This window comes from Polypterus senegalus, chromosome 1, assembly GCF_016835505.1.
Source record: "Polypterus senegalus isolate Bchr_013 chromosome 1, ASM1683550v1, whole genome shotgun sequence".
Taxonomy (NCBI): domain Eukaryota; kingdom Metazoa; phylum Chordata; class Cladistia; order Polypteriformes; family Polypteridae; genus Polypterus; species Polypterus senegalus.
The window spans coordinates 322,628,080-322,700,168 of record NC_053154.1 but is presented as its reverse complement, the minus strand read 5'-3'; positions in this window follow the sequence as shown (position 1 = coordinate 322,700,168).

The following is a 72,089-nucleotide window of genomic DNA, read 5'->3' as shown; positions in this document are numbered from 1 at the left end:
GCATTTGCGGGATTCGAACTGGCAACCTTTCGATTACCAGTGCAGATCCCTAGCCTCAAAGCCTCCACTACGCCAGCAAGTAAGCAGTGAGACTCCTGTTAAAACCCTCACCGTTAGTATTTCACAAATCTGTTACCATCTACATGGAGCCTGTTACAGATCTAAATAAATACATAAAGTTTTTTTCATATCATTATCATTTTTCTGGAACATTCGGATGGGTCTTTTGGGAAAGAAAAATGGATCCCCATGGTGTACCTCTGAAAAGTGTACCTTTAATTTTAAGAGTGCTGCACCCTTATTTAATATAAGGGTGCTGGATACGTGAGTCAATAGTGACCCTTAGTGATAAGCTTCATATTGCTTGTGCGCCAACAAATGTTACTTAATCACAACAGAAAAGGCGCTTTAAACAGACTGCAAGTTAAAAGGTCCAAGATATCGGTCATTGAACATAGATAGATAGATAGATAGATAGATAGATAGATAGATAGATAGATAGATAGATAGATAGATAGATAGTGAAAGGCACTAAATAAGATAGATATCAAAGGTGCTATATAAGATAGATAGATAGATAGATAGATAGATAGATAGATAGATAGATAGATAGATAGAGAGTGAAAGGTGCTATATAAGATAGATAGATAGATAGTGAAAGGTGCTATATAAGATAGATAGATAGATAGATAGATAGATAGATAGATAGATAGATAGATAGATAGTGAAAGGTGCTATATAAGATAGATAGATAGATAGATAGATAGATAGATAGATAGATAGATAGATAGATAGTGAAAGGCACTATATAAGATAGATAGATAGATAGATAGATAGATAGATAGATAGATAGATAGATAGATAGATAGATAGATAGATAGATAGATAGTGAAAGGCACTATATAAGATAGATAAATAGATAGCAGAAGGTGCTATATAAGATGATAAGATTCATATCATACACTCCAGAATGACTAAATGGGGCGAAAATTAAAATAATAATAATAAAAAAAACTTCTGACTTGTCACGATCACAGTCACACATCATACCGGCATATTGCTATTGATATAAAGCAGACCCCCAAATTTCGTTTCTCGACCCGCTTCTGCTGAATAATTCATTGGCTGAAAGTCCTCATTGTTGTTGTGTCAGAGAGAGGATGGCCAGTATTGTTCATTATGGTACTCAGTTTTACTTTCGTTGTTTCCTCCTCTACGAGAGTGTGACCCTGAGCCTGTCCTTCACACCACAACATAACCGCACCGGCCATCACAGAGTTGTAGAAGATGTGAAGGATGTTACTTCCCATATTAAAGGCACACAGCCTCCTCAGGACAATGATCGCGTTTTGCCCTTTCTTTTGGCTCGTATGTATTACAAGACCAGTCCAACCTGTCATTAATGTGGACCCCCAAGTACTTGTTGGGGTGTACCAGCTCCACATCCACTCCATATACAGTGACAGGACACAGGGTCTATTTGACGCAGCTTAAGTCAATAAGCAGCTCCTTTGTTTAGTTGATGTTAAGTTGCAGACGATTCTTTTGGCACCAAGACACAAAGTTTGCCCCCTGAGCCCTTTCCTCAAACGTGCCAGAGTTGAAACCTCGGTGAAATCTGGAGCTCCATGAACGAATAAAGACGATCAGATAAATTGAGGAGTCGCGTAATGAACAAGAACCGAGCGAAGTTCGCCATAGTGGAGCGAGCAGCGCATGCCTCTCTGCGCCCCTGGACGTTAACGCTGTTTCGGACCCCAACACCGTTCAATATATTGGTTCTTTAATTGCGCTTTATTGGGTTGTGTAATTCCGTCTGGGAAGGTGACTTGCACATTTGGGCTTTGAAAAGGTTCCCAATAAGTGGACAGAACAGCCATCTTTAATGTGGGCTACCTAGCAGGATACGAACACAAAACCTGAACTGAGCCCGTGTGCTTGTATGCAGCGAGAGCTTTTTTTAAAATCAGGAAGTCGCTGGTGTTCACAAATCTGTTATCATATACACTCAGTATTTATTCATTGTTATTCATGCAGCCTGTTACAGGTCTAAATAAAGGTTCTTCCTGGAACACTCGCGTGGATGACTATTTTTGGAAAATAAAAATGGTCCCTCTGAGATCGCCGTGAAGAACCAATGCGGCACTTTTATTATTAAGAGTGTACGTAATATCTCCTTTCATAAAGAGAATTATGATTTAAAAAAACGAACATAAAGAACTTTTTCAATCCCAGCAGCAGGCCAAATGCAGAAAATATGGGCTCGGCTGCAATGCCAGGCAACGCTGTTAACCCGGAGGCGCCGCTAGATGGCATGTGATATCCACTGGTGTCACCGGTCACACTCTCTGCCCCGCGGCGCGTGTCACCTCTCTCCTGCAAGGCGGCCATTCACATTAATAGCGTTCAGTCCAGTCTTAGTAGTGAACGAGGAGTGTAATGTCTTTTGCAATCTACCGTTTTGAATTTACAGGAGATAAGTTTAGAATATCCATCAACTTTTACAGTGTAAAGCCAGACCACCACGCGCCTACAAAGTGAAACAGCTTAAATACGTCGCCCTTTTGGCTTATTTGTGACGGGCACCTGTGCAGCACAATAGTGTCAGGGTCCAGGAGGGAATAGGCGACCACTCTCGGTATGTTCAGGCCACAGCCCTTCTTCACAGTTCCAGTCCCTGCACGGTGCCTGACTTTTCGCTCAAGTAACTGAGCGTCCGAGATGACCGACCGCACCAGAGTCCTCCTCCGGTCACTGTCCGCCTGTACGGACTTTTCACGCGCTTGTATTGTTAGTCTACGTTATGCTATGTCATGTATTACTTTATATTACTTTGTCATTTCATGCTTTTTAAAATTATTAAAATAATAAATAATTACGTCATGTAATGTCAGGTTAAGTTGCATTATGTTATGTCACGTTATGGTAAAATGATATTACATTATGTTATGTCATATTATGATACATTACATTACATAATATGGTCATGTTGAATTAAATTGCATGATGTTAAGTTAAATAACGTTACATTACCTCAAATTATGTCATGTTAATTTAAGTTACATTATTTTATGTTATGTTACATTATATCATGTAATGTTAAATTAATTGACATTATATTACGTTATGTCATGTTACATTACACCACAAATACGTCTTGTTACGGCACATTACATTGCGTCGCCATATTAATTTACATTACATTATGTTATGTTTACATTATATTACGTTATATAATATCATGTTACGTTGCATTACGTCATGCGTCACGTTATGTCATGTTAATTTAAGTTACATCATTTTATGTTATGTTTAATTAATTTGCGTTACGTTCTGTCATATGCATTACATTACATAATGAATATGTTTTGTTATGTGCATTACATTACATCATGTTAATGTAAGTTACATTATTTTATGTTATGTTACATTATATCATGTAATGTTAAATTAATTAACATTATATTACGTTATGTCATGTTACATTACACCACAAATACGTCTTGTTACGGCACATTACATTGCGTCGCCATATTAATTTACATTACATTATGTTATGTTACATTACATCATGTAATGTAATGTTACATTCATTTGCATTATGTTATGTTTACATTATATTACGTTATATAATATCATGTTATGTTGCATTACGTCATACGTCACGTTATGTCATGTCAATTTAAGTTACGTCATTTTATGTTATGTTTAATTAATTTGCATTATGTTCTGTCATATGCATTACATTACATAATGAATATGTTTTGTTATGTGCATTACATTACATCATGTTAATGTAAGTTACATTATTTTATGTTATGTCATTTTAAATTAATATGCATTATGTTACGTTATGGTTACATTATATTATGTCATTTTACATTACATTACGAATATGTCTTGTTACGTTGCATTACGTCATGTTATGTCATGTTAATTTAAGTTACATTATGTTATGTTACATCATGAAATGTTATGTTAAATTAATTTGCAGTATGTTATGTTTACATTATATTAAGTTATGTCATATGCATTACATTACATAATGAATATGTTCTGTTATGTGCATTACATTACATCATGTTAATTTGTTACATGATGTTATGTTACGTCATGTTAAATTATGTTACATTACATTATGTTATGTCATGTTAATTAAAGTTACATTATGTTACACCATGTAACGCCTTGTTAAATTAAGTTGTATTATGTTATGTTATGTTATGTCATGAAAAATCAAGTTACATCATGTTTCGTCATGTTATATGTTACATTACATCACATCATGTTATGCTATGCTATTTACACTGTACATGGATTTGATCGATGCGGTGCATTGAATTCACGGGCCCTAAACTTTACTAAACAAGTTCATCAAACAGACGAATGGAGGGCCGATAGATGGCACAGACTCGAGGGGAAAGGACCCACAGCCTTCCGGGGTCTCGGTAACATTGTGCTGGATGTATGCGGGTCGGGGGAATCTACTCATCCTAACGCAGCAGCTCACAATGTCTCACTTTAACCGGACATGTCCGATCTGTAATTTATGGGCGGTATTACGCGATCCCGGCACCTAACGTTAGGAGCAATAACCTCTAAAAAATTAAAGAACACTGAACAGTTAGGACAAATCCGCGCGCGCGGTTATAACCGCAGGTTTATGGTGCAAGTTCATTCATTGTGGACACCATAAATACACGTGCAAATACACGCATGCGCTTAGATGGACACGCGTTTGGGCAACCGCCTATATGGCTCTGTGTGCGCAGATTCGTATCTGCACATGTGGGTGTGGGCACGTCCATGACTGTCTTCAAGTGCTCATGCAAGCAAATGTTTACTGTATGTGTGCCATTGTGAGTGGCGATGTGTACATTTGTATGCACAACTGAGCGTGTCTGTCATTTTGTGTTCATATTGCAGTCACCCCCCTCCTTGAGCAGTCACCTTATGGTGGTGGAGGGGTTTGCGTGTCCCAATGATCCTAGGAGCTATGTTGTCCGGGGCTTTATGCCCCTGGTAGGGCCACCTAAGGCAAACTGGTCCTAGGTGAGGGATGAGACAAAGAACGGTTCCAAACCTCCAATGAAGAATAAAAACTTGGACGACGTTTTCCCTTGCCCGACGCTGGTCACCGGGCCCCTCTGGAGCCAGGCCTGGAGGTGGGGCTCGATGGCGAGCGCCTGGTGGCCGGGCCTGCACCCATGGGGCTCGCCGGGCACAGCCCGAAGAGATAACGTGGGTCCTCCTCCCCATGGGCTCACCACCTATGGGAGGGGCCAAGGAGGTTGGGTGCAGTGTGAGTTGGGTGGTGGCCGAGGCGGGGACCTTGGCGGTCTGATCCTCGGCTACAGAAACTGGCTCTTGGGACGTGGAATGTCACCTCTGAAGGGAAGGAGCCTGAGCTAGTGCGCGAGGTCAGAGGTTCCGCTAGATATAGTGGACTCACCTCGACGCACAGCTTGGACTCTGGAACCAATCTCCTTGAGAGGGGCTGGACTCTCTACCACTCTGGAGTTGCCCCGGTGAGAGGCGCCGAGCAGGTGTGGGCATACTTATTGCCCCCCGACTCGGAGCCTGTGCATTGGGGTATACCCCGTGGACGAGAGGGTGGCCTCCCTCCGCCTTCGGGTGGGGGGAAGGGTCCTGACTGTTGTTTGTGCGTGCGCGAACAGCAGTTTGGAGTATCCACCCTTTTGGAGTCTCTGGAGGGGTTGCTAGAGGGCATACCTTCTGGGATTCCCTGTTTTGCTGGGAGACTTCAATGCTCACGTGGGCAATGACAGTGAGACCTGGAAGGGCGTGATTGGGAGGAATGGCCCCGATCTGAACCCGGCGGTGTTTTGTTATTGGACTTCTGTGCTCGTCACGGATTGTCCATAACGAACACCATGTTCAAGCATAAGGGTGTTCATATGTGCACTTGGCACCAGGACACCCTAGGCCTCAGGTCGATGATCGACTTTGTGGTGTGTCGCCGGACTTGCGCCATATGTCTTGGACACTCGGGTGAAGAGAGGGGCGGAGCTGTCAACTGATCACCACCTGGTGGTGAGTTGGCTTCGATGGTGGGGAAGATGCCGGTCAGACCTGGTAGGCCCAAACGTGTTGTGAGGGTCTGCTGGGAACGGCTGGCAGAGTCCCCTGTCAGAAGTAGCTTCAACTCCCACCTCCGCAGAACTTCAACCACGCCCCGAGGGAGGTGGGGACATTGAGTCCGAATGGGCCATGTTCCGTGCCTCTATTGTTGAGGCGGCTGACCGGAGCTGTGGCCGCAAGGTGGTCGGTGCCTGTCGTGGCGGCAATCCCCAACCCGCTGGGGGACACCGCGTGAGGATGCCGTCAAGCTGAAGAAGGAGTCCTATAGGACTTTTTGTCCTGTGGGTCTCTGGAGGCAGCTGATAGGTACCGCAGGCCAAGCGAGCGGCCGGTTGTTGCTGAGGCAAAACTCGGGCATGGGAGGAGTTTGGAGAGGCCATGGAGAACACTTTGGACGGCTTCGAGGAGATTCTGGTCCACCGTCCGCGCCTCAGGAGGGGAAGCAGTGCAGTGTCAACACCGTATATGGTGGGGATGGTGCGCTGCTGACCTCACTCGGGACGCTGGGTCGGTGGGGGAGTACTTGAAGACCTCCTCAATCCCACTAACATGCCTTCCACGAGGAAGCAGAGCCTGGGGACTCTGAGGTGGGCTCTCCCATCTCTGGGACTGAAGTCACCGAGGTGGTCAAAAACTCCTTGGTGGCAGGGCCCGGGGTGGATGAGATACCGAGTTCCTTAAGGCTCTGGATGTTGTAGGACTGTCTTGGTTGACACGCCTCTGCAACATCGCATGGACATCGGGACAGTGCCTCTGGATTGGCAGACCGGGGTGGTGGTCCCCTCTTTAAAAAGGGGGACCGGAGGGTGTGTTCCAACTATAGAGGGATCACACTCCTCAGCCTCCCTGGAAAAGTCTATTTGGGGGTTCTGGAGAGGAGGGTCCGCCGGATAGTCGAACCTCGGATTCAGGAGGAACAGTGTGGTTTTCGCCCTGGTCGGAACAGTGGACCAGCTCTTCACCCTTAGCAGAGTCCTGGAGGGTGCATGGGAGTTTGCCCACCGGTCTACATGTGTTTTGTGGACTTGGAAAAGGCATTGACCGTGTCCCTCGGGAATCCTGTGGGGGTGCTCGGGAGTATGGGGTACCGGACCCCTGATAAGAGCTGTTCGGTCTGTACAACCGTGTCAGAGCTTGGTCCGCATTGCCGCAGTAAGTAGCCCGCTTCCAGTGAGAGTTGGACTCCGCCAGGGCTGCCCTTTGTCACCATTCTGTTCATAACTTTTATGGACAGAATTTCTAGGCGCAGCCAGGGTGTTGAAGGGGTCCGGTTTGGTGGACTCAGGATTGGGTCACTGCTTTTGCAGATGATGTTGTCCTGTTTGCTTCATCAGGCCGTGATCTTCAGCTCTCTGGATCGGTTCGCAGCTGAGTGTGAAGCGGCTGGGATGAGAATCAGCACCTCCAAATCCGAGAGCATGGTCCTCAGCCGAAAAGGGTGGAGTGCCCTCTCAGGGTTGGGGAGAGATCCTGCCCCAAGTGGAGGAGTTCAAGTATCTCGGGTCTTGTTCACGAGTGAGGGAAGAATGGAGCGTGAGATCGACAGGCGGATCGGTGCGGCATCCGCAGTGATGCGGGCTCTGCATCAGTCTGTCGTGGTGAAAAAGGAGCTGAGCCGTAAAGCAAAGCTCTCAATTTACCAGTCGATCTACGCCCTACCCTCACCTATGGTCATGAGCTATGGGTAGTGACCGAAAGAACGAGATCGTGAATACAAGCGGCTGAAATGAGTTTCCTCCGCAGGGTGTCTGGGCTTTCCCTTAAAGATAGGGTGAGAAGCTCAGTCATCCGGGAGGGGCTCAGAGTAGAGCCGCTGCTCCTCCGCATCGAGAGGAGTCAGATGAGGTGGCTCGGCATTTGATCAGGATGTCTCCTGGACGCCTCCCTGGTGAGGTGTTCCGGGCACGTCCAACCGGGAGGAGACCCCGGGGAAGACCCAGGACACGCTGGAGGGACTATGTCTCCCGGCTGGCCTGGGAACGCCTTTGGGATTCTCCCGAAGAGCTGGAAGAAGTGGCCGGGAGAGGGAAGTCTGGGCCTCTCTGCTTGCTGCTGCCCCGCGACCCGACCTCGGATAAGCGGAAGAGGATGGATGGATGGATGGATTGCAGTCACCTGTGTGCAAATACGGGCAGGTTTGAATACTTGTTAATACTGTTAATAGATAGATAGATAGATAGATAGATAGATAGATAGATAGATAGATAGATAGATAGATAGATAGATAGATAGATAGATAGATAAAAATTAGAGCTGATGTTATTTTAAAAGAATAGGTGGATAGAATTGGTGTGCTTTATTGGGCCGAATGGCCTGTTCTCATCTTGATTGTTCTGATGCTCTAAAAAGCACTCCCTACAGTACCGTCCTCTGTTTATCATCATCTATGACCTGACCGATTCCACTCTTCACTCCCGACATGTTAAATGGAGTTCTAAGTAGTCCTTCACTAGAAGACAACTCTCTGACTGTGATCGGATGGTGATACTGCCTTATTTGCAAACATTGAGAACTGTCAGTAAACGGGATTGGCCGTAATGCACCCTCGAAGGAGAGACGGACTGCCATTAGTGCAAAGAAATATTATGATCTAGAGAGTTCTCGAGCATTTAAGTACAAAAAAAAAGCCCACACTGTGGAATACCATTAAACCCTGGCTAGTAACAAAAATAATCTTTATCAATAAATAGATTTATTTCAGCAAAATCTCTGTTGAATAAATTCTAAGGAGAACAGAGACACAAAAGGCAGTGCCTTCAAAAAAGGCAATGTCAAAAACAAAGAAAGTTCCAATACAAAATTCAAATAATAACAATAGTGTATTATACTAGGGGGCTTACCCTCTGCTCGCTTTACTCACCAATCCCCCTGGCCTGCGCTACGTCCCAGCCACTTTGTGTCTCTGCTGCTCACATTGTGAAGGGGGGCTGAACGCACCCCAAGTAGATGCAGCTGCTCCTCCAAAACCCCCTCTTAAACGGTGATACAATGGGAAACAAACACAGTTTTTTTTTTACCTCCTCTTTGTTCGATCAGCTGCTGGGTTGCTGCTGCTGTTGTGCCACGTGGTCCGCATCTCGTGCAGCACTTCGAACATTTAAAAGCCTATACAGCAGCTGTCTTTGTCACCTACTCTTTGTCTTTTGTGAAATTCACCACACCACAAGGGACGGTGGGTTTTTCTTGGCCTTTATAGGGCTGAAGGCAGTCGACTGTGCTGATGGGCAGGTGACCCCACCTATCAGGCGACCACCCACAAAACATAAGGAGCACAACAGAATACACGTTAATATTAAGAAACCAAATAATTACCATTGTTGGTTTGAAATATGAACAAAACAAACATACGACACAGCATGGGCAGGGGCGGACTGGCCAGGTATTTGGGCAATGCCCGGTGGGCCGTGGACTCTGATCTGGCCATGGGCTGGCTGTTTCATGAAATAAATTTTATGTACTGGTTACTGTTTGACATTAACATTAATTTTCTAAACTACTAAACATTATCTGTCCGGTACTGTGATTTATATAGTCCTATATAATATACCGTATTACGTCATCAAGTTGTTTTAGTTGTCAGTACACAACGTTGCAGTGAAAAATTTGGTCAAAACTGACTTTTGCCGATTTCTGTTTCAATTCCGCCACATTTCGGTTAGCATATACTTTATTGCAATTTATTTTATCTCATATAGAGTATGTGAATTCTTCGGTACTAATAATTAGTTTAGATTATGTGTTATGCATTTTATTGTTGTCTGGTCATCGGCGTGAGCGATAATTAGTGATTTTCAGCTGCGATTATTAGTATTATGAAATAAAGTTATATAGCACAGGATATGAATTTTTCATATTAGGACAGAACATTTATAGTTTATCGTTAAGTTAATGGAACATTTTAATCATGTCAGGTTTTCATTATAACCTCGGTTATCATTTATTCTATTGTATATGAACAGCTACTAGCCTACTAGGGTACGGCACTTGGACATGACATTGACATTTGACATGCACTCTAATAACGTGTAAGCCGTGTTACTAATTTTTTATTTTCCATTCAATTTTATTTCTAAGCATGTCGTCAAATTTGAAGTTGTGTCTAAACAACAGTGTACAGATTAAGTTTGCCAACAATTTAGCTAGAGTTCATATCATAGGGTCATAGCAAGTAGCGAGCCGCATACTCATCACAAATTTTAAGAGAATGACAATGAATAATGGGCTGAGTGGGTCGACCCCGTCACCTCATTTGTTGAAGGATGCCTGGGCCGGTTTTGAGACCCAGTCCGCTCCTGGCCATGGGATGGAACTCTGGCTGAAGTAACACCCAAGAGATAAACAGGGTTCATGGCTAAATGTTTAAAAACCTGCTATGCATTTTAATCCAAAAAAATGTGTGTGATGTGCCATCTGTTGGAATGAAAAATGCAATACATATGTCTCTGTTATATGCCATTTTGCATGGAATTCATAGAAGCTGTGTTAATGTGCATGAGACGCCATCTATTGGAATAACAGATGTAATGCATTGTACTTCTAAAATGATTGTGAAATGCCATTTGTTGGAATGACAAACGTGATGCATTTTATTACTAAAAGTGTTTGTGATACAGAATCTTTTGGAAGGACAGAGACATAGCATCTGGATAAACACACAGACAGACACGCTTATCTTTTAATTAAGGTGGATGGTAACTGACAATTATTATATTCATTGAATGGATTCAATACTTACTGAGTGCATATTTATGTTGCAGCGGTGGGCTGGCGCCCTGCCCAGTGTTTGTTTCCTGCCTTGTGCCCTGTGTTGGCTGGGATTGGCTCCAGCGGACCCCCGTGACCCTGTAGTTAGGATATAGCGGGTTGGATAATGGATGGATGGATGGATTTTTAAAGACAATCATTATGCTTCAACTTCATTGAATTTTGCAATTATATTATTAGTTAGTTTACTTTAAAAAAGTAAAAAGGTGAAAAGTGCCATTTGGGAAAGGAAGACTCCAGATGTTTCAAGGTAGGCTCCACGTTCGACTTGTAATAACTTGCACAATGCATTGAACTTGTTTGCGCACATTTGAACACATTAACACAAATAGTGGAAACTATTGGGGATTTCTGAAAGGCAAACGCTATGTTGCCCCCACGTGCGAAATTACCACAAAGACAGCAAAAGTACGCCCTCCCTGTAGGTGTCTGTTAGTTTATCCCGCGGTGCTGACGTCCAGTCCTGAAAGGCGCAGTAGAAAAGAAATGTGGACCGATTGAGTAAAGATGCGCTCTGTCCCCGTGCCTTCTTCGCAACGTCGCCCCCTTCAGGCGACACGTTGTAGGTTCTGCGGTGGCCTAAACTGCCGCGAATTCTAATGACTTCCAAGACTCCGTTTGCCCACCCAGCGCGGCTCGGCCAGCTACTTTATAAACATCGACTTCTGTGCGCGCCTCGCGCTCTTCATTAGCACGGCGCAGCAGATCAAACATTGCGGCCGTCTGGATCCCCAGTTTAAACAATATATTTTGTGATGAAGCCATCGGATGGGCTCCCGGCGGCGGCGGGCTAATCCCTGTCCGCTTTTGCAGTCTATCTTTTCTGCGTCTTCCTCGCTCTAATGATTAGCCTCGGACGCATTGTAACGTGCGACCTTCCAGTGAACGCGGAATGGATTTTCTGGGAGGAAATCAGCAATCAGCCGTCGGGCTGCAGAGCAAACAGCGAGGCAGGGAATGGCGAGCGCCTCGGCCGTCTAGGGGTGCACGAGTGGAGGCCGACCTGGGGTCGCTCCCATCGGCCGGCTTAAGATGAGTAAATAGCAGGCGAGTTAATGGAGCGCTGGCCCGCGCGTCTGCTGCTATTTTTCCTCGAGTGACACCGACGTGCTCACCGTGTAGGCAGACGTGCAAGGCTGTCTGCTTTAATCCCGGTGACCTTAACGGCAGCAGGTACTGAGGCGGGCGGTAAAGCCCGGGAAGAGACTCGGGGCGGAGGAGCAGAGCAGCGCGACTGGCAATCCCATCAGAACCGGGCGCCGTTAAAATGACCGTAAACACACCGCTGCATTCTGCATGGTCAGTGAATCCATTAGCCAATTGATTTTATACAACGCATTGCACGTTAAGTAGCAACCCAAAGTAAAACTAGTTACCTTTCACACAGTCTGAAAAGAACATTTCGTATTTATCCCATTTGATATAGCGCCTTTCATGAAGACCAGATGTTCTAGTGTTACTGGTGTCCTAATTCTAGCCGAGTCTCCCTATAAGGCCCTGTCTGTCCGAACCTATGACTCTAAGGAGCCAAAAGCAAACTTCAATCGCAATGGAAATAAAGCCAAGCCCACTTCCATTATTTCTGAAGTTTAAATGAGAATTGACGGCTTACGTCTCTGTTGTACCACAAAGGCGTCCACGAACGTGCAACACTTCACATTCTTACGAGTCTCCATTTAGGGGCTCATAAGTCTGGTCACCCAAAACAAATGGAGCCTTTCATCATGAGAGCCATCGTAGATCATATATAGTGTCATTATAAACATTTTACTGTGATAACTATTAAAAGAATCATGACTTTATAGGATACCTTACACGCTGGTGGTAGATAAGTATTAGGATGCCCCTCCAAATCAATAAATTCAGGTATTACAATCACTGCCATGGCCACAGGTGTATAAACTCAGGCACCTTGGCATGCAGACACTTTCTACAAACATTTGAGAAAGAATGGGTCGCTCTCAGGGGCTCAGTGAATTCAAGCGAGGCACCGTGATAGGACGCCACCTCCTGTGCAACAAGTCCATTTGTGAAATTCCCTCGCTACTAAATATTCCACGGTCAGCTGTTAGTGGTGTTATAACAAAGTGGAAGCCATTGGGAACAGCAGCAACTTAGCCACAAAGTGGTAGGCCACGTAAAATCACAGAGAGGTGACGGTGCATGCCGAGGTGTGCAGAAGTTGCCAACTTTCTGCAGACCTCCAAAAGCTCAAGAACAGTGCAGCGTGGAGAGAGAGCTTCATGGGATGGGTCTCCATGGCCGAGCAGCTGCAGCCAGGCATAAAATCACCAAGTGCAATGCAATGCGTCGGGTGATGTGGTGGAAAGCCCACCGCCACTGGAGTCTATAGCAGAGGAGACGTGTCCTCCAGAGTGACAAATCACTCAATCTGATGGACGAGTCTGGGTTTGATGGTCGCCAGGAGAACTTTACGAGCCTGACTGCATTGTGCCAGGTGTAAATTTTGGTGGAGGGGGGATTATGGTGTGGGGTTGTTTTCAGGGGTTGAGCTTGGCCCCTTAGTTCTAGTGAAAGGAACTCTTGATGCTTCAGCATACAAAGCCATTTTGGACAATTTCATCCTCTCAACTTTGTAGGAACAGTTTGGGGATGGCAACATGACTGCACATCAGTGCACAAAGCAAAGTCTATAAAGAAATGGAGGAGCGAGTTTGGTGTGGAGGAACTTGACTGGCCTGCACAGAGCCCTGACCTCAACCCGATAGAACGAACACCTCTGGGATGAATTCGAGCGGAGACTGCGAGCGAGCCAGGCCTTCTCGTCCAACATCAGTGCCTGACCTCACAAATGCTCTCATGAAAAAATGATCAACAATTCCCATAAACACACTCCTAAACCTTGTGGAAAGCCTTCCCAGAAGAGTTGAAGCTGTTATGGCTGCAAAGGGTGGGCCAACTCCATATTAAAGCCTATGTATTAAGAATGGGATGTCATTAAAGTTCATGTGTGTGTAAAGGCAGGTGTCCTAATACGGCTGGTAATATAGTGTAGTTAAAAAGATAGATAGATATGTAAGGCACTATATAATAGACAGACAGATGTGAAAGGCACTCTATGATAAAATCAATGAGAAAGCAACAGTGCAGCTAAGGTGGCCCTAGTTTCATCTCTGTGCAAGTGTTCACTGTGAAATTACATTTCATTGAAGAAGAAAATATGTGAAGGACCACACAACGTGCTCATCTCTGGTGCACATTTCCCAAAAAAACATTGAATTGTAGAGATTACCAAACAAACTTCACAATGTCCACCTGCAGCTTGCATGCTTTTCTCTTAATGGACCATTTTATAAGCAAGTCTGTCTCCACTCCTGGCTGTTTTTAGTCCCTTGGTGAGGGGTTATCCTTATGGGTACTTCTTTTCCATTTGGTTCTGTCCTCCGCGTCTTTGAGTGTACTGTAAATTGTAATTCCTTCATATCTTGCCGTACCATATACAATACAATACAAGACGATTTATTTTTGTATAGCCAGAATCACAGTTCAGAAGTGCCACAATGGGCTTTAACAACCCCAGCCTTGATTCTCTAAGAAGACAAGCCAAAAAAAACCCTTTTAGGGAAAAAATGGTAGAAACCTCGGGAAAGGCAAATCGAAGAAAGACCTCCTTTCAAGTAGGTTGGGCGTGCAGTGGGTGTCAAAAAGAAGGAAGTCAATAGAATACAATACACAGGTAAGAACAAATCCTCAATACAGCATGAAAATAAAAAAAATTACAAGTATGGAGCAGAATTCAACAGTAGATGATATCACATAATAAGATTTGGATTTAGTTAGATAGATAGATAGATAGATAGATAGATAGATAGATAGATAGATAGATAGATAGATAGATAGATAGATAGATAGTGAAAGGCGCTATATTATAGATAGATAGATATGAAAGACACTTGTGAACGCTGGCCCCAGCACAGACAGACGGACGACATATTTTGCACCCACACACTGTTTATTTACAATACTATATACAATATACAAAGTCACGTGCACTCACACAACCCCAGTGCTGCTGGCACTGATTCTCCCAAGTCCAGGGCCCACAGTTTCTGTGCCTTTGCTCTGGCCGCCTCCGGTCCTCTCTCCAGCTCAGTCCTTCTGCCTCCCGACTTCCACCAAATGACTGGAGGGAGGCGGCCCCTTAAATAATGCCCCGGATGAGCCCCAGGTGTTTCCGGCCTCTTCTCTTTAGCCACGCCCCAGCGTGGCGGAAGTGTCGGCTGCTTTCCTGGCGGCTCTCCGGGCGCCACACAAAGTCTTCCCCCTGGCATTTCCTGGTGTGGCGGAAGTGCCGGGCTCCCGGGATAATTAGGCACCGGGGTGCCGCCTGGCGGTGGCCACGGGTCCCTACAGGGCTGGGCTTCCAAGCCCTGTACCCGAGGCCCACTGCCTAACCAGGACGGACGCCCCCACTCAGTCTGGAGGAGGCACACGCCCTCCTCCGGTCTTCCAAGGAGTCCCGGCCGGGCTCCATCCCCGGCCAAAGACCACACAGGTTAAACCGGCATCGGGGCGCCGCCCGGCGGTGTCCACGGGTCCCTACAGGGCTGGGCTTCCAAGCCCTGTACCCGTGGTCCCCTACACAACCAAGACGGACGCCCCCTCGCGGTCTGGAGGAGGCACAAGCCCTCCTCCGGCCGGGGACCACACACTCTATGATAGATAGATAGATAGATAGATAGATAGATAGATAGATAGATAGATAGATAGATAGATAGATAGATAGGTGTGAAAGGCACTCTATGATAGATAGATAGATAGATAGATAGATAGATAGATAGATAGATAGATAGATAGTGAAAGGCACTATATTATAGATAGATAGATAGATAGATAGATAGATAGATAGATAGATAGATAGATAGATAGATAGATAGTGAAAGGTGCTATATTATAGATAGATAGATAGATAGATAGATAGATAGATAGATAGATAGATAGATAGATAGATAGATAGATAGATAGATAGATAGATAGATAATAAGAGACACTATATGCTGATCTGTACAATGTAACCATCAATTAAAAGCTCTGTATAAGAATTTCAACTTTATATAGTGTCTTGAAGAGTCAGCACTATTTCTAAGTATTCTACAGGTCAGTCACTTTCTAGCGCACCTTAAACAACATTAGAGTCTCAAACCCTTTTAATAAGAGTTCAGAGTTGCAGGGGGCCGAACTTGTCACATCAGTAACTGGGTGCAGTCCCAGACAGGACCCCAGTCCATCACTAGCCTCAGTCACACAGCACCAGTTTGAATCCTTTGATTAACGTTACACACGTCTTTGAGGATGCGTGAGAAAAGCCTCTACAGACTACGACGTGCAAACTCTACACCGACCACACCTGGGCATGGGATTTGAACCCATGAAGTATGACATTCTTCTCTTTTCCTTAAATAATGAACACTTTTACAAAACGTGTTAGCAACCAGCCCACTGTTACACTGCCTTTATTAAACCACCAATCAGACAACAGTTAGTAGGTCACATGGTGACTAATAGTCCAAGTAGCTTTTAAAGCAGTCAATGAAGCTTCAGTTTTCATGGCTTCCTTTACTTATTAGTCTGATTTCAAACCCTTGACTAAAGCTTATGGTATAAAGCTTTTTCCACAGTGACAACTATTATACAGCACCTTGCAGTCACTCTTCACCTTTAAAGTGACTACTGTTAAAGACACGTTACACAAAATTCAATTAGGCATTGGAATTTTTTTTCAGTTTCTATAGCACCTTTTATTGTGGCCACTGTTAAAAGCACCTTACACAGCCCATAATTAAAAGTATTATTACATAGCATCATAGCATGATGATTACTATTACATGATACCCTGTAAACCAAACAGTCCTGTTTATATTATATTAGCCATCCCCTGTGGCTCCTCCTACATACTGTAGAAGTGAAACAGGACAGTGAGGAGGATCCCGTCCATCTCTCTACTCCTGACGCCTCGGATTAGCGTGAATATAGCGCTCCTGCAAGCGAACTATGATTCTTAGCATGATGTTTAAGCAAATTCTAGAAAAAAAAAACAGATCTAAATCCGTTAAATAGTTCTCTCGTTCGTTAGCTAAGCAGAGGTACGGTACGCCCTGAGGCCTCGCCCCCTCCCTTCGGTGCAAATAAATCGGTACTGCAAGTGAACTATGATACATAGCGCAATGAGAGAAGTCGCAAAATCAACCGGAATGTTCAAGCAAATTATAGAAAAAAAATGATCTAAATCCGTTAAGTAGTTCTCTTGTGAAAAGTGGACAGACAGACAGACAGACAGACAGAGAGACGTTGGATTTTATATACTGCATAGAGAGGTAGCACCTTTCAGAGTATCCACTGTTAAAGCTGTTGGCTTTTCGTTATACAGCGCCTTACACATTAACTGCCATTACACTGCACTTTGCCAATAGCTGCTCTTTAGTTTATATAGCCCCTTTCACAGTTGGCCGCTCTTCATTCACTTTACAAAGCAGTCAATTAAGCTTTTCATTGTATTGTACTTTGCCCAGAGATTACAAACACATAGGACTTTGCAGTCACAGTTTATTTCAATTAGCTACTATTGAAGTATTTTACAAATCAATCAATTATTCATTTTTTAATATTGCATCCTCCCTAGTGGCCGTTACTAGAAAGTGAGTGCTGCTGCCCGACTGATTTAAGGACCCGAATGCCTGTTTGGTGCCCATGTGAAGTTTACGTGTTCTCCTCGTCTTGTTGTGATTTTTGTTTTTCCCTCCTGGATTCTCCAAGACGTGCAGGTTAGAATAACTGTTGGCCAGTGGTGGATTTAGACATGGGCAACATGGGCAGCTGTATAGGGTGGCGTCTTACCCGGGATGACACAAGGTGTCCGCACCAATAAATTTAGAAGGGTGAGTACAACCTGAGCCAGTCAGTCCATTGGGGGCACCGCTTTTAGAAGTTAAGGGTCATGTGCTCCATAAAGACAACAGAAGAGCAGCAATTTTGTAAGTGAAGGGTCACTGAGGGTGGACATGGTCATCAAAGACTAGTAATATTGTTTGCATGTTGTCACCCAAGGGGCACTGTATATAATGCAAGGGGCACGCCCTCTGTAAATTCCACAGTATGTACACAATGTACATGAAGGGGTGCCATTTATGTAAATGAATGGGTACACGCTCCGGCGCCAGGCTGTCCAAGCCTAATACTGACTACCCTTAATGGACATTGAGAGGCACCATAACTTAAAGATCCAAACGGGCCTTCACCTGGCACTTTTAGTGGCTGTAGTTGTGGCACAGAGTGGGTGAGTGTAGACGTGGGTGTGGGTTGAGCCCCTGCTTTTCACCTCATGCTTTCTGTAAAAGGCACCATAGGCCTGTGGCATTGAATTGGAGGAACCTGGTTTGGAAATGGAGTTATACATTAGCCGTAACAGTAGCTGTATTATGACAAATAAAGAGTCCAGTGAAATTCTTACTTGCATGCCCTACCAACATGCAACCCGCTGCCATTCTGGCACAAATAATAAACACAAATGGATTAAAATATCAACTAATTCAATGACCACTGTTATAAACGGCCATATTGGATAGTCAAGTTTTATTTAGCGCCTTGCACAGGGGGGTCTCTGTTACAAGTTGTGGCCTGCCTGGTGGCACAGCACTATGCCAGTCACTATTCTGCATGTTCTCCCCGTGTCCTTAATGCCAGGCACCCCAGCTTTTCTCAAATATGTGTGTTGGGCTAATCGGCCATTCGAAGCTGGCCACATGTTTGTGAACGGACCCTCCGATGGACAGGAGGCTCACCCAGCTGAGCTCTTCCCATCAGTGCATTCCTGCTTTGTGTTGCTTCACACTCAGTGAAGTCGCAGCGCCTCAGATGGCACAAAGCGAGACGCGTTTACATTGCACAGAAAGCTCGCTTGGCCCTCCAGCCCTTTTCTGTCCCATTTCTATATTTTTAGATGAGCCCCCACCCCAATACAGACTGGACTGGGGGGAAACCCGATCCCGTGCAGCCCCTCTGGGTGAGCCCTTTTCTCAACGCTTGATGTTCTCTTTGATATACAGTAGTTCTGAAAGACGTTTTAAGCCTTCATGTCAGTTGACCTTGACGTCTCTCTCTGCCCATCTGACGTGTGGCGTGCGGGCTCAAGGCTGCCGGGAGTGATGGCATGTCTCCTAGTTGTCACCCACATTGGTAGGAGCGTTCAGTGAGGGCTAACACCTGCTGGCTGGTGCAGGCCTTCGTTAAATTGAGAAATCAAATCTGCAGGATCAAATGGAGTTTTACCTGCACATAATCCTCAAGGCGACCTTGGACCCCGGCGTCTACGTGGGATGCTGGCCAGACTTCACTTCAACTGAGATGAAACCTCGGGAACCAGAAACAAACCGAGTGCGACTTTCACGAGACTCTCGCTGGCTGCCTGCCGGTTCTGAGAGGTGCTACAGAAGAATGAGTTGAACTGCATTCAGATCTTCACTGATGGATTGATGGTTTTTACGTCCTAAATCCACGGAAGTTCTCTGATTTTATCCATTATGGTCAAAGTGTGTATGACTTTCACAAGACCTTCTTTGGCAGCATATGCTGAAAGGCACTATATAATGATAGTCTGAAATACATTTGATTCTTCTCTGTAATACATTTTACAGAGTGCTTGATGGTTTTTGAGTTCTTAGTCCTTCCAGCTCTTCTGATTTATCCATCCAGCTATCCATTTTCCAAATGTGTTTTATTCCTAGTAGGGTTATGAGCCAATCCAAACAAGCACAGGGTGCAAGGCAGGAACAATCCCTGAAGTGGGTGCCAGTCCATTGCAGGGTGAACTTACAAACACACACACACGCACACACACACACACACTCATGCAGTCACGCACACACACAGACAAACACGCACACACATGCACACACACACAAACACCCACGCACACACACAGAAACATGCATACACTTATGCACACACACACACGCACATACACACACATGCACACACCACACAATCATGCACGCACACACACATACACTGCGCACACACACACACACACAAACACCACATACACACACAAACACGCACACACACACCACACACACACTCACACACACGCACACAAACATGCATACACTCACACACATGCTCACACGCACACACATGCCAGTTTAACATCACTAATCCACCTAACTGGAATTCCTGTGTGAGGAAACCAGAACACCTGGAAAAAACTGGGAATGTGTTTGGAAGACCAGCGGTACCGGAAGGAAAATCCCCACATGGAGAACATGAAGACACCACATGGATAATCAGCAGGCTTGAGGTTCATATCCAGGACATTGGATCTGTAAGGTGGCAGCACAAACCACTGTGCCACCCGTTAATTACGTATGTAATAAAAATGTAAAGAACCACTGTACAAATATAAAAATCAAATAAATAATAATATTATACAAGCACCGGCCACTTTATTAGGTACACCTGTTCAACTGCTTGTTAGCACAAATATCTAATCAGCCAATCACATGGCAACAATTCAATGCATTTCAGCCTGTAGACATCATCAAGATGACCTGCTGAAGTTTAAACTGAGCATCAAAATGGGGAAGAAAGAGGACTGAAGTGACTTTGAATGTGTTATGGGTTTTGGTGTCAGACGGGCTGCTCTGAGAATTTCAGAAACTGCTGATCTACTGGGATTTTCACACACAACTATCAGTAGGGTTTATAGAGAATGGTCAGAAAAAGGGAAACATACAGGGAGTGGCAGTTCTCTGGATGAAAATGCCTTGTTGATGCCAGAGGTCAGAAGAGAATGGCCAGACTGGTTCAAGCTGATAGAAAGGCAACAGCAACTCAAATAAGCACTCGTTACAACCGAACTGTACAGAAGAGCATCTCTGAACACACAACAAATTGAACTTTGAAGCAGGTGAGCTACAGCAGTAGGAGACCACAGCGGATGTCACTCCTGTCAGTTAAGAACTGGCAAATGAGGGTACAATTCACACAGGGTCACCAAAATTAGACAATAGAAGATTGGAGAAACGTTGTCTGGTCTGATGAGTCTCGGTTTCTGCTGCCACATTCAAAAAATTGGCTCAGAATTTGGAGACAACAACATGAGTTCAGGGATCCTTCCTGCCTTGTATCAGTCTGGTGGTGGTGGTGTGATGGTGTCTGTGATATTTTCTTCGCACACTTTGGCCCCCTTAGTACCAACTGAGCATCGTTTGAATGTCACAGCCTACCTGAGTATTGTTGCTGACCATGTCCATCTCTTTATGACCACAGTGTACTCAACTTCTGATGGCAACATCCAGCAGGATAAAGCGCCATGTCACAAAGCTCAGATCATCTCAAGCTGGTCTCTTGAACATGACGATGAGTTCACTGGACTCAAATGGCCTCCAAATTCAGCAGATCTCAATCCAGTAGAGCACCTTGGATGTGGATGCGGATGTGGTGGAACGGGAGATTCGCATCATGGATGTCCATCCATCCATCTATCCATCCATTATCCAACCCGCTATATCCTAACACAAGGTCACGGGGGTCTGCTGGAGCCAATCCCAGCCAGCACAGGGCGCAAGGCAGGAAACAAACCCCGGGCAGGGTGCCAGGGCACACACACACACACCAAGCACACACTAGGGACAATTTAGAATCGTCAAAGCACCTAACCTGCATGTCTGTGGACTGTGGGAGGAAACCGGAGCACCCGGAGAAAACCCACGCAGACACGGGGAGAACATGCAAACTCCACGCAGGGAGGACTCGGCAAATCCGGGTTTCCTAACTGTGAGGCAGCAGCGCTACCCACTGCACCACCGTGCTGCCTGCATCATGGATGTGCAGCTGACAAATCTGCAGCAACTGTGTGATTTTATCAGGTCAGTATGGAGCAAAATCCCTGAGGAATGTTTCCAGCACCTTGTTGAGTCTGTGCAATAAAGAATTACGGAAATTTTCAAGGCTATAGGGGGTCCAAACCAATACTAACAAGGTGTACCTAATAAAGCAGCCAGTGAGTGTGTGTGTATGCATGTGTGTGTATATATATATATATATATATATATATATATATATATATATATATATATATATATATATATATATATATATATATATATATATATATATATATATATATATATATATATATATATATATATAGTCACGCACGCGCATTGGAGGCAGCTAAAGGGCTCAAGTGAAGGCAGTTCTGAGGCATGCCGGGATGTGGCAGAGTGCACTAACTCTTTTTCTCACTTCCCTGTAGACCAAACCCGGGAGGCTCCACCTGGCTCTCTTGACATCACTTCTGGGACCGAACCAATGGAAACAGACCTTACCAGCTCCGGCCCCCTGGTGTCACATCCGGGCCTGATCCAATGAATAATGAACACGTGCCAGACCTTATGACCTCACTTCCTGTCTTCCCCTTTAAAAGCCTACCCTTTTCCCTTCTCCCGCAGTCTGGTTTTAGACTCCGTTGTATGCACTTCAGTGCCAGTGCTTTGAAAACGACTTTTGCAGCCAGGATACCAAATTATATGGGTGGCTGCCCTAAACCTTTATCTGTCTTTGTCTCATTTTATTACAATTTACACACACTATATATATATATATAAACACTATACTGTATATATATATATATATATATATATATATATATATATATATATATATATATATATATATTTGTGTGTGTTCAGTTTGTGTATATGTTAAATATAAAATGAAACCTTATGCAAATTACTTTGTGTGTGATATAAAGAAAGAATATAATGTACTTTAAAAATCACACCAATAAAATATTAAAATTTTATAGAAAATTCCTGCTATTTGATATACATGATTATATATATATATATATATATATATATATATATATATATATATATATATATACGTACACTCACCTAAAGGATTATTAGGACCACCATACTAATACGGTGTTTGACCCCCTTTCGCCTTCAGAACTGCCTTAATTCTACGTGGCATTGATTCAACAAGGTGCTGAAAGCATTCTTTAGAAATGTTGGCCCATATTGATAGGATAGCATCTTGCAGTTGATGGAGATTTGTGGGATGCACATCCAGGGCATGAAGCTCCGTTCCACCACATCCCAAAGATGCTCTATTGGGTTGAGATCTGGTGACTGTGGGGCCATTTTAGTACAGTGAACTCATTGTCATGTTCAAGAAAGCAATTTGAAATGATTCGAGCTTTGTGACATGGTGCATTATCCTGCTGGAAGTAGCCATCAGAGGATGGGTACATGGTGATCATGAAGGGATGGACATGGTCAGAAACAATGCTCAGGTAGCCTGTGGCATTGAAAAGATGCCCAATTGGCACTAAGGGGCCTAAAGTGTGCCAAGAAAACATCCCCCACACCATTACACCACCACCACCAGTCTGCACAGTGGTAACAAGGCATGATGGATCCATGTTCTCATTCTGTTTACGCCAAATTCTGACTCTACCATTTGAATGTCTCAACAGAAATCGAGACTCATCAGACCAGGCAACATTTTTCCAGTCTTCAACTGTCCAATTTTGGTGAGCTCGTGCAAATTGTAGCCTCTTTTTCCTATTTGTAGTGGAGATGAGTGGTACCGGTGGGGTCTTCTGCTGTTGTAGCCCATCCGCCTCAAGGTTGTGCGTGTTGTGGCTTCACAAATGCTTTGCTGCATACCTCGGTTGTAATGAGTGGTTATTTCAGTCAAAGTTGCTCTTCTATCAGCTTGAATCAGTCGGCCCATTCTCCTCTGACCTCTAGCATCAACAAGGCATTTTCGCCCACAGGACTGCCGCATACTGGATGTTTTTCCTTTTCACACCATTCTTTGTAAACCCTAGAAATGGCTGTGCGTGAAAATCCCAGTAACTGAGCAGATTGTGAAATACTCAGACCGGCCCGTCTGGCACCAACAACCATGCCACGCTCAAAATTGCTTAAATCACCTTTCTTTGCCATTCTGACATTCAGTTTGGAGGTCAGGAGATTGTCTTGACCAGGACCACACCCCTAAATGCATTGAAGCAACTGCCATGTGATTGGTTGATTAGATAATTGCATTAATGAGAAATTGAACAGGTGTTCCTAATAATCCTTTAGGTGAGTGTATATACTGTATATATATATATATTGTAACAGATTAAGATGCTTGCTCGCACCCTTGCACCCTCAGACACCACGTCAGACACTAGGTAAAAGTCCAATAATGATATTTATTATATCAATAATGTGCACAAAGCACCCTCCACTCCCAAATACTCCAATAATAATAATAACAATAATAATAATAATAATAATAATAATAATCCTCCACTCTCCCAGACGCTTAGCCACCCTGCCTCCCAACTCAGCTCATCGTCTGGGAGCTCCCACAGTCCTTTTATATTCCCTGACCGGAGGTGTTCCTTCCCAACAGTCCACAAGTCCTTATTCCTTCCGGGTCAGGGTAAATGATGTTTTTCTCACCCGGAAGCCCGTCGCTCTTCCTATGACGAACTTCGGATCATAGGCATGAAGAACTCTTGGTCCTCCCTGCAGCTCCCTCTCGTGGCCCCATGGCATCCAGCAGGGCGGTGCATAAAAACTACATGGTCCATAATGCCCTGCTGGTCTTCTGGGGACCTCCATGCTGCAAGGAGGGCTCCACCTGGCGGCTTGGGGGTATTGGCGGGTACATGGCCGCCATATCTTACAATATATATATATATATATATATATATATATATATATATATATATATATATATATATATAAAAGTTACCCACCAAGAAGCAGCAATTGAGCCAGCATTTAAACCAGTATATCTGTTATTCCCAACGTTACCACTAGGGGGCAGCACCTTATGCTGTCCATGAAAGCTCCAAACTAAGAGGCAGCCTTCATTTTGTGTGACACCTGCGTACCGTGTGCACCACTGCAGAGCTCCACTGTGATTGCTCCCATAAGTTGACCTGCTTGGTATGAAAGGTCAGAACTGAAGTGACAGTCTATCACTTTATACCCTCAGCCATGATGTCCCTAACTGGAGAGAACTGGTTTGAGTGACATCTCACCCCCACCCCATACCCTTTGGACATTTGTACACCAAGAAAGTCTGCAGAATTGAAATGAGGTTGGGTGGTCAGCCTGACATATTGTTGACCTCATGACTCTGAAGGTGGGATAATTCTGGTCTGGAAGGTCCAGAACAATAACATGATAGGGCATTACTTGGATCTTGTGACATGGCTGTCATTGTAACTGTGCCCACTCTTTATACCAGGACTCTTAAATGCCAGGAGGGCCACAGCAGCTGAATGTTTGCATTCAACACATTTTTTAATTAGAAGCCAAGATCTTGGTGTTGCTTTATGTAATTATGGCATTGTAAAGTATATTTTTGTTATTTTGTAAAGTTTTCTGTGTTAGGAGAAGTATTTGGACACCAAATAAAGAAGTGGCTGGAATGAAAGCCTGCAGCTCCAATGGCCAGACATATAACAGGGATGGTGGTCCCGTTTATGCTGTCCATAGTGGCATGGTGTCCTGCTTCATCCATGGGCTCACAAAGTTTCATGTATGACCTCCTTGCTCACTCTTTGGCGACATCTGGCTTGTTTGATGTCCAGCAGTCTGGATAGTTGGGGATCTGGTGATGAGCTCCGTAAGTTCTGCATCTGGCGCTGTCTTGGTATGGATGACCCCTGGAGACCACACAAACTGTGATACAAACTAGAATGGCGCACCCAATGAAGGGGGTTGTCATGGGACAGGCTGCCAGTACCTATGAGTGTTGGACAGGGACAGCTTGACTGCCCTCATTGTGTTGGGGGTTCCCTCTCACCCACTATATAACTTTTTAAATCAGGCCTTGATGATGAAAGCCCACCACGGAGTGCAAACATCTCCAGAAATGCGTCCAATAGCAAAATGTATGTGTGAGATTCTGATACACCACCTACACTCTTAAAAATGCGGTTTCTGAAATGGCACTTCACTGGGTTGTGTGGCTCCTTGTGGATCCATTGCTTATCAGCACACCATTTCATTCTGGGAATGGTTCTTTCCAAATGAAATTGGGTCATCGGGCTTTGTAAATGTTCCCAAAATGTGGACCAAACTGAAATCTTTAAGGCTACCTAGCTAGATAAGAACAAATCGAGAAAACCTCAATGTAGTCCGTGTGATTGTGTGCTGGAAGAGTCATTTGAAAATCAGGGACCCCGTGGTACTTCACAAATCTCTTCTCATCTGTTTGTGCTTATTTCTAGGACCAACTACAGATCTAAATAAGTCAAGGTTCTTTCTAGGATGGATCATTTAGGAACCCAAAATGGATCCTCTATGGCATCTCCCTGCAGAACCACTTTGGCACCTTTATTTTTAGGAATGTGCCATTCCTGCCATGCCTTCCTGGAGGCTAAGTGACACCATGTTTGGTTTGTCTGTCTCCTGCACATAGCAGCACAGGTATGGCTCCGGCCTGCACCCATTTACCTCTTGTATGGACACTTATTGAGAGTTTCTGTGATTTTTACTACCCCTGTTCACAAAGAATTGTGAGTCTGAAGACAATCCTAAAGACCCTGCAACCCATTCTGTATGTTGATTGGCCGGCCCTGTCATGATGCAATGATCATTTTGGCCAATCCGAATACAGAAACCGCAGGTGATTTAGTATTTGAACAGGTAACAGAATAATTAAAAACGTACCTTCAGTGCCTTTTCTCCGTATTCGCGTGTGATGTCACTTGTTGCACACGTGCGCATGGCAGGCAGCTAATGGGCTCGAAAGAAGGTGATTCCATGCCAAACCAGCAGATGGCAGAGTGCACCAATCCTTTCTCTTTTGTCCCTGCAGACCAAACACCAGAACTTCTGCCTAGGCTCGATGACATCACTTCCTGTTTCCGGGCACTGATGATGTCACTTCCCGTTCCTGTGCAGATGACATCATTTCCTCTGCCTGAGTTCAAAAGCTGCCATATTATTTCTGTCAATCAGTTCTGTTTTGGACTCACATCTGTACAAAGCTCACATTCATATTTTTTGTTCTGCCAATTTGGCAGCCATACTCCCGGTATAGGGAAGGCTGTCCCAAACCTTTTTTCCTGTGTGAAGGCGTATTCGTTCCACACTCCCCACTCTCGCTCATTCTCTTAAGTGTGCTCGTTTAAAGCCTTCTTCTCAGAATCTGTCATTATTTTCGAGGCGCCTTTCTTGCCTCCTGTCCAGTTTTATACTTGCTCACTCATACGCCTTTAGTTCTCTTCATGCATCTCACACTTCTTCGTTCATCATGTCACCAGAGCCAAACCGACCAATCACACTAAAGCCAAACTGACCAATCAGATTGCTCAGAGGTGCTGCCCTCACAGACCTTAGTGTTTAATTATTCAGTAGATTTCCATGAGGGCACAGCCATCTCCCAAATCTATGGAGCGGGGTTCAAGTTCCATGTAGAGTTAGTCTGTATGGAGTTTGTGCCATTTCCCTGTGCATTTGTGGGGCTTTTTCCCAAGATGCACTGGTGCTCCTCCCACACGTACTTATTAGTTTCAGTTAAACGGCTCATGATGGTGTGTGGAGCCAGTGGGCCCTGACATGGACTGACATTTTGTTCAGTGTTGGTGCCTACCTTGTTCATGGTGATGATGATGATGGAAGAATGGCCTTGCGACCCTGAACGTAATATCATTGTGTCTGAGAATGTTATATGCAATACAGAATAACTCGGTGGGTGGTCAGCACATGGAGTGAAGTGACCCCGGGTGGCACATTGGTAATGGTACGATTTTCATACAACGAGAAATAACGAAATAAGGATGCAAAAAGGGAGATTTAAATATGAGCCATTAGAACTGCAGAGATATTCGCTTCCTTATGTCAATCGAAACGTTTCCATTTCCATTTAACTCACAGCTTGCACAGCCTCGCCTCACCGTGAACTTTCGGAGAACGAAAACCGTGCACGCAAGTTTCAAAGTGCCATGACGTTGGCGTTCACTCTCCGGATTTTCAGACATTGAGCCCTGTATGCGCTAACTGGGTCTTCTCGTGAGATTCTGTATATTTGCGAAATGTTATTAAGGTGTTCCTCACGTGTGTAATGTCTGTTAAATGTCACTTAAGCGCTTGTTTAGTTTTTAAAGGGTAGGCAGATGCTTTTAATCTTACAGAGTGAGACGGCCGAGCATCAGCTTCGTAATCGTAAAACAGACAATAGAAACGATGAAGATTTTATAAATTGTGACCATGTGAAAAGACCAAATGACGCTGGAAGAATTTTTAGGATGCCACCCAGGCTACCCTGTTTAATAAGCACAAACTAAAAAAGAAGGATCCTCAGTCTTTTTCTCACCCGTTTATTCCTGAGCAGGATCACAGCGGGCGGAGGGGTCCTGGAGCCTACCCCAGCTAGCATAGGGTGCAAGGCAGCAACAATTCCCTAGACAGGGTGCCAATCCATTGCAGGGCGAACACATAGAGACAGGGGATCGCCCATTTGTATGGTATTCAGGCTAGCAGGGGCGGGGGCATCTCAGGGCACTGTGGGGCGAGGCTAGGCATCCTCCTTGGGAGACATAACTGGGATATGGGGGGGAAAGGAGATACAGCAGCTGTGCCCCCACTCATCCCAGAGTGGCATCACTTACGTACCTTATCAGAGCCTGGAAGGTGGTCACCAAATGCAAATGTGGGACAACATTTACACTGCTTTCAAAGTTTTGTGTTTTTTATTTCAAGTTAATGCTTTTTATTTCTTCACACATTTTCCAAAAATAATATATTGTTTATTAAATGCATTTATTACTGCAACACTGGTGCCAGATGGATTCTCTTTGCACTTTACAGAGCCCGTTAAGGTGGCACAGCATCCTTGAAAGGGATGCTCAACTTTGCCACTTTCTGTTTGCAATGTTGCAGGCTTGCCAGTTTTACAGGCACCCTTGCCGCTTGTGATGGAATAGCAGGTGACACTATGGGTGAATCACCCCTGGCTGATGCGACCTGTCAGTGCCATTAGTCTGTCCTTCTAAATCACTGTCCACAGTCACCACTTCCAACTTCTAAGAAATGGCTCTTTGAAATGACAGGGTACTCTTTGTTTGGTCAGAGACAAAAGCACATCAGCAGGGGTCTTGCATGCTTCACTGCTGCCTGGTGCAGCAGAGGTGTTAATGACTCTGTTTCTGTGCAGTGGCCTGTTGAGTACAAGTGAACAGGCAAACCTCCTTGTCTGGAGCTACAGATGTGCCAGTCTTACTCAGTCTGACTCAGCGCTCAGTGTTCTGGGTCCGGGTTGTAGCTTTGAGACTTTCCAGCAACTCCTAAATTAGAAAGTACTACATTAGAACAATCAAGACAAGAACAGGTGTATCCTTAAGAGGCATTGGCTCTCTTGGAAATGTGTTCTTTTGAAATTGCGGCATATTAAGTAACTAAACAATATAGTAATATAACAGTAATATCCCTCCCATCGTGATTACGGCGGTACAAGAATCACAAATATACTTTAGCTTACATTTACTGACGGTTGACGCGGTTACATATGGGAAGCATATGACAATGGCTTTATCCAGGTGGGAATCTGGATCAACACAGTCTGCCATTTTTCGTCCCCACGCTGGGAGGTTTTTCGGAACTTTGCCGACACTGGCTGTTGTCCAAGCCTTTAAATAATGTCTGCTTCACTTGCTGGTCTTCTCTGGTTTCCACAAAATGGGCAGGAAAGACGTAACCCTACCTCCAACAAGAATAGGACCATGCTCACACTGCAGTTCTTATTCTCCCAACAAGGAAAGAGGATTTTGTGCAGACAGAGAACAGAAATACACTATTCTGTGTTTAGGCTGACTATACAATCCTCCAGTTGTCTTTGGCTATCTAGTCTAATGCTTGGCTAGCAATTCTAAATGCTGAGCCCCTGTGTGTCAAACGTAGCATGCACATGTGAATGAAACTCATAACAGTATTGTCCAGATATAGTGACATAAATATTAAAAAAAAATGTACTATAACAACAGGCCATTCAGCCCACCAAAGCTCACCAGTCCTGTCCACTTATTTCTTCCAAAAAAACATCAAGTCGAGTTTTGAAAGTCCCTAACGTCTTACTGTCTACCACACTACTTGGTAGCTTATTCCAAGTGTCTATCGCTCTTTGTGTAAAGAAAAACTTCCTAATGTTTGTGCGACATTTACCCTTAACAAGTTTTCAACTGTGTCTACATATTCTTGATGAACTCATTTTAAAGTCACCGTCTCGATCCACTGGACTAATTCCCTTCATAATTTTGAACACTTCAATCAGGTCTTCTCTTAATCTTCTGTAAAGGCTCAGCTTTTTTAATCTTTCCTCATAACTCATACACTGTAGTTCTGGACTCAGCCTCGTTGCTCTTTTCTGGACTTTTTCTAGTGATGCTCTGTTCTTTTTGTAGCCTGGAGTCCAAAACTGGACCCAGTACTCCAGATGAGGCCTCACCAGTGTATTATAAAAGCTTGAGCAAACCTCCTGGGACTTGTACTCCACACATCAGGGTGCTATATAATTGTTAGCCTTCAAAATGGCTTAACTCCTCCAAAGAGCTCATTCCAATCTCTGCTGTTCTCAGAACTTGCTACAATCAGAGGTTGGTCCTCTTTTATCCCACTGCTAACACCAATATAGCACCAGAGGCCAAGTGCCAAATGCATTCTTTCCTCTTTACATGGCTTTTTTAGGTAGCTTGCTCTCCTTAAAAGGAACACTCGCCATTGCCACTGTGACAGATGGCCACGACCATTACCCAACTGGGACACCAGATGGGTGGAAGGACTGAGGGAGAGACCATATTGGAGTCATTATATAACCTAAGACACTAGAGAGTAGCCTCCCCTGGACTGCTATAGCACCACAGATCTCCGAAGAGCACGTAAGAAGTTATACTTTGGAGCAGCCCTGTTGGGCTCTGTAGGTGCCAACAGGGGGTGCTGCCGGTGCAGCTGGGTCATTGGAGGAACCCCTTCTGCCACACCCAGACGTGCAGTCAGAAGAAGGTCGAGAAAAACCTGGAGCACTTCCCAGTGTGCTATAAAAAGGGCCACCTCACCACCAATCTGGGAGTCAGAGTTGGGTGGTGGAGGACAAAGCTTGCAAGGAGGAGTGGAGGCACCACAGGAAGAGAGAGAGAAAGAAGAAAGGACTGTGTATTATATCTTATATCTATATATATTTTAATACTGTGCTGTGTAGAGGGGAGCAAAAGAAAAATGCTTCCCCACTTAAATAAAGGTGTGCTATTGAGAATGACTTCTGTCTCAGCCTGTCTGTGTCCCCTGGTGGTCCACACCACACTATTTGGAAAACTGTTTGTGACATTGCAGGCCTGACATTTTTATAGGCACCTGTGCCCGTGTGATGGAATGCCAACTCATATAATGGTGCCTCAATTCTTACTGATTGCAACATTTCAAAATTGCTGTCCTCAGTGACCACTTGCAACTTCTTGAAATGGTGCACAGCTCTTCTAAATGGCGGGTGGGTCTTCATTACTGCTAGAGACTTAAAGCACATCAGCAGGGGTCTTGAGCTCTTCTTTGTTCTGTATTGCAGTAGGGTGCGCTGGGCTGTCATGCAGTGCACCACAGGTGTTACCCAGGCTCTCAGTTAAGCTTAGGGCAGATTTCAAAATCCTCCTTTTAACAAATAAAGTCTTAAATGGCCAAGGCTGGCTTATTTATCATTACTTACAAATCAGAGTGCACATTAAGATCTCAAGATGCCGGTCTGCTTATGATTCCAAGGATTATTAAAATAACAGTGGGAGGTCAAGCTTTAAGTTACAGGACCCTTAAACTGTGGAGTGGTCAAATCCCGGCTGAAGACTCACTACTTCAGTTTAGCACACCCTGACTAGAGCTGCTAATTAACTGTGCAGACTTCATCTCTGTTGTCAGTCATTAGTATTTATATATAAGTAATATGGTAGAATTTGGGCGGCACGGTGGCGCAGTGGTAGCGCTGCTGCCTCGCAGTTAGGAGACCCGGGTTCGCTTCCCGGGTCCTCCCTGCGTGGAGTTTGCATGTTCTCCCCGTGTCTGCGTGGGTTTCCTCCGGGCGCTCCGGTTTCCGCCCGCTGCCCCAAGACATGCAGGTTAGGTGGATTGGTGATTCTAAATTGGCCCTAGTGTGTGGATGTGTTTGTGTGTGTCCTGCGGTGGGTTGGCACCCTGCCCAGGATTGTTTCCTGCCTTGTGCCCTGTGTTGGCTGGGATTGGCTCCAGCAGGCCCCGTGACCCTGTGTTCGGATTCAGCGGGGTAGAATTTGTTACTAACCCTCAACTATTCTGTTTTTCTTCTCTGTATTCAAATGTGGCACTTGGTGCCACTGCCCTAGTTGCCAAGTTGTTTTGCTTAACTAAGGAAAAGTCATCTCTGATGGGGAATCACAGGAATTGTTAGGCAGAGGGGTCCTTTCATCGGATTGGCTGGCCCAGCATTGACTCAGCTGCATGGCCAATTGGGCGAGGCAGCTTGATGGCTGAGGTCTCCAGGACTCTGAACAAATCCAAATTGTATTATGGGATATCATCTACTGTTGAATTCTGCTCTGTTCTTGTAGTATTACTATTGTACTACTGTATTGCATTGAGGATGACTTGTGTTCTGTTCTGTCTATTGTGATGCATTGACCCCCTTTTTTTGACACTCACTGAACGCCCAAACTACCTGGATAGAGGTCAATCAATCAATTAATCAACATTTATTTATATAGCACATATTCATACAAAAAAATGTAGCTCAAAGTGCTTTACAAAATGAATAGAAAAATAGAAGACACAATAAAAAATAAACATAAGTCAACATTAATTAACATAGAATAAGAGTAAGGTCCGATGGCCAGGGTGGACAGAAAAAACAAAAAAAAACTCCAAAAGCTGGAGAAAAAATAAAATCTGTAGGGGTTCCAGACCAAGAGACCGCCCAGTCCCCTCTGGGCAATCTACCTAACATAAATCAAACAGTCCTCTTTGTATTTAGGGTTTTCATGGAAGGACCTGATGATGATGGTCACGTAGACTTCTGGCTTTCAGTCCATCATTGTTGGAGCATCATGATGCTTTGAGTAGGTGGTGGGCGCAGGCCGCCACCACAAAGAAACCGGAAAAGAAACAGAAGAGAGAGTAGGGGTCAGTACGGATTTTAGAGCCACCATGAATAGTTATTATGAAGAATTGAACATACAGAGTATCGGTATTAAGTTAAAGTGAAGTTATAAAAAGGCCATGTTAAAGTAATGTGTTTTCAGCAGTGTTTTAAAGTGCTCTACTGTATTTGCCTGGCGAATTCCTATTGGCAGGCTATTCCAGATTTTGGGTGCATAACAGCAGAAGGCCACCTCACCACTTCTTTTAAGTTTAGCTTTTGGAATTATAAGGAGACACTCATTTGAAGATCTAAGGTTACGATTTGGAATATAACGTGTCAGGCATTTCGATATATAAGATGGAGCGAGATTATTTAAGGCTTTATAAACCATAAGCAGTATTTTAAAGTCAATCCTGAATGACACAGGTAACCAGTGTAGTGACATCAAAACTGGAGAAATGTGTTCGGATTTTCTGTTCCCAGTTAGGATTCTAGCAGCTGCATTCTGCACTCGTTGCAAATGATTTATGTCTTTTTTGGGTAGTCCTGAGAGGAGTGCGTTACAGTAATCTAGTCTACTGAAAACAAAAGCGTGAATTAATTTCTCAGCATCTTTCAATGATATAAGAGGTCTAACTTTAGCTATGTTTCTTAAATGAAAAAATGCTGTCCTAGTGGTCTGATGAATATGCGATTTAAAATTCAGATTACAGTCAACGGTTACCCCTAAATTTTTTACTTCCGTCTTAACTTTTAATCCTAGTGCATTAAGTTTATTTCTGATAACCTCGCTGAATCCATTATTGCCAATTACCAAAATTTCAGTTTTCTCTTTATTTAGTTTGAGAAAATTACTATTCATCCATTCAGAAATACCAGTAAGACATTGTGTTAGTGTATCGAAAGAGTCGGAGTCATCAGGTGCTATAGATAAGTACAGCTGTGTGTCATCAGCATAGCTGTGGTAGCTCACATTGTAACCTGAGATAATCTGACCTAACGGAAGCATATAGATTGAGAATAACAGCGGACCCAGGATAGAGCCTTGTGGAACACCATATCGGATATCATGTGTCTTTGAGATTTGATTACCACAACTCACAAAGAATTTTCTCCCTGCCAGGTAAGATTCAAACCAATTTAAGACACTGCCAGAGAGGCCCACCCATTGACTAAGGTCTCTCGTTGATTTGCCTTTCTCAAGGTTTCTTCCATTTTTTCCCTTCAAGGGTTTGTTTCTAGGAATTTGTTCTTGTTTTCATATAGAGTCAAGGCTGAGGGAGCTGTCTAAAACCAGGACCTGTTTAAATCCCATTGCGGCACTCCTTGTTTTATTTTGGGCTATACAAAAATTAAATTATATTGTATTTTATTATATTGTATAAAACCCTATGCTTCTGTGATCTGTTGATTACAAAAGAACAAGTGAACCTTCTTGTTAATGGATGCACCTTGCACGGCTACGCTCAGGTCCTAATTGGGGATCCTGAGATGGTTTCATCACGTGGGGGTTGCAGCAACGCTCCATATTATATGGTCTCAACCTCATCCTGAACCTCTCTGGGCTGTTCTTCTTCACTAAAGGGATGCAGCAAATGGCACCCAAGGTCCAGATCTTAGCTTTGAGACTCTCCAGCAACTCTTTCAAAGAGCCAAGCAGGTCCACTGTGATCTACGCTGTTCTCAAACCTCATTAAAATCGGAGGTTGTCTTCTTTTTATCCCGCTACTAACACCAATGTAGCGCCGGTGCAAAATGCCAGATGGATTATTTGCTCTTTTCATGGCTGTTTTAGTTGTCCTGTTGTCCTTAAAAGGGCTGCTTGCCATTGTCAAACTAGATGGAATTATGTTTGCAGATTTGCAGGCCTGTCATTTTTATGGGTACCCCTGCCATTGACGGTGGAGTAGCAGCTCAGACTACGGTTTACTCATCTCTGGCTGATGCGGCCTGTCAGCGCTGTTACATTATTTTTTGTGTTGTTCTGAGGATCCACTGTATCTTTGTATCAAGCCACCGTTGCATTATCAATACGTGAATTAAATGTATCAGCATAAGCCTATAAGGTTATGCAGTTTCTAGGAGGGTGGCAAAAATGTATATTGAGTTCAGGGTCTGACTTTAGGTTAATTCTGCGCAGGAAAACCTTAAAAAAGTGCAACATGAGTTGTCATCCCACCTGATGAGGTCTCAGCAGCTTTCCATTTTCCCCCTTTTATACTATTTTATTATAGCGGAACTCCAACGGAAAGAAGCGGGATTAGTCATTTGAACCGACGGAGTTCTCGACTGACTAAGCCGGGTTTGTTGCCCGGAGGAGAAGCGCTTTGACATGAAGTGAATGAGAACTCGCGACCGCCATCGGGCTTTTTGAGCTTCTCGTTCTTTATTCCAACATATTCAGTGGACGTAACGGCAGGCAATCCGTTGGATGAAGAGTCTCAAATGAAGGTTTCCCACAAGATTATCGTTTAGTCGAAGGGAATTTCTGACATCGCTACAAAAGGCATTCATCTGATTTATCTTTCCAAAGTAAAAGAATTCTTAAAAAAAAAAAGCGCAGTCAGAATAAGTGAAAAAGTTTAATCGGAAAAAGCTTTAATTAAATCAGCATTTGCAGTGAGACAAAGAGGCATTTTCATTAATTTTACTTATCAGATGAAAACAGAGTCTCATTTAGGCTCGTGTCATATCATTTGCTGCCGAGGTCTCCGTTTACTGGCCGCTCCGTTCTATCAATATACAGCGAGGACAGAGCGCCGCTGGACGGGGTTACAAATACACACAAGAGGATATTCTTTCCTCAATTCTTCCTGTGGGTTATGACCTTCACTTTCTTCACTTCCTTGATTTAGTTTCAGTAAATAGTTGCAGAGTGTCACGCCACCTGTTTTCGGGACTTGAGAAATTGACTTTTCCTGAAAATCGCCCCCCCAACCAGTGACCTTGTCAGGGGAACGGGGAGCTTATGAAGGCAGCTGACCCCTGTGTGTGGCCGCATCTCGTCTAACTGGGACTTAAGCTGGCCGCTTTTTTTTAATTACTCGCTTCTGCGAAACTCGTTCAGTAATCTCAGCCGCTTTATAGAAAATACAACATAAGTGGCGAGCGCGCGTTTGTGTTTCTAACAAAACGTAATATTCTTATACCCGATTAATCCAATTCAGAGATAATAGAGTGAGCTAAAAGGGCTCTACAATTGCTCACTTATGGCCACGTAACACAAACAAAGCCATTGTTAAGGTCTGGGATTGCGCAGCATGCGACTGATAGACGCACTATAAATATCCCCGGTCTAGAGTGGCATTAGAGGAAACTACGCATTTGTTAAGGTAACTGAGCAGTAGAAGAATCTACAAAGGCGATAGCAGCCTACCCGGGCAGCACTGGGCCCCAGGCAGGAACCAACCTTGGACAACAGGGCAAAGACACATGCACTCCTACGAGGGCCAATGTAACGTCGCCAAACAGGCAACACTTTATTTATTTGTCACAAGGGGATTTTTTCTTTTCACTTAAGTTAAATAAATACATAAATAAATAAATAAATAAATAAATAAATAAATAAATAATATACTTTGGTCTGAGCACACACTAGATTGACAAAAATGCAGGAAAATTAAAAAGCAAAATAATTTCTGACTTGCAGTTCCCGTCATTCACTTAACCTGCATGTCATTGTACAGTGGCAGGAGCACCTGGAGGAAATCCCGCTGGGAGAACATGTAGGGAAAACCCGGGAAACAAACCCTGGTCTCCTTGCATTGCTGTTATGCCCTTTATGGTAAGTGCTTGCACAAAATGTATTCATGTAAATCCATATACCAGTTGTTTTTTAGTTGTGCCAGCTGAACAATATTGAGCCGTGTTTACAGCAATTTGCTCTCCGATTGCCACCCGCTATTGTAACAAAAATGACAAGGTGAGAGTCCAGGTGTTGTGGTCCTGTGGGTCGCCCGGTTTAAACAGAATGTAAAATGAGAGATAAATTACTTTTTTTTACAATTAATAATTATAAAAGAATTACAAGAACAGAGTCTCAGTGTTGGGATCCTGTGGGATGCCCAATTTAACAACCATGTCCATATGACTTATGAAAACAAATTAACGAACAAATGGAGGTCTATAGCGCTTTTGAAAGCTTGATACAGTAGGCGTGCCACTACAGAAAGCTCTGTCCTCCTCTGAAACTGGTCCATGAACGAACGCCATCCTCCCCTTTGGAATCTCATTAAGCATCATCGGATCTCGTAGGGGCGGGGCCTCTGACAAAGTAACGCGTGTGACGTCAGACGTCTAACGGTGCCTTCTCCTACAGAGTTGGGAATGAAAACTGACATCAGTCAGCTACCGTGACGTCCACTGCGTTCCCCTTCAAATGCTCCCGACGTGCTGCGTGGCGCATGTTCAGATTTTTCACATAAATTCTTTCGTGAAGAAATCCTTCCTTTTTTTAACTAGTCAAAATAATAAAACGTTATAGAACGTATTAAAACGTTTTATTTGCATAGCGCCAATCCCATTCTCAAGGTACCAAACAGGCGCCATTCTACTGTACACATCAACAATACTGTCAACGTGAGTCTGTTTTTTTTTGTCTTCATATTATATAAGATATAGAGCATATTTTTATGTACATAGTACATCTTCCCCGAACATTCAGCATATTAATTCAGTGTTCACTTGTCAATATATACTGTATACTCTCTACGTGATTCTCTGTTTGTTTAATTGATACACGAGCTCTAGAGTTCATATTTTCATATACAGCAGTGGTTCTCAAACTCGGTCCTGGGGAACCCCTGAGGCTGCTGATTTTTGTTCCAACCAGCTTTTGTTTTTAATTGAACTCCTAGCCTATAATTAAGTAAGCTGTTATTTCCCAGTTTCTGTGTTTTGGGGTCAATGAAGAAATTACAAAAGTGTGTTAATACGTTTAAATAAAAATTAAGCAGTTAAATGTTGATATATATATATATATATATATATATATATATATATATATATATATATATATATATATATATATATATTTATTTTTATTTCTGTGCATCCTAATTTCCATTCCTTTCCAACTAATTTGTGGGTCTGACACTGAAGGAGCCTTTCATCATTTAGTGTTGTTCCCCTATGTTTCTGCTATGCTTGTTTATTATCATTATTATAGGATACAATGAAGGGCGCAGAAAACACAGAATAATTGAAAAAAATATTAGAAAAAAAAGAGTTAAGCATTTAAAGCTACAGCAAATATATATATATGCTTAATATAGAATCTATTAACTGTACAGCATGCACTTTTATAATAACAACAACAATAATAATAATAATAATAATAATAATAATAATATACATTTTATTTATATAGCACGTTCCCCATGCTCAAGGCGCTTCAGTGTACTTTGTCTGGACAACACATTATAATGATACAATACACTAGATTGATTGTGTAGTAGGATATATCTAATTTTATTTTATTTATTATTATTTTGTTTCACTTTAAGTATTCCTTTGACATCTTATAAAGCACTTTCAGCTACATCATGTGCATGAAAATGTGCTATAGAAATAAATGTTGCTCTGGTTGTTGTATACTGTATGTTACCAGCAATGTATGAAAAGCAGGCATTGTATAGAATGCCTGGCATTTTTTGGCAAAGTATGAAATATCCATATTATTTTAATATTATATATACTTTCCCTAGGTATTGTATGTTATACCTAGGCATTATATAGAATGACAAATGCTATTTAGGCAAAGTATTAAAAGAGAGTCATGAAAAGGCTTTTATTAAAAACATGTATATGAAAATGAAAGAAATCCAAAATAAAGTATAGGACTTTCTTATTAAGGAAAACAACAGAAAATAAAATATGAACCTACTTGTTGCCACGTGACACTAGAAACATCATTAGCGGCAGTATTTTAAACTTTGCCGGTTTGTATTTTGGCATTGCATAGAATGGCTAGGAAATGTGTGAAATATTAATCGTTTCATTCTCTGCCATCCAAGTTTCGTCATTCTTTACAATGCCTGCCTTTCATACATTGCCGGTAACATATACTGTACATGCCACATACACTGTCTTTGTGAATTTGTATTTCTTTATTGGTCAGATCCTATAGAGATTAGGAGATTAATGTGGCATACTGTACTTTCCCTAGAACAGTATATGTTGTATATTGCTGCCAGTCTACCAAATATATCCACCTGCTTATTCATGAGGCACACAATCTGTGAGCTTTTATTTATTATTGATATGAAGTGTGTTAATTCTGTACAGTATACGGTATTTGCTTTCTTGAACACTTAAAGCTGTGTCTTGATTTTAAAGCACCGGATATATATATATATGCACAGAAGATACCACTCTCTGTGTTTCACAGATGAGCTGTCTATGCCTGTCTTATTAAGTATTTGGTCAAGAGGGTCTGACCAGTTCAGTGTATGTTTCTGTGTATGCAGTAGTGCACCACACTGATGAGCAAAACCATTCTGAGCAGTTTCATATAAATAGAATAACACACTGGCATAGCGGCTGGGGGGGTGGTTTGGTACCACCCCAGATGGCACTTTTTAATAAACTTTAGTACCGGACTTTTAAACTTTTTTGACAATTTTCTTTGATAGCACTTTGGCAACCTAATGTGTGTTATCTATGTCAAAATGACACCATTTGTAATATTTAAAACTGTTAGAAATAAAGATGTTGCAAAGTTACATTTCGCAAATGTGAATCTTGACCAGTTCAGCAACCCCCGAGGAAGGGATGAAGCCTTCATTCTCTCTATTAATATTTTATTATTCTCTCAATCTCAAGATGAAGCTAGTAAAAGGGAATGCTGCTTTTTAGAAAAAAAAGAGAAAGGCAAAGATAATGTATTAAAAAAGAATAAAAGGGCATTATTGAAATACCTCAATTGTAAAGAAACTGCTGTTATTGTAACTAAACTGCAACTTCTGCAACTGTTACTTACAAAATAGTTACAAATTTCATCCTTGTCATTTTTAGTATGATATGTATTATGTTTTATTTTGTAAGGGTGGAGGGGAAATCAAAGACCGTCCAAAAATTCTACTTCGAGATTTTGATGAATCTCAACGTTTTAGACCTCCCTGAGTCCAATTGACTTTTTCGTAGGGAAAGTATTGTAATCTTCCAAAATTTCTATGTCGAGATTTTGATGAATCTCGATGTTTTTGACCTCCCTGACTTTCTTGTATACAAACTATAGGAAAAGTACTGTAATCGTCCAAAAATGAAATGTCGAGATTTTAATAATAATAATTCTTTGCATTTATATAGCACTTTTCTCACTCCTCAATTGCAGGTTAAGAGCCGTGCTCAAGGGCCCAAGAGAGCAGAGTCCTTATTGGCATTTACGGGATTCAAACCGGCAACCTTCCGATCCCTAGCCTCAGAGCCACCACTTGATGTTTTAGACGTCCCTGACCTTCTCATATATGAAGTATAGGAAAAGTATTGGAACCTTCAAAAATCTCAATATTTCAGACCTCCCTGAGTCCGAAAATACCATTTTTGGAATTATGTCTGTGTGTCTGTCTCTGTGTGTGTGTGTGCGCATGTAAATACGATAACTAGCTTCAGTGACAGACTTTTGTCACTGTCCTGTTCCGCTGACAGACTGAGGAGATCGTTCCTCCCCCACACTATGCGACACTTCAATTCCACCCGGGGAAGTAAATGCGAACATTAATTTTATTTTAATTCTTTTCATTTTTATTACTATTTAATTTAATATTGTTTCTTTGTATCAGTATACTGCTGCTGGATTATGTGAATTTCCCCTTGGGATTAATAAAGTATCTATCTATCTATCTATCTATCTATCTATCTATCTATCTATCTATCTATCTATCTATCTATCTATCTATCTATCTATCTAATTGTGCCTTTCACTATCTATCTATCTATCTATCTATCTATCTATCTATCTATCTATCTATCTATCTATCTATCTATCTATCTATCTATCTATCTAACTTGAGGATGCTTTCACTTAGGTCAGGGGTGTCTAACTCTGGTCCTGGTGGGCCACAGTGGCTGCAGGTTTTCATTCTAACCATCTTCTTAATCAGTGAGCCGTTTTTCCTGCTGATTAACTTGTTTTACTTTAGTTTTAATTGACGTGACTCAGACCCCTTAGTTGTTTCTTTTACCTTAAGGAACAGCCAAACCATAATGAGACCCCAAAACAAGGCACCACATGACCAACTAACCTGAAAATAAAGAAAGGTGAAGGTCTCGGCAATGTTGTTCCGCTCAGGTCACCAAAATGTTGGTGGTCTTAGAAAAAACTGAAAATCCACAGCCTGCCGTGGCAGAATGAGAGAAGCAACTAGTCATGATATTCAATAAGGGCTTTAATTAACAGCAAGAACTGGCAACTCATTAAGAAACTGATTGGAGTGAAACTGGCTGAAGTTTGACGTTCCAAGTTAGCTGCTCAGCTGTTGGCTCGTTTCACATCTCGTTTCACTTTGGCTGTCGTTTAATGACGAAAAGAACAAATGCTTGAAAACAAGGCTATTAAAATGAAGGGAAAAGGAGTTAATTAGCAGTGGAAACTGCTCGCTGATTAGGAAAAGGGTTAGAATGGAAACCTGCAGCCACTGCGGCCCACCAGGACCGGAGTTGGACACCCCTGGCTTAGGTCAACCAAATTTTTGCATACAAGTATTAGGTACAAAATGTGAATTTCTATCAGCTTTTGGGCTATTTCCGCTAACCGTCAGTGGTACGTTACCTTTTATTTATGTAGCCGCTGAGTCCGATTTATTCAAATTTACTTTTATAATAATTGTTCAATAAATTGTTAGTTTGATTTGATTTGTTGTTGATGGTTCTTTAATGTACATAATATAAAAATATAATCATCGTCTTGCGGTTTACTCCTCAAATATCTCTCCCCATATCTGGGTATACCTGAAAGTCGAGGGGGGACCTCTCCCGATTTTTCTATTTTAAGCTTGCCTGTGAGCCAATGAATATTTATTTGTCCCTTTGGGCTTTGCGAGCTGTGCAGCAGGGCTGTACATACATGTCAACAAGTTTCGATGATCACTTCGAGCCCAGCGCCCCAGTCGGCCGCCCCTTCAGCCCCCACCTCTGGATTAATGACAGTAAACACAAGACGGGGTCAAACAGCTTCACAAAAACAAAGGCTTTTCCACAAAATTGACGGAGTCTTTAGCAAGGCAAACAAAGAGAGACAGCCGAGCTGGACACCTGTGGGAATGTCAGCTATGCTGAAAGGCGTTTTTTTTACCCCGAGGCCAGCAGCGCTGACCACGTTAGCCCAAGCAGCCGGGTGACACTGCTTGACCTCCAGCTCAGGTCACGGTGGAGACCAAAGAGAACAGAGGGGTGCCTGTTCTCCCGTCATTGGCGCAGCTGCAGCTTGGCCTGAAGGGAGCTGAGAAGCACGGCCCCCTGGTCGACAGTGCTGGCCAACGAGCTGCGCTCTTGAAGAAAACGTGCAGCCGGGCTGAGCCGGTGACCCGTGGGTAAGGCCCTGCCACAGCGCGAATGAGTGATCAGATGAGGTTGTGATTACATGCCACTGAGATCCTGTCAGTCAGGAGCAGATGAACAAACAGAGAGGCGCAAGAGCCAGGATGCAATTACGAGGCTCCCAGAGAGCTGGTGTGGCGAACAGATGTGGGCACGAGGCGCCTTAGGCACACTAGCTGAGATGTCAGCGTCCCACTAAGCATATGTCTGCCCGCTGCACTCTGCCTCCATCCTCCATAGCTCACTAAACTATTAGGTGGTCATGGAGATCGGCGAACAGAGATGGGATCTTCAGTTGAGGTGCGTTGGGAGAACAGGCACTGACCAGCAGGGGGCAGTAGAGTGGCGAGCAAGTCGACCGCTGACGTTTACAATGCTAGCACTGCAGGTGGTCCCCTTTCATTCTCTACAAGTTTTAAATCACTCGGGGGCTCGGGGAGAGGCTGGACTGTGAACCTGGGGTCTCTGAGTCAGTCAGCAAAGGCAGAATTTCCACAGACCCAAATTCTAACTTCTAAGCTGGATAAGCCCCCAAATGTCACAGGTGAGAATCTGTTCAGGTCCTCAGCATTGTCCCTGCACATGGGACTCAGGGCATCTGAGTCAGTAAACATCTTATGGAGTTGAGCTGAAGGTGACCTCCTACACCACCCAAAGTGACTACTTGAGCTTCTGACGTTTAAAGTAGTGAGGGTCTCATGTTACACATTGGCAGACTATCACGGTCTTTCTGCCCCCAAAAAACTGTACTCACCTATCTAAGTTGAGCCCCATAAAGACACCGCTAGGAAATCTCCAGGACCCCATCACTTTATGTTTCATAAAAGGTCACAAACCTGGGGTCTCTGCATCAATAGGGAGCAGCTTATGCACTTAAACTGAAGGAGTGAGTAAGGTGAGTGCTGACTTCTCAACTAGAGGGGTTCTCATATTACACAGGGTCTCTCTCCATGACTCCTAGATAAGCCCCCATGACATCACAGATGAGAAATCGGCTCAAGGCCCCACCAAAGTCTATGACAAAGTAAATGACGATACTCACCCTTTCCATCACGTTTTCACATTGCTGCCCCCTGGAAGGCGCTATAGGGTTCTGAAGTGCCATATCACGAGACCGAGGAACAGCTTTTAACTCCTCGGCTGTTCAAGATCCTAATTCCCTGCATTCTATTTCACTTTTACTTTCTCTTTCACCTTTGTAATGGCCTTGGACTTGGGTTTATGTGAGATAGATACTGTGTGTAATTACTGGAGTGCACTTTTAGTGTTTTATACACTCAATTATAACTTCCATCTATCCATTATCCACCCCGCCATATCCTAACTACAGGGTCACGGGGGTCTGCTGGAGCCAATCCCAGCCAACAAAGGGCAAAAGGCAGGAAACAAACCCTGGGCAGGGCGCCAGCCCACCACAGGGTCAATTATAACTTTCTTTTTGTTGATTATTTTATAATCCAATCAGTCTCTATCTGTGTATGTGACAGGATGTGTGTGTGTGAGTGATGGAAGCATCTCTGGGAGAGCTGTGTTAAATGTTGTTGTATTGTTCTCAATGCAATGACAATAAAAACATATTCTATTCTATTCTATTCTATCTACTCTTTCCAGTCCTGTTCAGCCTATGTACATCGGACTTCTAACACAACTCGGAGTCCTGCCACGTGCAAATATTCGCTGAGGACACTGCTATCGTGGGACGCATCAGGAGTGGGCAGGAGGAGGAATACAGGAACCTAATCAAGGACTTTTTTAAATGGTGCGACTCAAACCACCTACACCTCAACACCAGCAAAACCAAGGAGCTGGTGGTGGATTTTAGGAGGCCCAGGCCCCTCATGGACCCCGTGATCATCAGAGGTGACTGTGTGCAGAGGGTGCAGACCTATAAATACCTGGGAGTGCAGCTGGATGATAAATTAGACTGGACTACCAATACTGATGCTCTATGCAAGAGAGGACAGAGCTGACTATACTTCATTAGAAGGCTGGCATCCTTCAACATCTGCAATAAGATGCTGCAGATGTTCTATCTGACGATTGTGGCGAGCGCCCTCTTGTAAGCAGTGGTGTGCTGGGGAGGCAGCATAAAAAAGAGGGACACCTCACGCCTGGACAAACTGGTGAGGAAGGCAGGCTCTATTGTAGGCACTGAGCTGGACAGTTTGACATTCGTGGCAGAGCGATGGGCGCTGAGCAGGCTCATGTCAATCATGGAGAATCCACTGCATCCACTGAACAGGATCATCTCCAGACAGAGGAGCAGCTTCAGCGACAGACTGCGGTCACCGTCCTGCTCCACTGACAGACTGAGGAGATCGTTCCTCCACCACACTATGCGACTCTTCAATTCCACCCGGGGGGTAAACGTTAACATTATACAAAGTTATTGTCTGTCTGTTATACCTGCATTTTTATCACTGTTTAATTTAATATTGTTTTTTATTACTATGCTGCTGCTGGAGTATATGAATTTCCCTCTTGGAATTAATAAAGTATCTATCTATCTATCTATCTATTGTATAGTGCCTTTCATATCTATCTATCTATCTATCTATCGTGTCCATGGAGAGGCTGGACTGTGAACTCGTGGTCCCTGAGTCAATAAGCAGTGGCTTCTCCGATGAGCTACAGGTGAACTCCACTCCTACAGCTCAAGTGTGGCTTGTAACTTCTAAACTACAACTGTGAGGGTCTCATATCTCACTCAGTCCTCCCCACTGGGTGTCCTCAAACAAAGGAGCTGGCTACAGACCTGGGGGTTGAGCGCACAGAAATCTCCTGCAGCCAAATTAGGCTTGTCAACTGCAGCAGGGTGAGTGTCATATACAGTGGGTATAGAAAAGAACCCCTCCCCGCCCCCTTCGAAATACAGGTAAAATTCCATTACAACGAATATCTTTACAACGAAATTGTCATTACAACGAAGTATTTTCATGGTCCCGACAGTTTCCCCATATGACGTGAGTCTATAGAAATCTCGTTACTACGAAGTACAGTGAACCCTCGTTTATCGCGGTTAATCCGTTCCAGACTCTACCGTGATAAATGAATTTTCGCGAAGTAGGATTCTTTATTTATAAATCAAATATTTTCGCAGTTAGAGTATAGAAAACCTGTTTACGACCTTCTAAATACGTTTTTTAACATTATTAGAGCCGTCTAGACATGAAACAACACCCTTTAGTCACCATTACACTCGTATTACCTAATATATTAGACAAAATAAGAGAAAATAAGACATATTAGACATTACAAATATCATATTACTAGGCACACTCGCCTTTTAAGGCGACCGACTTTTATCCTCAATTTTTGTGCGCTCCATGTGTACATCAGGCATGTAAGGTGTAGGGAATGAGAACATCAAAGTGCCCATTCATAACATCTCCCCTCAAGTGCCTGTCCAAAGTCATACAATGTCAGCCCGAATCTGTACCGCTAAAGACAGAGTTTCATGCACTAAATAAGCTATAGATGAGAATAAGCAAGCACCATCTCCCCTGATATTTACTACGCGGTGAGGCATTTGTACTCCATCAACATTAATTATTTCCAGAGACATAATTTTGTCTATTTTTCCAGCGCATTGCGCACAAAAGCAAGGGAACGATGGGAGCACTAGAACTCTGCTCACATCGCGTCACTTCGTACCTCAAGCCGCAAGTAGTAAGTCTGTAATAAGCGGAATACCGCTACGCTTTGCACTCACGGGACGGAAGGACAATCCCGAACGCTTTTCTATAGTAGATTATTGTACTGTACATTTAATTACACACAACCACTAACCTATGAAGGCACGACCTCAGTAGGAGAGTCTTCAGAGGTGGTGCAGTATCTTCAGCAGGTGCGTTGTTGTCTTCAGTGAAGAAGTACTAGGCAGTGGGTGTCTGGGTGTGCGGCTGAAGAACATCTTGATAGGCAGTTGCTGGCGTTGTCTTTTCATATACGTGAGGAGGCTTTTGTAGGGTATTGCCATCTTTAATCATATCCAAGAGTTTCACCTTCTCCTGGATAGTAAGCATCTTCCTCCGGCGCTTAGTTTTATTGTCAGAAGGCTGAGAAAAAGCAGCACGTTTAGGAGCCATCGTAGGGCTTAGATAAAAGTTCTCAGAAAGCGCATGTGTAGTGACGTTAGCGTGTATGAGAAAAAAATTGTGATAGAGTGAAGCCGCGAAAGTCGAAGCGTGATATAGCGAGGGATCACTGTACTTGCAGCAGATACTTTCATTACAGTCAAGTGCACAAAAGACCTTGAAATGCCTGAATGAATCACCCACAGAGCAGTTAGTTCAGTGGCCTCAACTCAGTTGTGCACAACGATCCCCAAACAGAAACACTGTCATTTTTTTTTCTTTCTTCGAACTTTCCTCTGTACTGTTTATTTTTTTTTTGCCTTTTTTGTTTCCTGCGGTTTTCAGTCATACCTTTTGCTTATTGCTTGTCAACATTTGAAAACCATCCATTGGAATTTAATTCATTGTCACCCTGCTATAGAAATGACAGACACGAGAAAACGATAACAGTTCATATTACAAAAAAAAAAACTTTACATTTTTGCAACACTCCATTCCGGCAAAAAGAAAAAAATCGTTGCCAGTGAATTCAGAATTTCGTCATCAACACTGTCTACTTTTTTTAAAAGACCGAGCAAAAAATGAAGAAAAATCTCAAACGTATGTGAACGAACGGCTGCCTTTGAAGACGTCGAGAAAGCCGTTTTTATGTGGTTCGGAGATGCTCGTTCAAGAAACATTCCTATTAATGCGGCACTCATTCAAGAAAATGTGAGGTTTGTAAACTCTCTTGGGACCTCCGCCATCTAGACAGCAAGCCGCAAAGCGTCCCGAATCCGATCTCTTCATCTGTACGGGGCAGTAGCAGGCTCACAGATATGCTGCGTCTCTCCACTTAAGTAAACAGAAAAGATCTCGATGGGTAATGCAAGGTTAGCAGCACCTAAATTGTAAATGAAGGTAACAGGATTACTTGATCACAGACCTGGCCACGACCCTGCCTGATTGCTGTGTCTGTGTATAGCGGAGTGGCAGATCACGTACAATAAATAACTGTGCCGTTCCTGTTTCAAGCTGAATAAAGCTGGTTTTGCTAAAGTACTGAGACTAAGCCTCGTGTTTTGGGGTTCAAGACAGCGACTTATAGCGCAACCTGATCTTTTATGATTTGCTTCTGTTGGCGCTTCACTGCAGCGCTATGAGTCTGTTTTTGTCCTGCCCCAGCAACGGACAAACAATCTTCCACAGACGCTGCAATTGCGCTTCAGGACGCACTTCAGCGTATCGTTCCCATTGGGTGGGGGGTGAGGGGGGTCTCACAAACCTCACAATATGAAGAAAAAATAATGATTGATAACTGTGCTACCCACAACATGCTTCCACATTTAGATAATGATCTCCTTGAATTCCTCCCACCCAATTGCACGGGAGTGCTTCAGCCATTGGATTTGGGCATCATTCACACCGTGAAAGTGTGTAATCGCAAGGAAACGCTGAGAAACATTCTCGTCAGCATAACTTGTATGCAAGAGGAGATTAAAATTAACGCGAAAGCAGCTATTGAAATGATTGCAAACGCCTGGACGCAAGTTAAAGAAAGCACTATAGTAACAAATTCAGAATTTCATTTTTCTTCTTTCGGCTGCTCCCGTTAGGGGTCACCACAGCAGATCATCTTCTTCCATATCTTTCCATCCTCGTCATCTTGCTCTGTCACCCTGCATGTCCTCTCTCATCATCATCATCATCATCATCATTAACCTTCTTTTAGGTCTTCCTCTTTTCCTCTTAGCTGGTAGCTCTATCCTTAACATCCTTCTCCCAATATATCCAGCATCTCTCCTCTGCACATGTCCAAACCAACACAATCTCGCCTCTCTGACTTTGTCTCCCAACAGTCCAACTACAGAATCTCATGAAAATGAAATGTTTTTTAGGTCCCTGGGAGTTTGTTGTAATGGAATTTTACTTGTATTCCCATTTTTGTTTTGCTTTACAGCCTACACACGAGAAAACACACAAACTGATATTTTTTCCAGCTTTACTTACTCAATGCAATCTATAACATCTAAGTGAAAGATATCACAGCTACAGTTCAGAAGAATTTTAAAAAATAAAAACAAGAAATCCTGGGATTAATAAAGGATCCCCCCTCCTAAACACAATCAGGTGTAAGTGCCCACCATTTCCATTGCAGACCTTGGCTACTGGCTTCCTTCCCCCTGTGATCAATTGTAATCGGTTTGATTAGAGAAGCATAAAAACAGCTGTTCCTGGAGCCTTCATTCCCTTGCTTGGTAGTGCAACTGACAACAAACAACTGACTATGGGTGGCAAGCCACTTTCAAAAGATCTCAGGGATAGAGTTGTGGATAGACATAAGGCAGGAGATGGAGACAAAAAAATCTCAAAGGCTTTATCAATCCCAAGGAGCTCAGTAAAGTCCATGATATAGAAATGGCAAGTGTTTGGTACTACTAGGACCCTCCCTGGACTCGGCCGTCCCTGCAAACTGGATGGAAGAGCAAGGAGGAAACTGGTAAGAGAGGCTACCAAGAGGCCAATGGCCACTTTGAAGTAGTTACAGGATTTTATGACAAAGAGTAGTCATTAATGGTGTGCACATGTCAACAATTTCTCAAGCGCTCCACAATTGTGGCTTGTTTGGCAGGGTTAGAAGGAAAAAGCCACTTCTCAAGAAAGGCCGCATTATGGCTCATTTGAACTTTGCTAGAATGCACCATGAAGATCCTGATGCCAAGTGGAAAAAGATCTTATGGTCAGATGAGATCAAAATCAAATTATTTGGCATCAATACCAAATGGTACAACAATGCAGCTCACCATCAGCATGGAGGTGGCTCAGCATGGAGGTGGCAGCATCCTGTTGTGGGGGTGTTTCTCTGCCGCAGGGCCTCGTGAGGGTAGAAGGAAAAATGGATGGGGCAAGATACTGTCAAATTCTTCAGGAAAACCTGCTACCCTCTGCCAGAAAGTTGAAGATGGGCAGAATGTTCAACACGACAACGACCCAAAACTCACAGCAAAATTGACCACACAGTGGCTGAAGGAGAAAAAAGTGAATGTCCTGGGGTGGCCAGTCAGAGCCCAGACCTAAATCACAGTGAAAATCTGTGGAAAGGTTTGAAGATAGCAGACCACCAACGCTCATCATCCAATTTGAGTGAACTTGAACAGTTCTGAAAAGAAGAGTGGGGGGCAAATATTGAATGGGCTCAATCTAAATGTGCAAAGCTCATAGATAGATAGATAGATAGATAGATAGATGATATAGATAGATAGATAGATAGATAGATAGATAGATAGATAGATAGATAATAGATAGTGAAAGGCACTATATAAGATAGATAGATAGATAGATAGATAGATAGATAGATAGATAGATAGATAGATAGATAGATAGATAGATAGATAGATAGATAGATAGATAGATAGTGAAAGGCACTATATAAGATAGATAGATAGATAGATAGATAGATAGATAGATAGATAGATAGATAGATAGATAGATAGATAGTGAAAGGTGCTATATAAGATAGATAGATAGATAGATAGATAGATAGATAGATAGATAGATAGATAGATAGATAGATAGATAGATAGATAGATAGTGAAAGGCACTATATAAGATAGATAGATAGATAGATAGATAGATAGATAGATAGATAGATTAGATAGATATAGATAGATAGATAGATAGATAGATAGATAGATAGATAGATAGATAGATAGATAGATAGATAGATAGATAGATAGATAGATAGATAGATAGATAGATAGATAGATAGATAGATAGATAGATATGTAAGGCACTATATGATAGATAGATATATTAAATGCACTATATAAAAAAAAAATAACAAAAGGCACTAAATACAAATAGTGGATTGAGGTAAAAGGTGCTGCATGTTAGACAATAAAAGTCAATAGGTTAATATATAGATAGACTATTAGTTACAACTATGTTAAATGAATAGATAGTGAAATACACTATTTGAAAGTAGTACACATTATAGGCACTACATAACAGATATTGAACGGCAAATGACACAGATGATCAGAGATATTATGAAAAATATATAAAGAATGGCACTATATAAATGGAATCGATAAATTTGAATATCCATCCATCCATAGATCATGCCTTCCCCAAGATTACTTTGTTTGTCCCCAAGAGGAATTTAAAACTTTACAGAAGCTCAACAGACAGAACTTTATTGGTCCCCAGGGAGAAATTTGGCTGTTACAGAAGCCCTTTAAATAAATAAGTAAATACATAAATAAATATATATGTACACACACATTATGGTCTAAACACACTCCAGAATGACTAAATGGGACGAAAGATTAAAAAAATAAAAAAACTTCTGACTTGTCACGATCACAGTCACACATCATACCGGCATATTGCTATTGATATAAAGCAGACCCCCAAATTTCATTTCTCGACCCACTTCTGCTGAATAACTCATTGGCTGAAAGTCCTCAGCGTTGTTGTGTCAGAGAGAGGATGGCCAGCATTTTTCATTACGGTACTCAGTTTTACTTTCGTTGTTTCCTCCTCTACGAGAGTGTGACCCTGAGCCTGTCCTTCACACCACAACATAACCGCACCGGCCATCACAGAGTTGTAGAAGATGTGAAGGATGTTACTTCCCACATTAAGGCATACAGCCTCCTCAGGACAAAGATTGCATTAGATAGATGGATACTTTATTAATCCCAAGGGGAAATTCACATACGCCAGCAGCAACATACTGATAAAAACAATATTAAATTAAAGAGTGATAGAAATGCAGTGCAAGTTAAAAAAATGCAAGGTAGAGAGTACAAGGCAGGTAAAGCAGACAATAACTTTGTATAATGTTAACGTTTTCCCCCCCAGTAGGAATTGAAGAGTTGCATAGAGTGGCGGAGGAACGATCTCCTCAGTCCGTCAGTGGAGCAGGACGGTGACAGCAGTCTGTCGCTGAAGCTGCTCCTCTGTCTGGAAATGATCCTGTTCAGTGGATGCAGTGGATTCTCCATGATTGACAGGAGCCTGCTCAGTGCCCGTCGCTCTGCCACGGATGTCAAACTGTCCAGCTCCGTGCCTACAATAGAGCCTGCCTTCTTCACCAGTTTGCCCAGGCGTGAGGCGTCCCTCTTCTTTATGCTGCCTCCCCAGCATACCACCGTGTAGAAGAGGGCGCTCGCCACCACCGTCTGATAGAACATCTGCAGCATCGTATTATCTTATCCTAACAGACTCAAGGCTGTCATTAAAGCAAAAGGTGGGTCAACAAAATGACATTGTCATTGGGGGGTGATCCTTTGTTAATCTCAGTAGGTCTTGTTTTGGATTTTTTATAATTCTTCTGAACTGTAGCTGTGATATCTTGCACTTGGATGTTATAGGTGGCATTGAGTAAGTAAAGCTGGGAAGAAAAATTGGTTTGTGTGTTTTCATTTAAGGCTGTAAAGCAAAGAAAAATGAGAATATTTCGAAGGGGGGATTCTGTTTCTATACTCAGTGTATACATCAGCAGCCTCTCTCACTCCTAGATGAGCTCCCATAAGTCGCCAGTGAACTAACAGGGCACTCCTACAGCCCAAGTGAATAAGTGGGCTTGCGACTTGTAAACTGCAGCAGCGAGCGTCTCATTTGACACAGTGGCAGTCTGTCTCTCTCTCTCTCTCTCTCTCAGCCTCACCTCTAAATGTCACCAGTCAGAGGTCACTCAGGGCCATGTCACTCTCCAGTCCAAATTCTGGCCACAAACCTGGGCTACATACTGTAGCTCAATACGCAGCAGCTTATCCAGTCGCAGACATTCATGTCGGCTGGATGTGACCACTCGACAGTGCAGACGTCTTCAGTCAAGGATGTGGGTGGCTTCAGCCTTTGAGAACGTTTAATAGCAGGGATCCTGGGAGTTGGGGGTCATTCTGAAAAGTCAATCTGCCGTGCTGACCCAACTTCATCAGACCCCACAGAAGTCTGTCCCACAGTGATGGAGAGCTGGCCCTCTAGTGAAATGGCACCTCCGATCCAAAAACATAGACAGGCAGCCTCTTACCTGTTCTGCGACATTTCCATTACCTGTTTGTTATTTGGAAAGAAGCTACCATCATGAAATAAGATTAAAAGACAGCCTGAATGGAACAAATTGAGAAAGTGAAATAAAGAGAACAAGGCGCAAAGAAAAAACATCTGAGTAATTATGGCGAGCAAAGGAATCCACATAAGGCGCCTGAAATCAATCCCCGCGTCTCCAAGGAGCTCTCCGTGTTTTCTTCAATGATTAAAGAGTCGAACGGTGTAATTCGTCTTAATGACCATCTCAGTGTCCTCGTGACGGCCACACAACACTTCACGGCCAAGACTCTGGAAAAATGATAGTCTGAAAGACACTTGGGTGCGGTGCTAAGTGGCAGCAAGGCGGGCATTCAACACCAATGCCAACAAAGTGCAGGTGAAACCCAGCCTCTTCTTCATGGCCGCTGAAGGGAACTGTCCTGCATGAGGGTACAACCTGCATCCTCCTGCTGTCCTCCTCATATTCAGGTGTCTTATTGATTCATTTTGTCAGGCAAGAGAAATTGCTGTCATTTGAAAGGCACTATATAAATATTGATTATCAAAGATTTTAGAATTGTAGGGGCTAAAAATGATCACTTTAGAAGAGGAGATACGGCAACGAGCAGCGACATTCACAGGGAACACAACTGAGTGTGAGAGAAATGAAGATTTAATGGAGGAGAAAATTAGGAGGACACAACGCAACCTGAAGATTTAAACTTCAGTTTAATGGTTTAGCTCTGTGAGTCTTGGAGCACATGGCCAGTCTGAGAAGAGGGACAGACAAATGGCTGACAGATAGATAGATAGATAGATAGATAGATAGATAGATAGATAGATAGATAGATAGATAGATAGATAGATAGATAGATAGATAGATAGATAGATAATTATCATGAAAGGCGCTATATGTTAGATAGATAGATAGATAGATAGATAGATAGATAGATAATTATCATGAAAGGTGCTATATGTTAGATAGATAGATAGATAGATATGAAAGGCACTATACAATAGATAGATAGATAGATAGATAGATAGATAGATAGATAGATAGATAGATAGATAGATAGATAGATAGATATGAACGGCACTATACAATAGATAGATAGATATGTAAGGCACTATAGATAGATAGATAGATATGTAAGGCACTATATGATAGATAGATAGATAGATAGATAGATAGATAGAAGGCACTATATAATAGATAGATATATATTAAATGCACTATATAAAAAGATAAATAACAAAAGGCACTAAATAGAAATAGTGGATTGAGGTAAAAGGTGCTGTATGTTAGACAATAAAAGTCAATAGGTTAATATATAGATAGACTATTAGTTACAACTATGTTAAATGAATAGATAGTGAAATACACTATTTGAAAGTAGTACACATTATAGGCACTACATAACAGATATTGAATGGCAAATGACACAGATGATCAGAGATACTGTGAAAATATATAAAGAATGGCACTATATAAATGGAATCGATAAATTTGAATATTCATCCATCGAACCTGCTGTATCCTAACGACAGGGTCACGGGGGTCTGTTGGAGCCAACCCCTGGCACAAGGCAGGAGACAAACCCTGGGCAGGGCGCACACACAGCAGACAATTTAGAACTGCCAATGCACCTAACCAGAATGTCTTTGGAGTGTAGGAGGAAACCGGAGTACCCGGAGGAAACCCACGCAGACACAGGGAGATCATGCAAACTCTGCGCAGGGAGGACATAGGAAGCGAACCTGGGTCTCCTAACTGCAAGGCAGAAGCGCTACCCACTGCGCCACCATGCCACCCCCAAAATTATGAAGGGAAAATATGAATATATGACAAACAATAAAAAGCAACATATAGATAATGTAGAAAGAGAATCAGAGGCACTATGTGAAATCAAAAATAAGATAATAAACAGCACTATATAAAAGCTGTTTTAATAAAAGGCAATGAAAGATACTGAAAGGCAAAATGCAGCTAATCAGACACACTGTAAATTTAATAGATAGTGAAAGGCACTATATAAAATGAAAAATATGAAAGGCGCTATATGATGGAGAATAAAAGGCATTAGATATATAGATGGATAATCAGAGGTATAATGTAAAGTCAATAGATAGATAATTAGCAGCACTATATAAAAGCAATAGACATAAAAGTCACTACATGATAAACAATGAAAATCAAAAGACACAGATAATCAGAGATAATGTAAAAACAGTAAGTAGGTAATGGACGTTACTACATTTTAGAGATAATACTGAATGATAGACAATGAAAGGCAATAGGTTGATATATAGATAGTGTAGATAATCAATGGGATTAATATCTATCTATCTATCTATCTATCTATCTATCTATCTATCTATCTATCTATCTATCTATCTATATAAAAGCAATTAAGAGATGTATAATGTAATGCACTATATAACTGATATATTTTGACAGATGGTAGATCAAATGATAGATGGCTTTATGCCAAGTGACAGCACTTAAGCCACTGGGTATGGGTGAGTGTGGCTGCGTTTTGCCAGTGTACCCTGTGATCAGCTGACACCTCATCTTGTGCCATTTCCTGCTCTGCACACAAATTGGGGAAGAAGAGCAATTGGATATGTAGGTTAGTAAATGGATAGAGAGATGGAGATATGAGAACATGCTACATTATGCACACATTGACCTATAAGGAAGGTGCTGTATGAGAAGAAGGTGTGTGTACCCCGTCATGCCATCTTCTAGGTACGCATCACAAGCAATTTGTCAATTCAGCAGAGCACTCCTCTCACTGTCACTTACAGGCAGTGGACATGCTGTTTCCTATAGTCCTAAGTTTTTTCTCTAAAGATTTCATTCGTGATGTTTTAGAAGTTCCTTTAGAGCAGTGGTTCTTAAACTGTGGGGTGGACCCCCCTAGAGGGGCACAAAGAAAAAAAAAGGGGGGGCGTGAAGATGTGAAAAAAGAGAACAAGAATCAAAAATGTGAAAAATACATCTACTGAAACCAAAACAAATGAACTTAAACTACATTCTGATACTAGAAAAATAAATATAGAGTTAGATAAATGTCGATAAAGGTTAAGTAGGTATAATAAAATATGCATCTATGAAATATCATTAATTAAAAAAGAACAAATTGGTATTAGTGGGCTCCTTTCAAAAAAATGTTAGGGGGGTGCGATTAAAACTATTATGAAAACTCAGGTTGCAAATACTTTAAGGCTTAGAAACGGTGCTTTAGGCTATCGACGGGGTCTGCAGTCCACAGCATTGACATACATCAGTGTGAGTGTCATGCTGTCATTTCTTGTAAAGCAGGACTGTAATAAGGACGGTGTAACAAATGGCAGGCTGTCCTGGAGTTGTGTACCTTCATGCAGTGCTCTTGTTAAACGTGCTGCACAGATAAAGCCTGAACTGTTCTCAGTCACCTAGTGTCAAAACACAAAGAAGGCTCACTCTGAAAGGCGCTATATACAGATTCTGACAAGCAGTCAGCACACTCATTTAAGGCCACTAAGCATCAGCTTGTCCAGGGATTGACAGCTGCTGCTTTAGGGAATCCCACTGCTGGGGTGGTCTAAGGTGACCGAGTGTCTGATTTTGGGGTCACTCATGTGCTGTCCTGAGTGGCCTGATGAACAGCAGGTAAGCAGATGACTGGCAGACTGCTGCTCTGTCAAATAACAAATGTAAGCATCGCCAGGTAATGACAATGACATGACAAGCTCGGTAAAATGAGCTCTCCCGCATTACAGCGATCGCCATTGACTCGTCTTCCATGTCAAGGTAATTTAATTACTGCACCACATCACGGGGAGTGTCACACCTGCCAGCGTAGACTTGATGAGGTCGGCACAAGTGGGCCGCACTAAACTGTCGGCATGGTGAAATTCAACACTGCTGGGCATCACAATAGTATCAAAGGGCCAAACATCTAGAAAAAAAAAATAATGAGAGCTAGCTGAGCACACATGAGGCAGGCAGGGTGTGATACCACCAGAGGTTGGAGAAAGACCCCTAGAGTGGCTGAGGAGAGGCCCTTTATTTAATACAGTATCAACTTAGACTTGTGGTGCTCTCCCCCCAGTGCCATCCCTGGCTAATTCTTCTTGCTCCTCTCGTCTGCCCTCTCACCTTGTTCCTCCCTTTTGTCCTCCTCTTTCTCCTTCTCTACCTTTTCCCCCCTTATTCATCACCATTTCCTCATCTCCTGTTCCCTTTTTTCTCCCTACTTCTTGTATCCCCCCACATTTTTTCTCCACATCTCCACATTTCCAGTCAGCCACTGTCCTTTACTGATTGCTTTGATATGTTTGGATCTACCATAGTTTGACAGAAGGCCTGGTTTGTTTGGTCCAGGTCATTAAAATTGGCTGCTTGGTCCTTGTAGATCAAATGATTTGCTGGTCCATGTCAATGAAATGATCTGCTTGGCCCAAGTAGTCTAATGGCCTGCTTGGTCTATATGGTTCAAATGCTATGGTCAATGAGGTTAAAATAGTTTGCGTGGTGTATGTGGTTCAAATGGTCAGTTTGGTCTGTTGGGTCCAAATGCTAACCTTGGTCCATGGTGTTGTAATGGTCTGCTTGGATCACAGGAATCAAATGGACAACTTGGTCCATGTAGTTCAAAGCAAATGTTCTGTTTGGTTCATATAGATCACTAGGGGGCTTCGCCACCTGCTCGCCAACCCCCCGGCCTGCGCTACATGCCAGCCACTTTGCTTCTATCCTGCTTGCGTATGTGGATTTCCCTTTCACTAAACAACAAATCTTTCAATTCTTGCAGATAGGCCTTTTCATTGGGACGAAACACTATTTTTCCCTGATGGCAACACGAATTAGATGATCTACAAGTCTCTGACTTAAAGTTTAAATCCGAACAATATATTTGATCTCTTTTCACTGTTCCCTTATTTCACCAAGTAATAATTTCCATTTGTTTGCGCTAGTACAATCTTTACTATCATTTTTTGAGACTTTCAAATTTTCGTACTTCCATTATCTCTAACCTTCTCTTCATGTGTTTCACGCAAGTGTTTTTGAATTCTTTACAACGTTCTACTGTGTCATCTACTCTTTGTCTTTTATTTCCGGCCCCGGGCGTGGGCACAAAGTCTCGTCTTGTGGGACATGAAAGTGTCTCTCTGAGAAAGTCACGTCTCGTCCCAGGCTAAAAAGTCTCGTCTCAGGATTTTTTTTATTATAATAGAGAGAAATGGTCTGATTGGAAGATTCAAATGCTCTAGGCCATGCAGGTCAAATAGTCTGCTTGATCCTTATGTTTCAAATTGGTCCATTTTCTTTGTGTAGTTCAAAAGGCCAGCTTGGTCCATTTGAATCAAATGTTGTACTTGGTCCATGTGGTTGAAATGGTCTGCTTGGTCCACTCAGATCAAATGGAAAACTTGGTTCATGTGGTTCAAATGGTCTGATTAGTACATATGGATCAAAAGGCCTGCTTGGGCTACAAGGTTCAAATGCTATGGACCAAGCAATCAAATGTCCTGCTTGGTCTATGCAGTTCAGATTGTCAAATTAGTCCAAATACTCACTTTGGTCCATATGGTCGAAATGGTCGGCATGGTCCATGTGGTTCCAATGGTCTGTTTGGTTCATGTACATCAAATGGTTTGCTTGGTCCACAAAATTCAAATGCTGTAGTCCATGCAGGTCAAACAGTCTGCTTGACTCATATGTTTCAAATAGTCTGTTTCGTCCATGCAGTTCAAAAGGGCAGCTTGGTCCATTTGAATCAAATGTTGTACTTAGTCCATGTGTTTGAAATTGTCTGCTTGGTCCACTTGGGTCAAATAGACAACTTGGTTCTTATGATTTGAAATGGTCTGTTTAGTTATTATGGTTCAAATGATCTGCTTAGGACATACAGTATGGATCAAAAGGCCTGCTTTGACTACATGGTTCAAATGCTATGGTTTCAAGCAATCAAATGGCCTGCTTGGTCTATGCAGTTCAAAATATCAGCTCAGTCCAAATACTCACCTTGGTCCATATGGTTAAAATGGTCAGCATGTGCATCAGATTATTTGTTTGGTCAACATGGTTTACATGCTTTGTTCATGCGGTCTGTTTAGTCCATGTGGAACAAATGGTCTGTTTTGCCTGTGCGGTTCTTTTTTTTTTTTAAATTGTATTAATTTTATTGCAAACATTCCATACAAATCAATCAATTTTTACAAAAAGTAGGGTTGAGAACAAGTTGACCCCCACCCCTGTGCCTGTGTGGTTCTTAACCCAGCTTGGTCCATTTGAATCAAATGCTCCTCTTGGTCCATATGGTTGAAATGGTCTGCTTGGTTCATGTGGATCAAAATGACAGCTTGGTCCATGTGGTTCAAATGGTCTATTTGGCCAGTATGGTTCAAATGGATCTGCTTATTGGGTGCATGATATGCATGACCAGTTTGGTGGCCATGGTTCAAATGCTAATTTTGGTAGACGTGGAGAAATGCTTTGTTTATAATACGTTGTTCAGATGGTATGCTTGGTCTGTTTGGATCAAATGGTCAGCTTCCTTCGTATGATATAAATGGTTTGCTTGGTCCTTTGTTTCAGATGGCCCACTTGGTCTGCATGATACCAATGGTCTGATTGTACAGCACAATGCCCTCTTGCTTGTTGTGATCTGTTTGCTCCATAGGTCCACTTTGTCTGCTTATATACGTAGTGTGCTACCTCACTTTGGTCTGTATGGTCTACTTGAGCTAGTTAGCTGGCTTTCTTCCGTCCATATGGTATGTATATACATTACGGTAACCATGGTTTTCTTAATCCTTGGTATCTGGCTATTCCATACTCTACTTGATCCGTATAGTCCATACCATGTTTAGACTTGGTTCCTGACTTATGTCCAAAATCGTCAAGATAGGCTCAGTGACCCTGAACTGGATTAAGTACGCTTTGATAATAATGGGATTGACATGTGACCCTTATATGCCCCCCTTTTTCCTATCATGCTCTCCTTAATTAATTGTGTCAGTGAGGTTAAGGAGAGGATGGATGAGAGCTACTTGACCATGAATACTAAGAAACAGAAATCTTATTTATTGGAGGGAATGATGCTGACCATAGCAATATTTTGTCACTCTTTTACTCAACTGGAATCCCTGTTACTTTTACCGAATCAGCACCCAATTTAGGTGTTCTCCTTCATACTAGCATGTCATTTAAAACACACATTCCAAAATTATCCAAAGACGTTTTATTAAATCTTATTAAGATTAAGACATTTTCAAAATATGCAAGATGCTGAGAAATCCATGCATGCATTTATTTCTAGTAGAACTGATTACTGCAATGTGATGCTCACTGGCTGTTCAAATTGTTCTTTACGCAGCTTTCAGTTAATTTGAAATACTGTTGCAAGAATATTACAACAACGACAAAATACGAACACATACCTCCAATTTCCTTATACTGGCTACCAGTTATATTTAAGGCTGATTTCCAAATTATCATTTGACTATATAAAGCCTTAAATAGCCAAAGTTAGGCCTACTTATATGAATTTATCATTGCTTACAAACCAGAATGCACATTAAGATCTCAAGATGCCAGCCTTCCAAGGATTAGTAAAATGACAGCGGGAGGTTGAGCTTTTAGTTATGGGGCCCCCAAGCTGTGAAATGGTCTGCCTGCTACTATAAGTGGTGCCCCTTTAGTCTCAGCTTTTAAATCAAGCTGAAGACTCACTACTTCAGTTCAGCATACCCTGACTAGAGCTGCTGATTAGCTGTGTAGACTGCATCTCTGTTGTTAGTCATTAGTACTAAAATATAAGTAATACGATATTAATAAATTGTTACTATCCCTCCTCTATTCTGTTTCTCTTCTTGATACCCTCATGTGGCACTTGTTGTCACTGCTCTACTCTCCAGCTCTTTTCCTGCCCTTTGAAAAGTCATCTGAGATACTGGGAGCCTTGGAGTCAACAGATGGGAAGATTCACGCATAAGATTGAAGGGCCGACACAGACGCCACTATTGAATGCCCAGGAGGGGGAGAGTGGGCAGTTGGCCGAGGTCTCCAGGACTGTGAATTTGTCTTTGACTTTCTCTTTTATAATTATCAACTGACCACAGGTTAGCAATTAAATAATGGATAGATGTTGTTGGTTTCCACCTATGCTGAATCTGTTTCTATCTTGTTCTCAGTGTGTTTTAACAAATCTGTATTTTTAAGAGTACTACTAATTAATATACTGTAGTATGCACTTGTATTTTAACTGAGAATTGTTCACAGCACTCTGTGCCTTCACTCAGTGAAGACCTTTATGCAAAAAATAAGTTGTGTTGTGTTGCGTTGTAATGGCGTTCTGGCTCCTTATGATTCTTGTGGCCTGCTTGATCCATACAGTCCTGGGGTCAGCTCATGCTCTGTGGCCCACCTTAGTTTCATTTCTTAGCTTAGTCTACTTGCTTGATATAATTTTCCTTCACAAAGTGGTCTGTGTGATCTACTTGGTCAGTGTGCCCCCTTTTTTTGTTCATTCAGCCTACTTACTTTGCATTTTCTGCTCTATTTGGTCCTTTATGTTCCATTTGTTCCTTGCAGTCCCTGCACAGTGTGTTCGTCTGCTGGCATCTGCATACTGCTTATGGTACATGCCATCTACTTAGTCCTTATGCAGCTCTTCATTTTGTTGCTCTACATGGTCTCTTTATTTTAAATTGTCTGCCTCCCCCTTATCATGCATAGGTATGGTGAAGATGGTCTGCTTACTGCTTATAGTCCACCTGGCCTCCATGGGTCATGTGGTTCACAATCACTACTTCTTTTATATTGTCCATCTGCTCTAGTGGTCCACGTGTCCCATTTGTTCCTTAGCCAGTTTGCACTGTTTAGCATGCCCATGTGGTCTCCCTGCTCCTTATGGCTCACATGTGTTCTTTTCTCTACAATCTCCATATGGGCCACTTACTCCATTTTCCTATATGGTCAGCTCGCTTTATTTAGTTTCTCTGCTCTTTATGGTCCATCAGCCTACTTGTTCCTTATGGTTCACATATTACATTTACTTTACATTCTCTTATTTTCCTGTATGGTCCGCATGTTTTGTTTGTTCCATACTGTCCATATACCCAGATTGCTCTATTTAGTGTTATGGTCTTCTTTGCCCTTTTTGTCTTTATGGTCCACGTGCTTTACTTAACTTATTTAACCCATCTGGTCTTTATGGCGCACGTGGTCTGCTAATTCCTTTTCTTGCTCTATGTTGTCCACCAAGTCCTATTGCTCTGTACGGTTAGGATAGTTAAAGTGTTCACCATATTCTGTTTAGCTTTGTCTGCTCGCTCTTCTTATTCTTTTTCCTCCATGTGCTCCACATGTTTCCTTGTTCCTAATAGTCTACTTAGTCAGCTTAGCCAGTCTGCTGTTCGTGTTATATGTGGTTAGCTTGTTCCTTGTGGTTCATATTGCTTTCTCCCTCCATATGTTCCATGTCATTGACTTTGGTGGTTTTTATTCTCTGTCACCTCCAAATCATCAACATGCCCCCTTTTTTTTTCATATGGTCCACACAGTTTCCTTGCCCTATATTGTCTGTTTATTCTGTATGGTCAGCATGTCCCATTTACTCCAGATGCTCCACATAGCCAGCCTGCTCTATTTGGCCTGTCCGTTCTTTATTTTGCAGATGATCAGTTTGCTTCCGATGGTTCACATGGCTCTCTTGCCGCATATGTCCATTGTTGATTAAAATTGAACACAGGGTGCATGCTAAATACCATCCACCTACTCCATAAGTTCCACATGTTTATTTCAGAGGGTTCAAACCCATGCGTTATTTAGCATTCCTGCATAGTCTGCTTGCTCCATACATTCCATGTGATTTCCTTTTCTAGATGGCATACATGCTTTCTCATATTGTTATTCTCCATGTGGTCAAAATAGTTTACTTGCTTCATATTATCCATTTCCTTCTTATGCTCCACATTGTCAGCCTGCACTATTTATTCTGTCTGCACATTACTGTGCACATAGTTGCCTTGCTCAAGATGATCTGCATAGTTTCCATGCTCTAAATTATCCATTTGCTCCATAAGGTCAACTTGTCTCATTTACTCCAATTGGCCAAATAGCTAGTGTCACACACGTGCACATGGGAGGCAGCCGAAGGGCTCACCAAGGGATAAATCTATGCCAGACCAAGGGGTGGCAGGGTGCAAGAGTGGCTTTTGGGGTGACTAAGGGGGCCCCGCTTTTGAGGTCCGTGTGTCCCATTTGAGCGGATTTGCCAAGTTATATTCTCCAGTTATATTTTGATAAAGTCCTCGTGTTATCTTGCAAAAATTTAGCTGAATACTGTAATGAGAAAATCCAGTATATGTTAACATTATTTTTATTAATTAAATATCGGTAACAGCGTGGGGTTGGTCAGCCCTAGGCCCCGCACATCCCAACGGCCGCCTCTGGCAGGGTGCACTGATCTTTCCTCTTTTTCATCGGCAGACAGTGATTTTGCCTGAACTCGATGACGTCACTTCCAGTTCAGGCCCCAATGACATCACTTCCCCTGCCAGGCTTTAAAGCCGCCATGTTTGCCTGTCTGTACTGCTCAGACCTTTACCATTTGAACCACAAATTCCGATCTGGCAGCCTATTTCAAGTATACAGGTGGCTGCCCCCAAACCTTTCTGTGTGTCTTGTGGAATCCTCTCACACTAGATTGCTCTAATTGGCATGTCTGCCCTTTATTTGGCAGAAGATCGGTTTGCTTCTGACAGATCACATTTCTGACTTGCTTCATATGTCCGTGTTCCTTAATGTAGTACATAGCATGAATGCCAAACACTGTCCATTTGTTTCATGTTGTCCACATGTTTATTTCAGAGGGTTCAAGTCCATGCAAATTATGCCTGCTCTTCATTTTTCACAAGGTCTGCTTGCTCATTACGGTTTGCCTGCTACATGAATTCCATGTGGTTTCCTTCTCTATGAGGCAAACCTGCTTTGCATTGTCCATATACTCCTTGTGGTCAACATAGTTCACCTGCTCCATATCATCCATGTATTCCTTGTGGTTCACATTATCAATTTTCTCTATTTAGCCAGTCTGCTCCTGATGGTCCACATAGTCATCTTGCTTCATAACATCCATTTCCAACAAATGGTCCACTTAATCAGCTTGTACAATTTATACTCTCTGCTCATTATGGTTCACATGGTCTTCTTACTCAGTCAGAACTGTACATTTGATCCATATGGTTAACATGTTCCATTTGCTCCACATAATCCACATAGCCTGCTTGATCTACATGGCATACTTGCTATCTATTATCCACGTGCTCCACATAGTTTACTTGCTCCATATCATTCATGTACTCTTTATGGTTAACATGATTACTTGTCTCTGTTTATTCTGTCCGTTCCAGGTTTTCCACATGACTTCCTTGATCTATATTTTCCATTTATTCCAGAAGGTCTGCATAGTTTTGTTGGTCTTCATTGTCTATTTATTCCTTTGGTCCTCATTGCTTGTTTTCTTTGCTTAACCTGTCTGTCTTTATTCTGCAGAAGACGATTTTATTTTTCTGATGGTTCACTTGTTGGTGAACCAAGTTGGTTTAAGATGTACGTGACATGCATGCTACACACTGTCCATTTGATCCACATTGGCCACGAGTTTATTCCAGAGGGTTCAAATACATGCCACCAAGTTTCTATATTTTTCATGTGTGCTCTTTAATTTTCACAAAGTCTGCTTACTCCGTATGGTCCACATAGCTTGCTTGTTCCATACATTCCATATGTTTTCTTTCTCTTCATAGCATACTTGCTCTGCATTGTTTCTATGCCCCGTATGGTCCACACAGTTTACTCCTTGTGGTTCACATGGTCAACTTTTGCTGTTTAGCCTGTCTGCTCCAGGTGGTCCACACAGTTTACCACCCATTTACTCCTTATGGTTCACATGGTCTACTTTTGCTGCTTAGCTTGACTGCTCTAGATGATCCACACAGTTTACTTGGTCTTCATTGTCAATTTACTTCAGATGGTCCACAAGGCTTGAATTGTTTCTATGACCCTGTATGGTCCACACAGTTTACTCCTTGTGGTTCACATGGTCAACTTTCACTGTTTAGCCTGTCTGCTCCAGATGGTCCACACAGTTTACTTGGTCTTCATTGTCCATGTACTCCAGATGGTCCACATAGCTGGCTTGCTCTATGCAGCCTCTCTGCTCTTTATTTTTCTCTTTATTTTTCAAGAGGTTGTCTGGTTTCATATAGTCCCCAAAGTTTCTTTGCACTGTATTATTCATTTTCTTCATATGGCCCATGTGGCTCATATTCCATTTGCTCAATATGGTCCACATAGCTTTCTTGCTCTATATTTACTTTGTATGGTTCACATTTTTAACTCAACAGTCTGCAAGAACAGAGGAAGATGTGCCATCTCTTCTCACTTGCTGTAAAAACTGAGATACAAGGGATGTGGATTAAGGTGAAGCCCAGTCAAACAAATCCTTTCTGCTTATTCCCAGCATCTCATTCCAGGAAAGAGCACTACAGATGCGATGTTTGCTCTGAGGATGTTGATGGAGAAGTATAGAGTAGGCCTGAAGGAGTTACATTGTGTCTTTGAGGACTTAGAGAGAATGTATGACCAAGTGCCTAGAGAGGAGTTGTGGTATAATATGAGGACGTTGGAAGTGGCATAGAAGTATGTAAGAGTGGTACAGGATATGTGCGAGGGAAGTGTGACAATGGTGAGGTCTGTGGTACAAGTAATGGATGCATTCAAGGTGGAGATGGGATTACATCAGGGATCGGGTCTGAGCCCTTTCTTATTTGCAATTGTGCTGGACAGGTTGACAGAGGAGAATAGACAGTAGTCCCCATGGACTTTGATGTTTGCTGATGACATTGTGATCTGTAGCAATGGTAGGGAGCAGGTTGAGGAGACCCTGGGGAGATGGAGATATGCTCTAGAGAGGAGAGGAATGAAGGTCAGTAGTAACAAGACAGAATACATGTGTGTAAATGCGAGGGAGGACAGTGGAATGGTGAGGATGCAACGAGTAGAGATGGCAAAGGTGGATGAGTTTAAATACTAAGGATCAACAGTATAGAGTAATGAGGATTGTGAAAGAGAGGTGAAAAAGAGAGTGCAGGCAGGGTGGAATGGGTGGAGAAGAGTGTCAGGAGTGATTTGTGACAGACGGATATCAGCAAGAGTGAAAGGGACGGTCTACAGGACGGTAGTGAGATCAGCTATGTTATATGGGTTGGAGACAGTGGCACTGACCAGAAAGCAGGAGACAGAGCTGGAGGTGGCAGAGTTAAAGATGTTGAGATTTGCATTGGGTGTGACGAGGATGGATAGGATTAGAAATGAGGACAGTAGAGGGTCAGCTCAGGTTGGATGGTTGGGAGACAAAGTCAGAGAGGCGAGATTGTGTTGGTTTGGACATGTGCAGAATCGAGATGCTGGGTATATTGGGAGAAGGGCGCTAAGGATAGACTTAAAGAAGAAGATCTTAACCCTTCACCACAACTTGACCACAGTCATTGTCCTCTGGGTCCTCATGGTCTCTTTTAAACCTGTCCAGAATGTACAGTATCTGGGTGGGGTTATTTGGGCAGATGGCATCCTCAGCCCCAGGACATAGGCATGACCACCAGGTGCCAAAATCTTGAACAAATATAGTGTGATCTGTATAACAAAGTGGACTCAAGTCATCCTAAGTGCTAGCACTGCCTAAGGTCAGCGATGCCCTGATTATGGAGAATCCAAACTGAGATCATGCAGGCTAAAGTAAATTTAGACAAGTAGCCCAACACCCACTCTGTATTTCCACCCAGTGTGGTAGGTTAGAACGGGTTTTACTTCTCTCAATTCTTCTAATGGAAACTGGAGTCATGCATGTGTTTTGGAGGAAGCAGAAGTTCCTTACTCCTTACTTCCTTACTTAAAGGACACCACAAGGAAGCTCAAGACCTGTCACGACTGAGCTCATGGTGTTTCTCCTCTGGCGTCCTCCATGCTATCTACTGACAGGCTCTTGGGATATCAAAAATAGGGTCAGCTGGCCTACGGCTTTGGTGTTGTCTGATTGCAAAACCCCATGGTTGACCTTTCAGGTATCTGGACCATTATGGAAATCCTGCTGCTCTTCATAGAGGTGCCACACTAGTTTGGATGACATATACCAGAAAAGGCACTATATAAAAAAAACTGTCTGAAACCAATAAGAAGAGGAGCCCAGAGCAGAGGATGCCCCCAGATGTCACCGTGGCTCTCTCCTTCCCAAATTGCCAGGTCCGTTCCCAAGCTGGCTTGCAGGAGGTCACATTGAGGCAGGTCAAAGGCAGCTGGCTGTTTAACATGCAGATGAGGACCTCAGTGCAATCACTTTGAACGCCGGGCGGGCTTGCAAGTGTCGTGCAGGTGGTGACCCTCCGTGCCTCGAAACATCTTGAAACCACTAAGTCGCCTCTGGAATGTTAAGAGAAACATGGCTTCTGCACATTTGGAAAAATACAAATCAACAAGCGCCTTTCCCCTTACACCGCGCCGCTGCCCAAGAGTGATGATTATTTTCATTTGCCTGTGGAAAGGAGGGCCATGAAAAGCACTCTTGTTACTCTGATCACAGAAGAACACCGCACAGGAAAAGCACGCGCGGGCAGGCCGGCTCACAAAGAAGGAACTTTCAAATCGAGTCAGCCTTCATTATATAGTGCTATTGATGGAGAACTGTATGACAGTTCATACAGAGTCATGGACTTTCTTGTCTCACCTAAAAGGGGGATGAGGCAGAGGATGGGAGTCAGGTGGAGAACTTTACTTCTTGGTGCAGAAAGAATTGTCTACACCCCAACATAAGGAAAACCAAGGAACTGATTACTAACATTCACCACAACAAAGTGCCTCTGTGTCCGGTCATCATCCAGGGAGTGCATATGGAGGTGGTGCCCTGCTACATGCACTTGGAGGTCCACATCAGTGACAGCCTGGACAGGTCTTGGAACTAGAGAAGAAAGGACAGAGCAGAGTCTTCTGTCTTTGTAGACTGCGTTCCTTTATTGTGGGTAGTGAAATCCTTTACATGTAAGGTGTGCTGGGCTGAAAACATCACTTCAGGAGAGGTCCACCGAATCAACAACCTGATTAAAAAAGGGCTGGTTCAGTTATGGGGTACACTCTGGACCTCCTGCATGTCACAGAGGAGGAGAGAATGAAAACAAAATGGAGGGCCATTAAGAACAACGCTGCATATCCTCTCTTTAAAACACCAACAGTGAGGACTTTTAGGCAATGAAAGTGTGTCAAGAAACAAGACTTTACACCAAATAGGCAAAACCCCTATATAGTGCCTTGCAGGGGCTGCTCTCTTATCATTAGCCAAGTCATCCTTATTTGTAATTCTGGTCTACATCTCAGTGGGGTTGATATTAATGTTGTTTGTTATAATAACTCTGAAGCTCTTGTATGGAAAGCCAAATTAACATTTAGAGGTAGCTCAAAATACATTTTGAGATATCTGGAAATGCATTTTATATATCTCAAATTGCATTGAAGATATCTGAAGATGAATCTGTTTTGAGATATCTGAAATGAAATATAAAAATCAAATAGATTTGAAGATATCTTGAAATGATACACTGTACATTTGGAGATATAATGAAAGGCATTTCAAGATATCTCAAATACAATTCTATCTATCTATCTATCTATCTATCTATCTATCTATCTATCTATCTATCTATCTATCCATTATATAGTACCTTTCATATCTATCTATCTATCTATCTATCTATCTATCTATCTATCTATCTATCTATCTATCTATCTATCTATCTATCTATCTATCTATCTATCTATCTGTCATATAGTGCCTTTGATATCTCTCTCTATTATTTTATGTCCATTCACAAGGACCACTTTACTTGCCAGGGATTGCCAAGTTCAAAGATGAGACAAAGGAGGCACAAGGCAGCATTAAGTCTCATTCAGTGGTCTACAGGAAGAGGGGAGTGGCATTTCTGCCCACCCACATGACTAAACTGCATCCACCTTAAGTGTAACCCTGGGGCGGGGGGTTGCTTAGTTGGGTTTTACCCTACCCAAATATATTTTTTGACAGTTTCAAGTGACTAATCAATAAAGGTATTGTGCTTCATTCACTTTCTTTACGCCTTGTAGCTGCATCCTATGCATTGCAATTCCAGGTGACTATTCACTCAGTTCCCACCCTTGAATGACAGAATGAAACTGAAACTATTTTGTCAGGGTGAGCTCCATACTGCTTGGACTAAGTCACTGGGTATGTCACATTACATGGCCGCTGCAGTTAACCCTGATTTTGTTAAGATTGTGTAAATTAAGTCTGCGACTGATAATCATTTGAAAGGTCATGTCATGTATTATGGTCTTTAGTTAAATGAAACAAAGGAGAATTCTGTCATTTCAGTGACTGATCAGATTTCTGACTGTGAGGGTGTCTTTGCTTCTCAGCATGTTTGCCTCCTTTGCAACTCACAACACTGTCCCCTTATGTGCTTGTGGCCTCTGCAGAAATGTACCTGTCATGTCCCTTGTCCTTAGTGAACCCTGGTCAACATAAATGAGTTGTCTTCATGCAGGACCAAGTACCCCTCAGCACAGGTCACAAGATTATTATTATTACTATTATTGTTCTTCTTCTTATTATTATTATTACCGTCCTCTCAGTGCATTAACAAAGGGTGGTACGTTTTCCAGAGGTCAACCAAACCTGATGATATCCTGCAGACTCCCTGGATATGTGACACTCTGGTGTAGATTTCCTTATTAATCACCACCTCTGTGACGGTGACATGGTGGTGAAGTGAGAAGTGCTGCCAGCTCACGGTTCCAGCGTCTTATGCTTCAGTCCCACACCTGGACATTCTCCATGTGGAAACCTCTCATTTTTGTGTAGGTTTTTCTCCAACCCTTCGAAACTGGCCTTTTATGGGTGCGAGCAGACACTGTGATGGACCCATGCTGTTTCCAGGTCAGTTCTGCTGGCACAGGCTCTTACCATTTGTGACCCTGAATTGGATTAAGCAGGTCTGAGAGTGTTAACAGTTGTGGTGGGACTGGCACCCTGTTCGGGTGTTGTTCCTGCTTTGCTCCCAGTGCTTGCTGGGATAGGTGCTAGCTTCCCCACCCAGCGCTGGATAAACAGATTATGAAAATGAATGGATAGATACTTGTGGTTTAATGTCATCTCCTGTCCACTAGGGGGACACACTGCCTACAGACATATTATTTTGATAGAGTAGATTGAATTGCATGGCTTTTTAAGGTACAGACCTACAAAATATTTTGATGATGGTAATGATGATAAAGTTTATTATTATTATTATTATTATTATTATTATTATTATTATTATTATTATTATTATTATTATTACCCTCCTCTCAGTACATTAAAATAGGGTGGTGTGTTTGCCAGGGGTCAACCCAACCTCTCATGCTTTGAACTCTGCTTGTTGTTCAGCCGAGGACTCGTCTAAGAATGAGGGCCATACTGAGGAGTGTGACATTCTGGATCTCTTACGCACTGACTCTACACTGGATTTTGTCCAGCTTCTCTTGGAACCTGGTCTTAATGGTTTCCAGTGCATCGCCGACTATAATAATAATAATTTATTTACCAGACACTTTTATCTTATTTGACTTACAAAGCAAATTCTACTACATACCACAATGAAGGTGCAAACATCAAAAGCAACCAAGAAGAAGGTTATGAGCTGATCAAGAAGGAGTCGTGCTACTACTGTGTAATTACTAGACTAAGACACTGTGGCGGATGGTTGGGGCTTTTGCCCAGCCGGAATGCCTGGAGGATGGAAGGACTGGGAGAGAGATAATACCTCCCCTGAGACATGAGAGGGCCACGGGATTGGAGTTTGGAATCTCAACCCTGTTGGGGACCGTGGCCACCACCAGGGGACACATGGACAATTGTGCACACTCTGAAGTGCTTCTTGGTGTCCTTGTGGCACTTCCGCCACACCAGGAAGTGCTGCTGGATGATTGTCATGGAGCACTTCCGGGTGCAGCATAAAAGGGGCCACCTCACTCCATTCAGGGAGCCAGAGTCGAGAGGTGGAGGACAGAGCTTGCGGGAGAGGAGTGGAGACGGCAGAAGAGAAAGAAAGAAAAAGAGAGAAGAAGAAGAAAGAAGGGACTGAGCAGTGATGGCTGGTGACTGTGCACTGTGCAAAAAAGAAATGGAAAATAAAAACGTGTGCTTTTAAGACTTGTGTGTCTCGGTGTCTATCTATGCCTGGGCTGATCTTCCACAACACACATCAGGATCCTAAACTCTTTGTTGGTACAACAGGAATAATCCCGTAGAAGAAGCACAAAGCAGTTCCAGAATAACTAAGAGACACCTGAACATGAGTAGATTTGGTTCACTTTTAAGAGATGATGGGAGATCATTCCAGAGATTTGAGGTAAGAACAGACAAGCATTGTCCAGTCTTGGCACAGCGGGTACGTGGAGTGGTGGTCAACAGCTGGGCAGAGGCAAAACAGACACTTCCACAAGGGACATATGGAGAGAGTGAAAAACAGGTGTGAAAGGACCAAACTCGACACACTTAAAAAGGTTTGGGGCAGCCATCCGTATATTATCCCTGGCTGCAATGGGTTTGTTTTTGTAGACAGAGGAGTCTCTGATGGAGTCCAGACATGAACTGCTTGTTGTTTGAAAATATGGCGATTTTAAGTGACAAGACCAGAAGTGATCTTCTTCTGATGTCAGAAGTGACGTCTTCAGCGATGAGTCAGACAGGTTTTCCCACGGCTGGTCTGCAGAGATAACAGGAGAAGGTTTAGTGCATCCCGCCACCCCCTGGCCTGGCGTGGAATTACCTTCGCTTGATCCATACAACATCCTCCTACTTGCACATGAGTGACACAGGAGATACTGAGGAACAGAACCATTCAGAGAAATGTGGCTCAAGACTAGAAGTTCTGAACTTGATCCTTGCAGCAACGCAAAGCCAGTGAAGAGGCCAAAGCAGAGGAGTAGTATGAGTGAAACGAGCAACAGGGACCACCAGTCAAGCAACTGCATTCTGGAGGAGCTGGAGAGGTCTGTGAGCAATTGAAGGAAGCCTCACCAGGAGAGAGTTGCAGTAGTCCGGCAGAGAGAGAACCAGTAACTGAACAAGCAGTTGCAGAAGATATTTGTGAGGAAGGATCAGTTCTTCATAGTAGCGGGAAAAAATAAACGACGTAGTTAGGTCAGGGAAGGAATGCAGGGTGGCCCATATTTATGTATATGACGTTTCACAGGCTGTAGCATTTAAACTACTGCGCGAAAATGCATCATTATGTACCCTGAGAATGGGAGTAACGTTGACCGGATATTGATGATCTGTGGCGGCAGCAAGATGGGGCACCGCCAAACTACGCCATACCAGTGTGACAGTGGTTGAATGA